The 67,149-nt window shown below is 43.7% G+C and overlaps 10 protein-coding genes across 17 annotated transcripts; 6 read left to right on the top strand and 4 right to left on the bottom strand.

The window, feature by feature from the left end:
* Positions 1-15,753: 15,753 nt before the first annotated feature.
* On the top strand, positions 15,754-23,531 carry LOC132260448 (uncharacterized). 5 transcript variants are annotated; one of them, XM_059758557.1, is made up of 9 exons: positions 15,764-15,854; positions 15,972-16,034; positions 16,768-17,002; positions 17,627-17,734; positions 19,579-19,657; positions 22,054-22,370; positions 22,825-22,959; positions 23,076-23,278; positions 23,339-23,531. In XM_059758557.1, the coding sequence occupies exons 3-9, from the start codon at positions 16,852-16,854 to the stop codon at positions 23,363-23,365; spliced, it is 1,020 nt and encodes a 339-aa protein (XP_059614540.1). In that variant the 5' UTR covers positions 15,764-15,854; positions 15,972-16,034; positions 16,768-16,851; the 3' UTR covers positions 23,366-23,531. The 5 variants fall into 5 exon arrangements, with proteins under 5 accessions (XP_059614539.1, XP_059614543.1, XP_059614542.1 ...); XM_059758556.1 differs by having other exon boundaries at positions 15,754-16,034; XM_059758560.1 differs by having other exon boundaries at positions 15,762-16,034; positions 23,106-23,278.
* A 1,257-nt stretch (positions 23,532-24,788) lies between these two features.
* LOC132259850 (sodium-coupled monocarboxylate transporter 2-like) lies at positions 24,789-26,668 on the top strand. Its single transcript, XM_059757646.1, has 2 exons — positions 24,789-26,142; positions 26,199-26,668. Exons 1-2 carry the CDS (start codon positions 24,829-24,831, stop codon positions 26,565-26,567), a joined length of 1,683 nt encoding a protein of 560 aa, XP_059613629.1. The 5' UTR covers positions 24,789-24,828; the 3' UTR covers positions 26,568-26,668.
* Positions 26,669-34,873: 8,205 nt separating this feature from the next.
* LOC132259729 (charged multivesicular body protein 1b) lies at positions 34,874-35,860 on the bottom strand. Its single transcript, XM_059757479.1, has 2 exons — positions 35,701-35,860; positions 34,874-35,563 (listed from the first exon to the last, which is right to left on the bottom strand). Exons 1-2 carry the CDS (start codon positions 35,720-35,722, stop codon positions 34,974-34,976), a joined length of 612 nt encoding a protein of 203 aa, XP_059613462.1. The 5' UTR covers positions 35,723-35,860; the 3' UTR covers positions 34,874-34,973.
* An 80-nt stretch (positions 35,861-35,940) lies between these two features.
* Positions 35,941-39,154, top strand: LOC132259539 (nucleolar protein dao-5). 3 transcript variants are annotated; one of them, XM_059757212.1, is made up of 5 exons: positions 35,941-36,065; positions 36,208-36,474; positions 36,605-37,591; positions 37,662-37,769; positions 38,681-39,154. In XM_059757212.1, the coding sequence occupies exons 1-5, from the start codon at positions 35,967-35,969 to the stop codon at positions 38,834-38,836; spliced, it is 1,617 nt and encodes a 538-aa protein (XP_059613195.1). In that variant the 5' UTR covers positions 35,941-35,966; the 3' UTR covers positions 38,837-39,154. The 3 variants fall into 3 exon arrangements, with proteins under 3 accessions (XP_059613195.1, XP_059613194.1, XP_059613193.1); XM_059757211.1 differs by lacking the exon at positions 37,662-37,769 and having other exon boundaries at positions 38,054-38,890; XM_059757210.1 differs by lacking the exon at positions 37,662-37,769 and having other exon boundaries at positions 38,051-38,890.
* A 105-nt stretch (positions 39,155-39,259) lies between these two features.
* LOC132259541 (uncharacterized) lies at positions 39,260-45,263 on the top strand. The gene is made up of 5 exons (XM_059757213.1): positions 39,260-39,665; positions 41,100-41,278; positions 42,334-42,500; positions 44,540-44,726; positions 44,800-45,263. The coding sequence occupies exons 1-5, from the start codon at positions 39,633-39,635 to the stop codon at positions 44,981-44,983; spliced, it is 750 nt and encodes a 249-aa protein (XP_059613196.1). The 5' UTR covers positions 39,260-39,632; the 3' UTR covers positions 44,984-45,263.
* Positions 45,264-45,661: 398 nt separating this feature from the next.
* LOC132259615 (palmitoyltransferase ZDHHC3) lies at positions 45,662-47,602 on the bottom strand. Its single transcript, XM_059757323.1, has 6 exons — positions 47,123-47,602; positions 46,916-47,057; positions 46,798-46,842; positions 46,689-46,723; positions 46,326-46,538; positions 45,662-46,255 (listed from the first exon to the last, which is right to left on the bottom strand). Exons 1-6 carry the CDS (start codon positions 47,396-47,398, stop codon positions 46,097-46,099), a joined length of 870 nt encoding a protein of 289 aa, XP_059613306.1. The 5' UTR covers positions 47,399-47,602; the 3' UTR covers positions 45,662-46,096.
* A 78-nt stretch (positions 47,603-47,680) lies between these two features.
* On the bottom strand, positions 47,681-49,587 carry LOC132260042 (interaptin-like). The gene is made up of 5 exons (XM_059757947.1): positions 49,533-49,587; positions 49,107-49,414; positions 48,589-49,044; positions 47,909-48,527; positions 47,681-47,839 (listed from the first exon to the last, which is right to left on the bottom strand). The coding sequence occupies exons 1-5, from the start codon at positions 49,539-49,541 to the stop codon at positions 47,687-47,689; spliced, it is 1,545 nt and encodes a 514-aa protein (XP_059613930.1). The 5' UTR covers positions 49,542-49,587; the 3' UTR covers positions 47,681-47,686.
* Positions 49,588-49,901: 314 nt separating this feature from the next.
* On the top strand, positions 49,902-54,794 carry LOC132260087 (glucose-6-phosphate exchanger SLC37A2). Of its 2 annotated transcripts, XM_059758011.1 has the most exons (5): positions 49,902-50,311; positions 51,399-52,167; positions 52,293-52,340; positions 53,350-53,694; positions 54,421-54,794. In XM_059758011.1, the coding sequence occupies exons 1-5, from the start codon at positions 50,193-50,195 to the stop codon at positions 54,781-54,783; spliced, it is 1,644 nt and encodes a 547-aa protein (XP_059613994.1). In that variant the 5' UTR covers positions 49,902-50,192; the 3' UTR covers positions 54,784-54,794. The 2 variants fall into 2 exon arrangements, with proteins under 2 accessions (XP_059613994.1, XP_059613995.1); XM_059758012.1 differs by lacking the exon at positions 52,293-52,340.
* Positions 54,795-55,734: 940 nt separating this feature from the next.
* LOC132260088 (BTB/POZ domain-containing protein 6-B-like) lies at positions 55,735-57,404 on the bottom strand. Its single transcript, XM_059758014.1, has 2 exons — positions 57,253-57,404; positions 55,735-57,189 (listed from the first exon to the last, which is right to left on the bottom strand). The coding sequence occupies exons 1-2, from the start codon at positions 57,310-57,312 to the stop codon at positions 55,741-55,743; spliced, it is 1,509 nt and encodes a 502-aa protein (XP_059613997.1). The 5' UTR covers positions 57,313-57,404; the 3' UTR covers positions 55,735-55,740.
* A 76-nt stretch (positions 57,405-57,480) lies between these two features.
* LOC132260109 (coiled-coil domain-containing protein 130 homolog) lies at positions 57,481-61,355 on the top strand. The gene is made up of 2 exons (XM_059758047.1): positions 57,481-58,683; positions 61,126-61,355. Exon 1 carries the CDS (start codon positions 57,574-57,576, stop codon positions 58,519-58,521), a length of 948 nt encoding a protein of 315 aa, XP_059614030.1. The 5' UTR covers positions 57,481-57,573; the 3' UTR covers positions 58,522-58,683; positions 61,126-61,355.
* Positions 61,356-67,149: the final 5,794 nt, after the last annotated feature.

The following is a 67,149-nucleotide window of genomic DNA, read 5'->3' as shown; positions in this document are numbered from 1 at the left end:
AACCACCTGCTCTGAGATATTTTCACGGCTTGTCTTCAGATGTTTGTCGATGGTGAGGGTGCTTCCCGATGAAATATGTGATGCACACACACTCGATGAAAGCCATTTCACTGACAAACTGTGCTGGAACTGCGCCAGACACTCAACATTTTAGCACAAACTATCCTGTGTGGAATTCGCTGTAAATACTATCGGACGTCTTATTTTCCTATGGGACGCACGTGAGCATTTAAGCACTCTGGCAGTAATTTGTTTGATAAACATTAGCAAGAGAGTTTAGGCATTGCCCGCGATTTGGCGCAAAAAATGTACATTGAAGTAATTTTCATTCCAGTATTCTCTGTGCTTTTTTCGGTAAACAATCAACTGTGCCTGTCTTAGCGCCTATTTCGCAATTCCCGACTCGCCTGCAGATTTCGCTTGTGGCATGTGTATAAATGACTACACATAAATTCACTTCAATGCAGCTGGAGTTAGAAAATAAGGATCGAGAGAAAGAGTGAAAATTCACCCTGAGCCGTTGAATTTTTTAACAATTCAACCCTATTAGTGAGTCGTTTTTTCTCACGCTCATACAGTCATTCACCGTTCTCACTTTGCGCTCCCCAGAGCCCCGCGCGCCCCCTCGCAGTGCCGCCCCCCTTGCGTGCCGTACAAAGTATGTACAAATGTAACCAGTAGTGAATGCGGTGGAAAGGAAGTTGGAAACTCTCACTGAGAGACCATGAAAAATTACAGTCGCGCTAATGCTAATTTTTCACCATCGTGAGCAGAGTGCGAAAAAGAGACGCGAGACAGTGTGCGAAAGGGCGCAAACATTCAGAATCCCTCACAGAGGCGTTTTGACTGAAGTGGAGAGACGAGGAAAGGACAGGATAAGGCGTCGCTTTCGTGATTTTGCAGGAGTTGAGATCTCCAATGCGCAATGTTGGAATGCGTCTTGATCCCGTGAATCAGAAGGTTCAATATTCAAGCCTTGAATCTGTACACCACTTCCTGACACTTCCACAGTTTCTCCACAGAACACTTCAGACACTCCTGAATGCATCAAAAGGCATTTTCCATCGCTTTTTCCACTCCTTCAACTGCTTCTCTTATTGATTTCTGACTTATTTCAATTTAATCTCAGTATTTCCGTCTCAAGAAGTTCGTAAAAATATGATTTTAATGTCCCAGGATTTGTTCATGAACAATTTTCGTCTTGATTTAATTATTTAGTCTTCAGTAAATGTAAAAAAAAATCAGATTCAATTTTGAGGCTATGAATTTGACTTAAAAAAATACTTTAAGCCTAGAAATGAGTAAATTTAGCGAATATCACAATGTTTCCACTAAATAATGAGGTTGAATTTGCCACTTTAAAGCACAAATCGTGAAAATAATTACGCAAAGAGAATTTTAATAGACATTTTTGAGGTTATGGTTGACTTTGTACCTATTTCCGAACTAATTTAAAGTTTTTTGGAACGAAAATGCTCAATTCTGCCAAGAAAAGAGAAAAATTCCCAACTTTAACAGAAACTAGATGATTTTGAGGGTTATTTTTTCACAAGAATCTGTTTTAAATCAATCAAATAACCTCAAAAATTAATCGAATTGATTTTTCTAAGTAAAACAATTTAGATAATGTGTCAATTTGTTCAAATGGAACCTTTTGCAATGTAGATATTCTATATATTTTACCACTTCCAATTCCAAACACTTCCTTTCAAGCTGTACACCACTTCCGAGCATAATATCTGCCCCTTGACTGCAATTAATGCTTCACTCAGTTCTCCAGCACTGTTTATTGATAGAAATCTCTTCGCACGATTACAAAACGGCTGGAACGCAGGGATTCGGCGCGACAAAAGACGTCTCAAGGTAGGATGAGTGGAAAGGGTGAATTACAAACGACTTCTGCTTTGCATAAATATGAAACTTATTTCCGCTTTTTGTTCTCGCGCTCTACAACTTTCTCCCTTTCGCCCCTTAAATCCACCCCCACCGAAATATATCCCGATCCTTGTGCCAAACTTCAAAGGACTCCCCGCTTTGGCCGAGCAAAAATCGAGAGTGAAAAATGCGTATTTTTTTGGCGGATCTCAGACAATCTCCAATGGATTTTGCTACTGTCTCGTGCGGAAATTTGGTGCAATTCGTTTTGCTGAATGAAAATTGAGTTAATTTTCGAAACACTGAGAGGAAAATCCACTGTTACTCGTCATGTTGCTGTTTCACCCCATTTTCCCCTCAATTTTGAGCGACATTCATCATCGATATGACAGACGTTTTAATAAATTCATTTAATTTGCATGCAATGGAGAATCACGATAGTGAGTAAAGAATTAATTTTTTTTGTACATCAGCAGAAGCAAACGTTGCTTCGGAGAACAACAGCGAGAGAAATGTGCATGAGGAAAACAGAGGAAAATATCGTATTGAGGCCATATCAACTGTTAAACTGCCATAATTTACCCCATATAAATGGCGAAGTTTGCAATTCTTTCGCGCTGAATTTATCTAATAGACCAGAGAAGACACAGAATGACCCCTGACCACACATTTATTTATGCAATTGTGTCAGGAAATATTTTTCCTGATGCTCATAAATTTCCCTCCTTTTAATGCTATATTTCTCTTTTTTTTCACTCCACAACCTTTTTTTTTATTCTATAAACAATGTTCACACCCGTGGCAAAAGCGTGTCCGTTCTCAGGCTCAATGGATGCTGTGGAGGAGTGCGAAGGACGAGAGAAGGGACTGTATTTGTGGTTTCCGTGGGTGGTTTTGGGTGAATCACTTTTTCTTCACCGCAACGCCACTTCCAGTGCCATCCGAGGCGCATTTGTGCCACCCCCACCTGGGGGTGGCAAGAGCTTTGTGTTAGATTAATTTCACACAGTGAGAGAAAATAATTACATTTTGTGGATTTAATAGAGTAAAATAACAGTTTAAATTCCAGCAACAGCGATTCTTCGAATACTTGGTGTTTTTCCCACTAATTCTCGTAGCCATAAGAATAACACGGCAGAGAGTTTCTGGTTGTACTCTTGCGGTTAGGATATCATTGTCCTGTGCAAAATTTCGCCAAGGGGCGCACAATTATGGAAATTTCAATCACTCACGGGCAATATTAAAAATTCATGAAGGAAAAAGAAGTCAGAAAATTAACAAACTATTTGATTGATCCATCGTGTTTCCATCCAATGGGGAGATAATACTGCAAATACGATGTACACCACTTCCTGATACTTCCACAATTTCTATTGACAATCACAGATACTCCCAGAACTTTGGCAGTGCTTAAAATATGCATTTTTTGTTTCATTCTCCTTTTCTGAACTTTATAGATTTTTAATTTTAATGTTATGCTGTCTGTAAATGCAAATCTTAACAACTTAGACGCAAAAATGAAATGATTCTGAAGGTTCTTTAGTGACAAAGTTTGTCTGAAATGCATAACATAACCTAGAAAAATGTAAAGAACAATTGTTTTTCTCCAAGTATTGCGTTAATTTCTTTTGAAGGTGATTTCCAAATACTTCCATTGATATGTACACCACTTCTGACCACAATATCTCCCCCTTGCTTATATCATAAAGTTTGTTAACTTGCAACCCCCGAACTTTACCATTTCGGTTGCGACTGTAAAATGTAAATAGAAATAATCTCACATTTCAACTGAGAATGTCTCAATTTGTACCATTTGGAGAATTTCTGCTAAATATTCCTCGACTCCCGAAATTGTAATGGAGTCACGAAGGCTCAGAATGCAATTATTCTACTTATTTATTGCCAAGAAATTCGTCATCCACTTTTATTTCATTCCACCTCACGTGAAGTATGAAAATGCCCGAGATAGGGTGAGAAAGTAAATTGATCTCATTGTGAAAATTGTGGGGTGAAATTGCAATTTTCTCCAATTACTTTCACCCAATTGGGGATTCTCGCATTGTTTCTGTGTTTTTGGATGCCGCACTGAAAATTTAATCTCATGGGGAATCTTTTGCGTCAAAAGAGCATCGTCAGTGATTCTCTCCCCATTTCCTCCCCCTCACACACTCTCTCTCTCTCACTCACTTGGTCTGCCTGTTCTGTGGAGAATTAGTAAATCAAACACAAATCGAATGTCTCAGGGTTTTTCTTCACGTAGGACAATTATTGAAATGGGTGGAATTGTTCTTTTCTCGCTTCTTTTGGGTTGGATTTCAATTAAAACAAATGGCATGTGTTCAGCAAAAGTGGACGAGGGAAAAGTGCAACAATTTCTTCTCCAATTTACTTTTCTTCTCCCAAAGCTTCCATTTTCTCTCGCAATTAACTCCATGTCTTCTTCTGCCTCGACAATGTACAAGGATTTTTCCTTTCTCTCTCTCCCGCCTGCGTCGCTCACTCCTCGGGAGGAAAACATCGCAGAATTAACGTGAAAAATCGAATAAATTACACCACAATACATCCAATACATTCTGGTTTAGCGTAACTCAAGAAGCGATGCATATTATATCATGTCAGGGGGACTGTGGCATAGGAGAGAAAGCATACCGTGCACCCCACTTAATTTATACTTGCTTCCTGTCTTTGGGGGTGGCTAAAGGAGTGCGGTGCATTTTGTACACCAGCGGCGACGTCGCACAGGAAATGAATAAAGTTTCCTAGTTTTCACGAAACATCACCGTGAAGACATTTGTGGAGATTATTCCGCGGCAAAAGGGGGCGCAATTGCGGCTGAGCGCTCGAGTTGGAATATGCGTAATTTGGTGGTATTTATGAAAATTATGCCATTGAATACACAATTTTCACATTCATTTGTACCACATTTCGCTCGCACAGCGCACGGAAAAATATCCATGGCGATATTTACAATTCTGCACTTCAGCCATGAGGGTGAGATGAGTTCATCCCTTTCGTCACACATTCGCTCGTTGGCGGCTTTCGGTTGAGAAAAGCGCGAGTCGTCAAGCTATCGTATTTCAAACGCCTTCTCGTGCAACCGAAAATATCAACACAGGTCGCAAGAATATACACTTCCGCAGTTCACATCGCGGGGTTTCATATTTCACAATCCAGCAAATCAGATTTGGGGTTAATCTGTTCACCAAGTAAAAGGATATTTCCTTTCTTCTCAGTCCCGCCCTGTCTGCAAGTCAATGGCGAGAAGGTGGAAATGAAAATTTAAAAGGGCACAGTGTTTTTTCCACCTTGTTTTCGCTTTTCTTCTCCTCTCGGCAGCCGTATTTTGTGGTGTGAGAGCAGAAGAGTGCGAGATGTACGGAAAATGTGATAAATATTCTATTTGAATTGAGAAGAAAAGGTGAAAAGAATATTTTACAGATCAAATAAAATTCTGGGAAATATTTACATTTTTAAAAATACATCTTTTTAATTGTCATATCAAGTCATTTCGTTCGTAGATTTGAAGCAATTTGTTCGAAGACTTTTCTGCTTATTAGGGACATCAGGTGGAGAATGAAAAGGTGAGTGCAATAAAGTGACTGTAAACATTGAGACCAGCGATTGCTGCCAAGTGCACATTCTCCCCTTGGGAATTGGTGATTCAGGCCTCATCCGCCATTACGCGATATAAAATGGCATTTAGATGAAATTTCGAAGAAATCCCATTTGGTAATTCCATTCACTGGGAACAATGCGCGAAGATTGGATGAAGGATCTTTTGTATGCAAACTTTTCCCATTCGCGATGTGAGATGCTAAAGCGCGCGACTTCACTACTTTCAAGACACTCTCTCTCTCTTCGTCTTCCACCTTGTTTTTCAGCGCATCACCAACCGCTCTTTATCCATGGAAATTTTATGCGGTTAAATTTTTGACATACACTCCCCATTCAAAAGAAGTTTAGAATTCAATCGATTTATTATTCATGGCTTTTTAACAAGATTCTTTGCCTCTTTTGCGCGCCCTCTGCAATATTGGGATATGAGATGTGTGTGCGAAGAAAAGCCACGGGAACATTTTCGCCGTCATCGGAAATCGTGCATGGAATTGTTTAACGATAGAGTCTTTTGCAATAGTCAGACCCTCAGATTCCATACAATACGCGACAGCATTGTCACCAGGTGGAAATGCAGAACAAATAGTAATTGAGGTGGGAAATTATGTGAAAATCCCAATTATGGTTTCCCCTAAAGTGAAGAACTCGAAGAACTCCCCTTCGAATTCACCACCGAAACCCAAAATGTGTTCTCAATACGCGCTTGAGAATGTCATATTGAGTGCCGTAATAATGCCGAAATAAACAGTATAAAGACATGGTTTTATGTCAATCAAATTGACAGTCAATTATTTTCGAGACAACTCGGTGTATGTTCCATCTGGATTTGTTTACTTTCAATTATTTGCCATAACATTAAATTACATTGGAACGCGCAATGATTTATGGTTGATTTCCATCCTCTTTCTTCCCATTTACAAATTGACTGTGTCACAAAAAGCATGACTCTTGGCATGAGCTGAAAATCTATAATGACATCGCGTTGTCTAATGAGACCCTCCGCGGTTTCCTTACAGCATGTCCCAATTTTCAGAGATGTTCCTCCGTCGATGTGATCTCTCTTCAGAGGTCAAAAATTAATAAATTGTACGTAAATACTTGGAAATTTGTCAAATTATGCGAAGAAACCTCAAAGATACAGTTTCATGTCTTTGCATGGTCCAATTATGAGTGATATTTTTCCCACATTTTTGTGTAAATATTCAATCAGCGGAGAGAATGTCCTGAAGCACAGGAGTGAACACTTGCAATGATAGTGGGCATATATAGAGAAATGCCTCAATGCATGCTGTCTTAATTGACAATTTCTTTGTTGCGCAGGAAGAGAGAGGATGTGTTCTCATGGGAGAATGCTGTGCCAAAGTGATTTTAAATTGAAAATAATAAGTGGAAAATAGACACATTTAATATTCCATGTGCGAGATCTTGAGTTTGCGATAATGTGGTTTCCTGATTGTCACACTCTTGTCACATACACCCACACCCGCGGGCGGCACGTGAATGCGCCTCCAGCGGAAGGATATGGAGGAAGTTTGAGCATAAACCATTGCAACATGGATGGTTTGCCATGACACTGGCTTCATGCGATAGGGCGCCTGGTGGAATTGAATATATAGTGCAAACTAAAAGTGTTATTGTTGCAGTAAAACTGCTGTTCTATGCAATTGAATTCGCCTCTTTCAAGACTTGTCACGACACTTCTGACTCGAGATGCCTTTTCACATGTGCTATTTCTAAGAGACTTCTCCATTGATAGCGCAACTGAAATGAGCTATTCTTGTGGCAGTCTCTTCCAGAGCACATGAGATTAAATCTCAACATTTTAATCAGTCGGTAAGTGAGTTCGAGTGTGAGAAAAACCATTGAATTAACTCTATCCTTAACTGTTAATGCTTCGAGACTCCTTCGGTTAATTTCTCAACTCGATAACACCAAGATTTCGTATTATAAAAGCTCAATTGTTGATCTCAATGTGTGAGAAATTCTTAACAGTAATTTTTCATGACAAATGGAGCGATTCCCACTCAAACATAGGAATGTTAAACGTAAAACATGTAAAAGTTTAACTTACCAAATGAATAAGGAAGAAAAGCCCTTGGAATTCTCACTGAAACAGTGTTAAAGGCTTTAAAGCAAAGAAATTGGTAAAATTTGGCAGAATTATTAAAATTGTTTTAAAGATTATTTACAATAACACATCAGACAGTCTTATCACGTGTGGTGAATTTTTACCACAATCACCATTTTAAGCCCTAAATGTGTGACTCCGAATAACAAATGACTGTGTTAACCTAGTATAACACATATCTAGTTACACTTTTAACATTTCTAGCTTGACTGAGAATCGCTCTTAAAGTTTGAATATTTTCACATGTGATACACTGGAATAAAACATCTCTCTTCCTAACGCTCTGCCCTTTGAATATTTCATTTCACATCTCGTGATCTCGTGATGATTTGCAGCCGAGTATTTTTTCCACTGTCAGTAATCCAATTGTGGTGAGAAGAAGACAAATATCCGAACTACGATAAAATTGGCGCACGCATTGGCCAGGATAATTGACCTTATGCCTTAGAGACTCGCACGCTTGCAGTTGAAGAGCTCCGGACACGCAGGAGTCAAGGCTATGCATCAATATATCTTATTTAAGAATCCTCACAAGGGGACTCGGCGCTCCGCCCAGCCATTGGATATTCCGTGCTCGTCGCTGATTCCCAGCCAGAAGACACACACATTACTTGGCTGATGGTGTATGTGATTTTGAGTAAACAGGCTTTATGGCTCAACTGTGACAAGAGATGCTTTTTGCCCGGCACTCTTTCGCCTCACCCAAACCCCACCGGGACGTGGCCGCCCACCCATCAATAGGTTACAATGATGAGGATGATGATGGGCATCTTCTCGTTGACCCGCATGCAGCGAAATCACAATATTTCTACGGACGTGATGGGAGTTTAAATTGCCAAATTAGATAGAAAATGGATCTGAAAGGAATTATATAGACTCTGCCATTGTCTGCTTCCTCTATCGGATGTTAAATTACGTGGACATTTCCGATATATCAGGCGTAGAACTTGTGTCACCGACCAATTTTTATACATGTACATTAAGAGATTTGGGGAAAATGGAATCAGTCTTCCAGCATGTGAGAAAAATATTCCATATCAATCTGGTTTTGGGCAGAAAAGGCTCTCTCTCTCTCTCTCTGGCACTCATTTCCGTGCGGAATTGAGCTTAAGAGCATCTCAAGTGTGACACGAAATTGCGAGTGACAAAGGCCCGAGGACGAGGGTAACTTCTTTGACTGTTGCGCGCTGATGCCTCGGCAATGCGGTGCTCAGGGTCTGTATAATCACGATAAGTGGTTGAGCAAAAGTTTTGCCCATTAACCCCGTCACATCACAGACAATTTACGAATTTTGCGCACAAAGAAACTCCGTGGCATTTGTACATATTTTATTGCTGGTGATAATTGATTTATGATATTAATATATTAATTATCTATGGTGGCGAAAAAAGCCACTGATGGTGGAAAAGTTTCACTGGGTGCAAAAGGCAAAAGTTTCTCTCTCCCTGAGAGAGCTTTTTCGGGGTGCGGGAGCTAAAAGAGGCAAAACGAAGTGTGAAAAGTTAACTTTTACATTCGCTTAGTTGGGTGTTTATTCCTCTCTCTCCCTCTCTCTGTCTCTCTCTCGTGCTTCAGCGGCCTGAAGATGATATAATTGAGAGGAATCTTTGACCGAATAAATCACGACCCTCCAAGGCATATCCATTACGGCGCTGAGTCCTGGCTGACGGACTCTATCATCAGCATTCATGGCCGCCTATTTAGCCCGGGTCTCAGTGGTTCGGTGTGCAGTAGACAAAGTCTCCGAGCAATTATTATCATCAACTCCCACCCATATTTGATATCTATTGGTGTCTCGAGGCTCCTTTCCTCACCATGAGCTCTGCTATGGAGAACAATAGAATTTTCCACTTTATTATTTCGCAATATTATTTATGTTGAGAAATTCATTTTCTCGTTGAAACTTATGGGAAAGCTCTTGTGTGCATTATTCTGTCGTGTCCTTTTGTGGGGGATGCTATGAAGATGGGGACAGCACTTTTGTCTGTGTGACTCCCTGTGTGGTGCACACTACAATTGAAAGTATCTCGCCCACCTCCTCGCCCAGCCATTCAGTCTCAAGCGGATGCGGATGACAACAGAAGCAAGAGTATTCCCGTCTCTTGTTGATATGGCATAAGGTTAAAATTGTCTACAAAAGACTGTTGCTTCTCCACCATCTTACGGAATTCATCCATTCAGGCCACGGTGAAAGTTCCCCCCACTCGCATTGTTGTACATTCACAGCATTATCCCAGGCATATGCATTATTATTCCTCGAGCACCGCACTGTCTTCATGCTGATTTTCAATATTGTCTGTTGACAAGAACAGATATCAACAATTGAGAGGGAGAGATCCGACACAATGATCCTATCCATTCTCCCGGTCTTATTAATTTTCCCTCTGGAACTCGCTCTCGAAGATGATGGCCTTTCCAATTGCACCTTCCCGCCGAATTTAAAGACTATTGACTGTCTGCTATTTTGATAGGCCATTCATACGGATCAACTCTATAGTGTCTGCTGAGTGATTTCACTTTGTTCTCTACAACTGTGGAAAGTTCCAAGATCACCATGTTAGCCTCTGAACTCCATTTAATAGGTTTCGTTGGAATTTCAATGACACTCTGGCCGTTTTAAATCCGATTTGAGACTCCTTGTGATTATTCAAGCATTTCTTCATTTTTTCTCAGTTTTATTATTACAATTTTTTAAAAAGTATTTAATTATTCTTTGAATTGTAATTTGCAATTTTACAACATTTTTTTATCTTAGATTATATTCAAATATATGTTGATTTATTTAAATATTTGGACCGATAATATTTGATTTTTGATTATTTTGCAATTTGACAGGAAAAATTTATTTTTTTGATAATTTTTCTTCAAAATTTAGTTTTTTTTTTAAATTTTTGCCCAAAAAAGTATTAATCAATAATTAAATATTTAGGACCATTAAAATCCCTCAAAAATTGCCGTTTGATTTGTAACTTGGTTTTACATCTCGAAAGCGCTTTCTGTGTTAATTTGCGATGTTTTCTCCCATTTTTAGGCTTTGTTTCTATGAAGTTGCAATTTATACACTTGCATCCCGAAGAGAAACGATCAATTTTTTTTACTCACTGGAAAAGAGTTGCAAGGATTGAAAGTTATGATGATTTATGAATGTTATATGATTCTCCTCGGGTTTGTCACAAACAAGCGTCAAGCTTTAGTGCAATTTAAATAAGCTCCACACACATTGCATGAATGAAAAATATTGATGGTGAGATGAAAAGTCTGAGTAAATCCCGCAGATAAATACACACCACGTCAAATCAGTGTGACGGAACAGAGATGGATATTCTTAATCGGTTAGCATTTTAACGAGATTATGTGATTTACACTGAGTTGTCCCCATAACAACACACTCGCCCAGTCACATTTAGCGGTGGGGCTTTGCCGAGGGAATACAGTATGAAATCCATCCATTTATCCCATAGTCCTCGGCTCTTTTTATCCATACCATTATATCGCCGCCCATGCAGCGTAAAATCACTGGCATATCGTCGAGTCAACTCATTCGTTTTCATTCGTATGTGATTTGGAATTCAAAAAGTACGTTTTCCAGGATAAATTGAGTTTTGTCCGGGCTGCTTTTTATATGCTGTCGCCTCTCCCAACCCACGGAATGTCTCTCGATTGTACTTTTGACTGTGCACCACGGACTGTATGGCGTTGTGCAAGAGATGAGCGCTCGTGCTGAGTGAATTGCGAGTGTGCTGTTAGGAATTCACAGATACTGCAAATGACATCCATTCCGAATTATACTCTTCTGCTCGGTCAATTTGTGCCCATGAGATCACAACTCTCGCGAAGGCGGTCAGGACTCTCTCTCGGGGGATGTTGAGAAGATTTGGGAAAGGAAAAAAGGCATCTGCTATTGAAAGTGACGATGTATGAAGAGAGTTACATTGTCGCAATCGCCGTTCAACCCGGGCCTTTTGTGACATGTCTAGTCTAAGCAAATTACACTCGATAAATTTCCCTACTGTTATTCTTTTCTAGTGTGTTTGGCATCGTTGAGTCGTATTTAGTCTCCATCTACTCAATCCTTTCTGGGGTGCATGGGCAAAAAAGCAAAGACTACAGGCGAAGAAGTTCTCATCTCTCAAGTATTTGTTGAAGGCAACTCACACTAAAGCCCTCTAGTTGGATTTTTCTTGCGCTACGGGTGAAGCGGAGTCTGTGAAATATGAGTTATTTCGAAAATTTCCCGAGGGGACACTCAGCACACATTTTTATTTCTCCTCTCTTTTTTCCTCGTTTCACCCTCCCGAAGAACTATTATTCTTTCCATTTTCCATCCATTTTCACCCGCCCAGCGGAGCGAATCACCAGCCAAAGTATATCTTTGTTCTCATCATGAGACTCATAGACTTCAACCCACTCTTGGTGCACAAGAGATAAAAGTATGAGGGGAAAATATCACTCAATGATGCATTAAATTTCTACCCTCCTTAAAGTTGCCCTCATTCTGTCGCATTGCACTCTCTTATTTATCAATATTTTTCTCCACCTTTTCCAGACATTTATTCTTCTTCACCTCACAAATATGTGACCTTAAGCTGGGAAATAATTATCCACAATAATTCACTATTCTGCACAACTTCAAATGAGGTCAAAGTCAAGACGTGTCAATTAATAAATCTGGATCGCATGGATAATTTCTGAATTCTCCGCAAGCGAAACGTCAGTTGATTGAGAGCGCTTTCTGCAGTGTCTGTGGAATGCTCATATAATTAATCTGCAGGCTTATTGTACAGCCAAGGTTTCCCAATTACCACTCAAAATCTGATACAGTTTGATGCAATTCATACTGTGACAAACAGGCCATATCTCCGATCGGTGACGAGAGAAAGGAGGGTGAATGACGCCGCAACAGCCACAAGAATATCCAACCCATGGAGAGCCAAAATAATCAATAAATTTTCAATAAATATCAATGTGGAGCGCAAACCATCAATTGATCTCAATTTCATACAGATGACGTGAGTGTTTTCCATAAAATCCCTCAACCTCCTTGTGCCCTCCGCACCCCGTCTGTGATGGTGATAAATGAAAATTTTTAGCTCTAAATTCATTTTCTGTGTCACCAAAGTGAACACTCAATCGATTGGACGGGAGATTGGAGCGATAATTTTCATTTTAGATGTAACCATAAAGAAGAAAATCATACTTTGTCAATTCTAGCAAACTCTGATGACTTTTGGCCGTTTTCTCTTGTGGCATTTCTTTGTCACGCCAGACACATTGCGAGTGAGAAATGCAGAGAAACAAATTAATTATACCGATGGTGGCGAGAAATGCGAGAGGAAAATTACTGTGTGCTTTCCCCGTGACTTTGTGTGTAAAAAGCCAAAGATGAAAGAATTGCGGTGTGAATACTGGAATCGCAATTGGACGCATGGGTCGCAATTGATAAGGGGAAAAAAGGAAAAATCAAGCAGAAAGACAAAAACGCCTGCTTTCCTCGAATGGAAATTTGTCTCGTGGTGAAAACACACAACATTCCTCGAACAACACAAACACGGCGCGGCATTGAAAAAGCTCTCTGACGAACCCCTTCAACTATGCATTGTAAAAATGTACACACGCCTGTGCTGCATCTCGGCACTTTCATCCCCACTGCATGGAATATGCATTAAATATCACTTAACACGGGCAATAAAATTCCCTACCCTCTTGCCCTCAATCCAGAGGGCTTTTTGCAAAATTGGCTTGAGTGAGGAGTTCCTGGCAGGGAAACATTGTTAATACAACTGACATTTGCATATATCGCGTTGCAATTTTACGCAATAATCATCAAATTTAAATTTATTAATTGAATATAGTTGGAAGATATATTAATTAAAATTGGAATGAAAAGGTAATTGAATATCAATTTTAATTATCACCAATATCGCCGCCCAACAGACGTTATATGTGAAAATATCCATCGAGCACCGCTTGTTAATATTTGTAGAAAATTGAAACACACTTTCCACCATGCAAATGAGGTTAGTTAATTGTTCAGAAATGAAGGGGTTTTTAGTGGGCGGAAATTCAGGCTGCAGGCGAAAAGTGGTGAACGCTTGTTATTATTATTATATCTGCAAATGCATCAAATTAATCAGTGAGAGTGGGAGAGAGAGGGGAAAAAATCGTTGCAGTCAATGTTGCGAATATAATTAACATTCATGTGGAAGCATTAATGAGGCTTCTGTAAAAATTTCCACACATGGACAAGCAAATCCTTGCCATTGCCAAGCAGAGCAACTCTCTGTTGTTCCAATTTAATCTGCAATTCATTAGAAAGACAATAATTATTCATCACCACATAAAACATGATGATGTTTTCCACTTGAGCTGAAACTTGTGCTTCCCGCTGAAGAGCCTCAGAACCTAGGAGAGAGAGGGGAAGAGACCCTTTTTGCCCGCAATTCTCATGAGATGACGCGTCTGGGGCGCACGAGGAGATGGAATTGTGATGTAATACTTCAAGACGCGTTATGAAATGAAAATTTAATTGAATGACCGAAGAGTCTTAAGCGGTTAATGCTGACGCAATTTTAATTAGGTTAATTTTGGCATCATCACTCACTTGAGCGCCTAAGCAAGAGAGGCTTTAATCGGCGCTGTCCAAAGTGGGGATTAAGCCAGAGATCGCGGAAGAGAGTCACGAAAAGTGACACTCAAGCTGTGAAATTATACGCTATGAGATATGCAAGAGAGTGACTTTGAAAAGAAAACCCGCAAATCAATTTCCATCTCTCTGTGAGTAAATTTTCAAAAAATAAAATTCCATTTCCGAAAAGAAGAAAACAGCACAGCAATTCCTAATCAATCTGTGCACGAGAGATTCTCTGAATATTGGATTAATTATTTATTCTAAATTCCCAAGTTAATTCACTTAGAGAGACTGTGAGTAATTAAGATGTGTTGATTGAGACTTACAATTTGCTCTTTTTCCGTGTCTCTTTATCTCAGTGCCGCAAAGTGAGTGTTTTCACACGTTGTAAAATTATTCACTCTATCGCATTCCGCACTCAATCTCGTTCGTTTTCCCCCAAACTCAAGATCACACCAATTTGAGGCGGAGAAACTTTCCTGCGAGGAAGTCCTTTTTGCCAAACATTCTTAAGGAGAGTCTCTCTGGGAAATTAAATGATTAACTTACGGGACAAATTGAGAAAGTTGTGTGTAGCAGTGAAATTTCCCGAGATTTTTCCCATTGTCTTCGCCATGCAAAATTTTTCCCTCACCACTGGTGCTGAAGGAAACATTTGAGGATGGGGTGTGAGTCCACCCACTCTGGCGTTGAGCATTAAATTCAAATAGCTTTTATTCCCTGAGCCATTTATTCATTCAGCGAACGTCAGTCTCCATTACCTATGGCGTTCCCAAGCAAGGGGAAAAAATTTCAATTCGCTCATCTCATTCTCATTGTAAGAAAGGGGTGACACTATATAATCCACCGCTTTCAGATTGAAACATCCCAACTTTTGCTAGTATTTATGAGAGAGCTTTTTTCATGCCGTGCGATATAATAGCAGAAGACATGTTCGCTGACAGCATTGAAATTCGTGGGGATGTCAAAACATGTTGCTCAAGCATTAGATCAGATGAAATGGTAACCTTCACCTAGGAATCGGCGCTGTTTCTTAGAAAGAAAGTTAAGTCATTTTCAAGACGATTATCAAAGCCCTCAAGAAGGCGCGACAGTTATTTTGTGCCGAAGAATCTGAGCTTCAATTCACTTGTGGTCTGTTTATTCAATTTCACGTAATAATCTGTGAAGTGCACAGAAACTTCCCGTGAATCCGTGTGTGAATCCCTGTGATTCCCTCTTGTCTACTCGACGCCTCGCCATTCTTCATCCCCACGGAAAAGTGGTTGAAACTAGATGGTAAATATTTGTGGGGTGTTTTTTTTTCGGGCAATATTGACACTTTTTCTCAACAATCGCCACGGATGGATTTTCCCCTGACAGCCTGGAGAAGGGCTTTCCCCTCTCGCGTGTGTCGCCACTTCGAGCCGAGTTTTCCCACCGGAAAATTTCCCCTGCATCCGCCCCTCTTCGCCCATCCAGCTCAACAGCAGAAAATCACCGTGCTGTGCCGCCACGAATGTCAGTCTCGGCAATTTCGCGGTGCACAGAGGACGTCTTGCCGGCGAAGGCGCAGCGCGAGAGCACGCAAAAGTGATGAGGGTGGAAAGTTTCGCATTTCACATCTTGTACGTGTGAATTACATCCGCGAGGGGCTTGATTGGTGGTGGTCTGAGGCGCGGATTTTTCACCTGCGTGGAAATCATGCTATAAGTGAATAAAAGTGAATTCTAATTTTCTCCCAGAGTCGTGAAAGGAATTTCCCACCAGACAGAGTGAGAGAGAGAGACCAAAAAAAAATATTGAGGGTAATTTTTCATTCAAAGTGCTTTCGGGTGAGGTGAAACATGGCATTCTTTTTGGCTGGATGAGCTGAGCTCTGGCGTGGCTCTAAATTTGCTAATCTTCGCTCCCTCATCGCCAACCCCATTGGCGCAATATAAGAAGGCGAAATTGAGATCATTCCGTTGGAGATCAACGCTTGAAAAATTAATAATCTCCCACAAAAATTTCGCACGCATAGTTTATGAGGGAGAGAAGGAACATGTGCGATTCGTGCATTGTCGAAGAGATCTTTGCAAGGCAGAAAAGAAAACACAACGTGAGAAGTGATAGTTTGACGCCGGAGAGGCAAAATAAGTTCAGTAATTGAGTTTTCGAAGCAATTTAGATGCGCATTTGCAACCGATTAGAATTTCATTCCACTAGATTTAAACTTAATTACACCATGTAAGACTCTCTCAGCTCTCTCGGCAAAACTTTATATCCTGGGCTCACTACAAGTTTGCGTGTTCTTTATCCCACCTTTAATTTGTCTCATGAGACACAAAATGAGAGTCCTGAGAGCGCTTCGAATCGAGTGCGTGAAATGTAATTAAATCCATTGTCAAAATCCTTTTTGAGCCAATAATTCAGCAGCACTGCATGAAGTGTGGACTTTGTCGTGCGATAGAAAAATCGAAGCAAGGAGCGAAAGATGCCTTTTGACGCCTTTGATCGCGCCGAAGACAGGAAAGAGAGTCACTTTGCCTTCACTTGCAGACACCGAAGCCGGGCGAACAGCGCAGCCAAGGGTGAAGAGCTCATGGTGAACAAGTTGGGGCCATCAACTTTCTTTACAGTGAAATGAAAATGAAAATGTCACTGGTGTCGAACAACACAAACTCTCTGGATCCAATCTCTGTCCACTCCAGGGTGTTTGTTGGGAATCTCAACACGTTCCAGTGTTCAAAAACCGACGTGGAGAAGATATTTCAGCGCTATGGACGTCTCCTTGGTAAGTACAAACCATCTCACACTCAGAGAAAATACCGCGCTGATGCCAAAGATTGTTTTGCGACAGTCAATCTCACGTCTTTCATTGTGCTGAATGTTTTGAGTTCAAATAATTTAGCGACCATAAAAGTTAACTCAACATCACATGGTAAAATTACTGGTCTCAGAAACATATATAGAGAGAAATATGCTAAGTTTCTCTCAGTGTAGACATAGTAATTTTCACTCATTCCATGACGACACCAACTTTATCCCGTTGTCAACACAAATTCAATAATTGCACACATTTCACTTGTAATTTGCGGCAAGTGATTGAATTTCTCTGACAAGAGCTCGAGTCTCAAGTAAAATCCACTCTTGGTCCAATTGAAAAGGATTCAGCCAATAAGCTGACAACGAGCAAAGTTAACTTTACTTGAATTTATCCCAACATTGTGAATTTTGCTAGAGAGTAGGAAACTGAGAGGAATTTCTGATAGTTAAATGTATGTAATGCAATCAAGCACTAAAGCTAAAGACTATGAGGATAGAAAATTGCAATTTGAGCTCTATAAACTATGTTGAGTGTCTTGAACTTGAGGTATTACATAATGAAAAACCATTCATTCGCTCTCATCTTTCCCAGGTATTTCCATGCACAAAGGCTACGCATTTGTGCAATATGCAAATCCCATCGACGCCAGGAAAGCCTGTCATGGTGAGGATGGACGAACGGTCTTGAGTCAAGTGCTCGGTAAGACTTTTTAATCCCCTTCTCAATATTTCACATTTTCCATCGCACTTCAAAACAATTAGTTTCACACACTCTCTATGGACATCCCGAAAACCCAACAACGGAGGAATGCTCGCAAGAGATCCGCTTGCGAAGGAGAGGAAATTATTTCTCAGCCCTCAATTTCGATTGTTCGTTTCAAGTCATTTCCTCTGGAGGGTGAAAAAGGGAAGAAATTAACTCTCATAAATTCAAGTGGAATCGAAGCTCTGAACACGTTTCCAGATAAAAATGCTTTACTGCGTCTGCCAATTGATTCTCTCTCTCTCGCTCTCTTCTTGTAATCTTTAATTGCTGACTAATTGAATTCCCACCAATGCAGCCAAATGCCTCTAAGAGACACCCCGACTTCGCAGCTCCTGCGAACACACGTGACCGGGCCATGAATATCCGAAGGTGTGCGGAGGACAAAAAAGGCACAGAGTCATGGAGACAGGAAGAAGAATCACATCCTCTATCAGTTAAACAAAGTGAATAAACCAATTCGGAGAAAATCACCTCAATTCCAATTGTACGTGACTCTGTGGCATCACAGATCTCTCTCTCCTCCCCTCAATGCCATCACCCTCGGCAGCCCCACCGAAAATTCACCCACCCATTGAGTCCTATCATGATACCCTGAGAAACTTTTCTGGTCCACTCTCGCCCGGGCCGTCGTTTCATGGGAAATGGGAGGAATTCAATGGATAAGTCATGTGTGTTGAAAGTCTTTCCGGGAATGAATAAAAAAGCACAGAGGAGAGACAGAGTTGAGACGATTGCAGATTGGAAACTGCACTGATAAATACAGCTTTTCCTACGTTTCCCTTGGCCGCCAGTCAATTCTGTCACATTCTAACCACGCAGAATCTGATCTTCTATCTAGAGTGATCCCAAGAAGTTGTCTGTCTGTGATGATCAAAGTTTCTCCATTCCCAAGCTTTGTCCAAGGGGGAGATATTATGGTCGAAAGTGGTGTACAGTTAAGCAAAAAGGATTAGAAGTGTTACACTACTTTTTACATCATTTTCTTCATTAAAAATCTCACTGCTTGTATAGGTTATGTAACTAACTTTAAGCAAAATTTAGTACTAAATATCATCGGGAAACGCCCTTTTTTGCATTCAAATTTGAAAAATTCATATTCCTTAGTAAAATTTAGCATTTGCGATTGCTAAGATTGATCATAACCCCTAAAATATAGTTTTATGATACAAAATTGTCTACTTTAAGGGCTGTTTGAATGATTTTCTACTCTAAAATGGCAAATTTCAGTTAATTTCAAGAATTATTTCAGATATCTCAGGGTAATTTTTAGGTTATGATTAACAGTGCATTCGTAAGATTGATAAAAAATTTAAACACATCAAAATATTCGCTAGAAACTTAATTTATTTCCTAAAAACTGTTTCTTTGTAAGTTTTTTCAAGATCATACAAATAAAAATTAAGTCTTTTTACAGAAATTACTGTCTAAATTTGAGGTTATAATACTTTAGACGGTTGGAAAAGTCTATGATGTTCCGAAAAAGGCGAAGGCAGTAAGAAAAACTCATGTTTCAAGTACTGCCAAAGTTCTCGAAGTGTCTGTGATTCTGCACAGAAATTGTGGAAGTAATAGGAAGTGGTGTACACTGTTTAGCGCCATTATCTCCCCCTTGCCATTGTCAACATTTTGTGTCTCATCTTCTCCATCACCTCACGACGCACTTCACCCTTCCGCCCTGAGAAGTCCCGACGTCACAGACAGGAATCTGCAGCATCGCCCCGAAGCATAGTGTGAAATGGCAATAAATTTAATAAGTTTTTCTTTCGCCTCTCGCACAGATGTAAATCTCGTGTCGGAGCCCAAGGCGCATCAAATTGGACGCAAGAAGCTGCAAATGGCGAAAATTGGACAAGACTTGTACGTATAAATTCTTACTTCATCATCTCATACCCATCAAACTTTCCTCTCCTCTCCGGTCATCGTGCAATGATTTACAATTTCGACCACTTAGCACAATGTTTTGAACGTGCGTCTGGAAGTCTTCACGATGTGGAGCACAAATTTTATGACTCTCCTTTTCTCAGAGTGAGGAATATTTGCGTGTCTCCACCTTCAATTGAAACGCGCTCTCAAATGGTGGCAAATATTTACACTTGGGACGATTTAAATATCCGTGAGAATTCGGGTAAATATTTACGGAAATTTACTCTTTTGTACTCCTCATTTGGAGCCCTTTTGGCCAGAGTGAATTTTTACGCGAGATGATTTCGCAACAATGCTTCTTTCACGTTTCTGCCATTTTAATTTTTATTGCCACCGCACGAGAAAGTAGCAATTCTTCCCGCCTAATGTCGTTGACTGGGTGCAAAATGGGCCTCAAATTTTATTCCGGGGCTGCCGAAAAGAAAACCTCCTTCGGCTGTGTATTTAATTTAGCACCACTGCGCAAATGGCGCGAAAAGGGTGGGTGTGAAAAGTGGACAAGAGGGTTTTGTGTATATATTTGTGCTGGTGGAAACACTTGAGCGCCACGCGTATTTATTCCCTATTAATGTTTATATCTCATTATGCTGTTGATTTTTCATTATTTTCATCCGCTTCTCCTTGAGACAATAACAACAAGTTGTGTTTACATTCGGACAAAATTATGCCGAACCTCTCAGCCTTCTCATTATTTATAAATGATTGTGAAAGCAAAGGAATGTGGCGTATATGGAAATGGAGAAAATTGAGTGTAGGGCTTAATTGCTATTTACACGTGTTGAATTTTGATTTGTCATCGAAACACAATTAATTCATCGCCAACATAAATTTTCCGCGACGGCGAATGAAGACATCCAACTCTCACATGGCGCTCGGGAAAAGCCGAGGCGAATGAATAATTATATCTGGGCTAAAATCACAATGCACAAAAATTAATTTGATTGCTATCACTCTTAATAGCCATAATTATCGTGTCAGCTTTCGTAAAATATGTCTCTCCACGCCCTTTGATCTTGAGAGGCAAGAGAAAAGCACTGGGAAAACTGGAAAGGACGTGCCTCTCGTGCCTCTGGGCCATGAATTGACCCAGCTTAATAATGAATTGCGGATTTATGTTATTTCCAGTGAACTAACCGAAAGTTTATAAATTTGTAATTTGAACAATCCGCATTTAGAAATTCTCAGTTTGACTAATTAGTTTCAATAACAATTATAAAATAAATATACTAATTAGCGTGGAACAAAAATAGTTGTCAGTCGATTGTAGACTCAGAAATCCTCTCAATTTAATCCAAGTTAATTTAATACTGAAATTATGCACATAAAAAGCATTGTTAAAGAATGATTTCCGAAATATATCATTGGATATTTCGATGGAAAATGAGCTTGATAGCGAATTAAAGTGATGTAGAATTTCATTGAAAGGTCGCAAAGGACCTTGGAAAGGACTTTGTCATATGTGAAGATTTGACAACCCTAAATCCGCACTCAGTAACTTTTAATCCCGAAAATGTCCCGACAAAGTGACTCATGATACAGTATAAATCCCATGAAGTAGGATGCATTCTACCACCTTAGCTTCCTCCTGTCCTGTGCGGAAACTTTTAGCATCCCTTCACTCGTCACTGATGCACATTCCATTGTCCTCTCTCCAGCACAGTGTTGCGAAATTCTTTGTGGCACTGTAACATAATGTTCTCTTAACAAGAGGATTGTCGACAAGTTAAATCTACAAATGACATGATATCTGTTGCTGACAGTTTTATGTGACACACGGTCGTGTTCCTTCGCATGGCATCATCAGTGTCGTGAGGATGCGAGCGTGTGTTTGTGAATCTTGACGCACAACATGACTTCAAACACCGATTATTACACACAGAAGCTCGTCTTGGGCCCCACAATTGCGTGGAGAATTTTTACTTGGCGCCTGTGGCCGGGGATTGAACAATGGAGACCCTCGAGAGCAACAATGGGCAGACAGATTGGTCTGAACACCCCCGGATATTTTTGTGGCAGTCCCCACAATGGCGATGATGCACGTCTAATTGGCACTTTTGGGTCATTATGGGACCAGCAATGTCGGTCTTCACAGCTCTCCCCATTCTTGTCAGCTGGTGAAGAAGAAAATTATCGCCTTGGGGTGATGAATTTTGAGTCACCGAACACGCTCTCGAGGGATGTCATGGCTTCTGACACTCCTCGCAAAAGTGAGGAAGTCTAGCAGACACTTCTTCACGCTACTTATTTATCATATACGCCCATCAAATGTCTTGGCATTTGTAGTGTTGAATAGAAGAAAACTGATAGCACACGAAATCGTGCCGTTGCAGTTTGTACACGTCAACGCTGCTTCAGGGGAAGTTGCAGAAGCCGATGAAGAGGCAGCGCCTCATGCAACAGCAACAGCACAATCGCTTGGCGGGCATTTCATCAAAAACTAAATTGAATTTGTTCCAACTAACACAGGGCTATCAGCACCATCAGATCTTTTTCCAGCAACACCACAAGTCCAGGCCGAAGCCACTGTTCCGGTGGAAGCTGGAGAACGAAGATAGTGGCACACGAGTGAATGCATCGGTGCAACAAGTAAATCACAACCTCGACCGGCACAAGCCACTCAATTTTCCAGACAACTTCAAAGTCTACAGTGAGTTTTTCCGTGGCCACATTCAATTACATACTCAACACACTCTTTTGCTTAATCATTTTCGCACAGTCCAGAGAGCTTTGTATGTATATATGGGGAGGAAGATGGTCTAGGGAAAAAGCGGGCAACTCTTTCACCGCAGCATTTTCTGCATGAGCAAACGCCAAGGGGCGCGCCTTTCCGCAAGAATTCCGGGCTGAACCAAGTGCAAATTTGCCATGCTTTTGATGCGGAAAATTCCTGTGGGTGGATTTAAAGGGGAAAATCAACATTTTCTTGCACGACACTCTCTCATTTTTTGTCCTCTCGGTACATAAATGCACATTTGTCATAATGTTTGGATTGCTAATTGGCCTCTGAATGAAATTAAGACCGAGATTTGCACTATCAACAGTAGAATAACAATTTAACTGAATATATTTATATCGAATAAGACAATCACACCCATTTTCAGGCAATGCCGACACTCTGATTTGCGGCAATTGCAGAGAACACTTCTCGGAATTGAAGGACATTCTCAACCACAAGAAGACGTACTGTCAACTTCGGATGACATGCAAATGCCAGGAGTTCTCCATTTCGACGAACGGTGAGTGCCATTGTGTGCAGCGTGGAAGTCCTTTTTGTCACCTAATCGCAATTTTTTGGTGATGACCACCACTTTTTGGCATTTGTTTGTTTTTTTGGAAACTATGGCGCACCCAGCAGCTCATTTGACAAAATTGATTTGTATAGTGTGCAAGGAGACATTTACAAATCCATGGGATCTCATGGTGCACGCCCAATCGAGTCACTCAATCAACATATACGAGTTGGACGAGGAGAATCCTCAGAAGAGTGACTTCGAGAGGGAGCGCAGTTCAACAGGTGATCCCTCGCAATCTTCAGATGCAGGAGATTCGAGTTCGGTGAGTGGCCCGAGAGCCTCTGGGGAGGCCTGAGATTTTATCAATTGCCTTGTCTTGCAGGATGAATCTTCTGGGAAAGTGAATTAGTGTGAGCAGAGAGCAGAAGGAATATTTTATCACTTGGCAAATGGGCGTAATTGTGAGATGTATTATGTGACAAAATCTCTTAGAGGCACAGGAAAAATTATATCAATTCACCTATCAAAACAAGAAGAAAAAGTAAAGAATTAAGAAATAAATATTTGAGGCTTAACGGAGGGAAATGATATTATTTCCGCTGTGCTTTGGCTGTGTGTATTGTTTTGTTGGGCGAGGAGATGCGAGAAAATGCCTAAAACTAATTTGAAAGGTGAAGTGACGGAAAGAGAAACGCCAAAAAGAGAAGGGAAGGACACAAAGTAAGGGTGAGTTGAAGAGAATAATCGCCGGGGAGAGAACCTTTCATTTTCTTATGCTATTTTACGGGTTTTCACATTCATTCTCGCGTGACTTGTCCACTTTAATTATTCGAAATTTATTACAGCATTTCAGGAATAGTTTCCTCTCCCTTCTCTCGGACATGCTGTGCCCCTTTTTTGCACCGCAACCCAACCCTTCGCACTGTCCGTGCTTCTCTATACACACAAGACATTAAGAAAGTGTATCATCACAGTGTGACCCCGAAATATTTCCGTCACAGAGACACAAAAGCATCCACGAGACACGCCATTGGATCACATAAATTCACCTCCGTGGTCGGCATTCAAGGTACAAGGAGCTGCGGTGACGAGATGTGGCCAGAAGGGAGGACGAGCACACGGAACTCGCTTCTCCCTGCTGAATGAATAATTAATATTTTGTTGAGATCCTTGAGCTGGGGGAGGCAGGAATAAAAGATATCTCCTCGGGATTTTCCACTTGTCACACAAACCCTCCTTTTGTGCCCATGTTTTGTGGATACACTCTTCACGACTTGTCCCCCATGAAGTGTCCTTGCTGCAGCTTCCAGTGTCTCAGTGCAGTCGCTCTCCTGGATCAGGTGACAGTGGCACAGGAGCATCAACAGGAGCAAACGGCCCAAATAAAATATGCACGAGACAACAGAATCTGACACTAAAGTTCAAATAAGGGAATTTTCATCCATCACTTCAGTAATTATGCACTCATATTTTCTATTTAAACTGTTGCCTAATGGAAATTAAAGATGAAAACCCGTCCGAAAAAGTGAGCCGAAGCCAAATTTGACCAAAATAAGTGCAGAGAATGAAGAAAAAAATCGATTTTATTAGCATTTTCAGGTTTTTCTTACCTTCCCATGCAAATTAGAATAAATTTGTTTATGCACTTGTATTTCTTTTCGGACGAAATGTTTTAAAAACCACCGTAAAAAATACATTTTATGGATTGTCATTTAAGTATACGAATATTAAATCCACCTAAAGCGCTTATCGCCTGCATGAAAACGACATAAAAGCATTTTCATATGTTGGTTAAATAGTTCTAAGGCAGTCAAGTGTCACTTTTCAGTTGCTTCTCGACGACGTCTTGGAAAAGTTAAGAAAATCAGGATCATGGATATTGTGGACAAAGGTCAATTCACTCATTTGGACTATTCTTTCTTCGTGGTTGTGTTCTTCGTGAGCGGCGCGATTGGTCTGTATTATGCCTTCAAGGCCCGCAAAACCGCGTCGACGATCGAGGATTTTCTCCTCGGAGGCAGAAATATGAGCATTTTCCCTGTTATCGCCTCGTTGATCGCCACGTCAGTGTCGGGAAGTTCGATTGTCGGACTGGCAGCTGAAGTCTACACTTATGGAACTCACACTTGGATGTTCGCACCGGCTCTATTTGTCATCCCTTTAGTGGTTCCGACAATTTTTCTGCCCATCTTCGCGGAACTCAAGTTGACTTCGAGCTTCAAGTACTTTGAATTGCGATTCAATCGACGAGTCAGACTCCTTGCCAGCTTCATCTTCCTCTTCACGGGACTCATTTTCCTGCCGGTCACAGTTTACGTTCCAGCCTTGAGCTTCCAGAGAGTCACTGGCGTCAATACTTACGTCACCATCGCGATCTTGTCTCTCCTGTGCGCTTCTTACACGGCAATCGGCGGATTCAAAGCTGTACTGTGGACAGACGTCGTACAATTGGCGCTCATGATCGTGGCTTGCATTATCGTGAGCGTGATCGGAACTCGAGCCGTTGGAGGACTCGGAAATGTCTTCCGAGTCGCCGATCGTGGAGGAAGAATTGTCATTGCAAACATGGACATGAACAAGAGAAGCTCATTGCTTGCATACTTGATATCATCAACAGCCATAAATACCTTTCAATTTGGCCTCAATCAAACCATTTTGCAGAGATTTCTCTCGTTGCCCAGCCAGAAGAAGATGACAATATCAGCTTGGATGCTAGTTTCCGTGTTTGGCATGATTCTGTGCTTCTCTCCGTTTTTGGGCATTATCGTGTATGCCAACTATGAAACTTGCGATCCCATGAAGGCAGGAAAAATACAGAGCATCGATCAGATTCTACCGCACTTCATCCAGGAGAAAGCCTCTTTGTTCCTCGGATTCAACGGAATCTTCATTGCTGGCGTGTTTTCAGCCGCTTTGTCAACAACTTCGTCGTACTTGAACGCCATGAGTGGCGTTATCTTCGAAGACTTTGTCAGCAATTGGTTCCCAAACATCAACCAAAACATCGCCAACAGAACGATGAAGATTATTGTGATTATTCTAGGAATTCTACAGATTTTCTTGGTGTTCTTCATCGAAAAGATGGGAATGATTATGCAAATGACAAATCAGTGCATGGCTCTCAATACTGCAGCTCTTCTAACTCTCTTCGTGCTCGGTGCAGTGTTGCCAAAGGCGAATAGCGCGGTATGATGAGAGACGTTGATATAGAAGACTTGACTGTATTCAGTAAACTTTTCCAGGGCGCTCAAGCTGGAGCTTTGACTGCCATTGTCAGTGTTCTCACTCTGATCATTGGAAGCATCAACAACGAACCCGAACCGACTCTTCCTTTCCGAACGGACGGTTGCAGTGATTCTTTGACGGGTGCTTCGAACTCAACAATTGACCATTTTCCTCACTCTTCAAGTGACCAAGAAGACATTTTCTGGCTGTTCAGAATCTCCTTCATGTACTTCGGCTTCATAGGAACGTTCTTGGGTATCAGCATTGGATATTTGACCAGTCTTTTGACCGGAGGAAACACTATCGAAGACCAGAGACTTTTGGCACCTTTTCTTCGGACTAAAGCTCTCACTGAGGAAGAAGTCAATCTGAGAATAAAAGAGTGAAATCCTGAGCAGTGCTTTCAATCGAACTATCCAATGAAATATGATCAAAAAGGATGGAAAATAACTAATGAAAAATGAATCATAAATTGTGGATAATACTGTAAAAATAGCGTAATTTTTTTATTTGAATAATACTTTTCAATATTTTAACACCTTAAAGCTCACCCCGTCGCAATTCCGCCCCAAATGGTTCACATGAAAATTGTATTGAGCAATTGTGTGACATTCTCTCGCTATACCTTTTCACTGTGTGACAGTTATTATTATTATTTTCTATGTATGTGCAGCACAATAAATAATTCGACGGTGGCTTTTCACGCTGCGACCGGGTGAGAGGACACAACAATTCCGCGTGCGAATTTTATAGCTACATTGGAAAACAATTTGATTGTTCATTTTTCATGCGATCATGGCAGTTGTACAGCAATAATTTCTATACCTCTCTTCGTGCACACTTTTGGGGCTGCAACATGGAAAATGAGGCAATAGTGGACAAAAACTTTCTATGGCATCGCTTCTTTTCCCCGAATGCTGATTTCATTGTGCCAAATGTACAAAAGTAAATATTGAAGCGTTTGATTCTTCTGTTGAAATGTGTTTTCCCTAATAAAAGTTGGTAGTAAAAGTTTTTCTCTTGAATTTCATACAATATTTGATTCCATCTTTAGTTTATCATAATATAAATAATGTTGCAAACATCCACGGAAAGTTACTGCAGTTTGAGAATTGGAATTTATGCATAGAATGTTACATTTTCAACAATCACATAACGTTGAAGAATTGCCTTAGTCCGAAAAAATACAAAGTTCGCCCTTATTCTTCCTGGAAAAGAAATGAAAATGCGCTCTTAATATCGTTGATAAAGCCTCTTTTGAGGGACGAGTGCACGTTTGCGAAGAGTGCAATAGTCTCTTTTCAAATTTCTCCAGCTTCTCCACATGCGGATAGACAAAGGCTCCTCGCCAGGCAACAGTTGCAGCGCTTTTCAGGTGGATTTTCAATTAGGCGCACATTTGCAGAGCTCTCCACATGACCTTTCATGTGCCTCGGCGAAGAATGACAGGCGGAGTGCATCTTCATTTGTATGGCCCTCGTGAGGACAAAAGAGCATCCGGACGAGGACCTCTTGTGCGTAAAGAGTTGAAACGGTTGTGCTTATGTCGTTTCTTTCGTCTCGTATTTGCACACACATTAATTGAAATACAATTGAGACGTTGTGTCCGGAGGAGACCTAGGAATCCTCCGTTGTGCACTCCATCGTGGCAGATTGTGTGGAGTGGCGACGGAGGAAAGCGACATACAGCGTTTCAGGGATAATTCTTTAGTCTTTGTCAATATTTGCCAAAGTGATTAAAGGATTTGCAGAGAGATGCGCTCAACTGGTTGCCTCTGTGTCTCCTTTCGGAGGCACGATGGCGAAAAGGAGTCAAAGGGGAGTGATTTTATTTGCTCAACACGAGGAGTGGAAATGTGCTCTTTTCCCAAGAAATTCTACAGCACCTGGAAAATCATCAACCCATCAATTTGCACACCAGCATCACAAGACAGATTCGACACATATTAAAATACATGACAATCACGGGAAATTAATTTGGGAATTTCCCTGAAGAATGCGAAAAAATCCTCATCACTTTCACGTCAACTCTCTCGTGTATGTTTGCTGAGCATGAAGAGCGTGTGAGTGTACAATACTAATATAATGTGAACTTATTAATTAAATCACAATGGACAAATTACATGGTGAGCTTTTCCACCACGCCTTCAACTTGTTGAATTTAAACGCGAGTGACACGTGTGGAATTTTTTATCCGACCCACCCAAAAATAGTGCCTAATGGAAAGCCACCCACTGAGACACTCAGCCAAATCGGGGTGGGAATAATTCAGAAATGTGTTCTGCAATTCCTGGAAAATGCCCTTTTGTCTCTTATTCAAGAGAGAAAAAATGACGAATTTCACTGGGCGTGAAAACCAAATGAAAAATCATCATTTTCTCTGAGTGTAGCAACATATAATGTGAGAATCGTTTCACTTAATTCCCTTTTTGCTAAATCACTCTTAATTAAATTTTATTCCCATTTTGATGTTAATATCATCATGAGCGATTTTCACGCCCATTTAATGCACTTCAATTACACCTATAAATAGCATATTTGTGCCTCCTTGTAATTGAGATTTCAGCCCAGTGTCAAACTTTCCCATGACTTTCATTTCGTGTCAATCTTCCTTTCTGTCGTGACTTTCCTATTTGAACTGCAACTGCACGAGTTGAGCGCCGAAAGAAACAGAGTGAGATTGCCGTGAAATGAACATAACGTGCGCTATGTCTATAGACAAAAAGCACATACTTTGTGTTTTAGCGCGAAATGGAACTTTGATTGCTTATTCCACACGTTCGGCGTCTGATTACAATATGATTAGCACTGTGGAAAAGTTTTAATTAAAGGTGCAGTTTGTGTGCACAAAAGAACAACAATTTAATATGAGCTCTGCAGCGAAATGCAAAAGCGCTGCATTTTCCAAAGTATCATCCAACTTTGACACTTAAAAAAGGTAAAAACTTTGTCAAAAATATATTAATTATTGAGCGGTCTTTACTCACAATTTCTATTCTGAATCCATCGAAATTTCTCTGAATTATTCAACACATTGCGCAGTTTCATATGACACATTAATGCTTATCAACTTTAAGTGTGGTCATTATTAATTGAAATTTCTCAGCAGGAAAATTTAATTCGTTTTTAATGGGAATTTCAGTGTGACAAAAACCTGCAATTTCATAAATCCTGCAACCCTTACACATATTTACACGTCAAAAAGGAACTCAAAAAGGCGCATGAAAGCTCTTCTCCACCAGAGAACTTCAGTAAAATTGTGTGAATGTCATTAAAAAAAATTACATCTCTCATAAGCAGCACAGTGAGGAAGATTGAGCTCAAATGGTGATGAAAATGCACCTCTTTTCGTGTTAGTTTTCCAATTTTACACAATTATACAATTGCCTGGAGCAACGCTGACACAGCGAAAAAGAATGTTAGTCCCTGCAGATGTTCTATTATTCATTTAATTTCCTGAATTCGGATATTTTTCCCCACTCATGCGCTAAATATTTTATTTATATCTCTCTCACAACCTCTCACTTGCTAATTGCATTTTCCCACACACACGGGTTCTCTGCATTTGTGAATTATGAAAGTGCACGGAGAGATTGGAGTTTTATTTCATGTGTGGCTTCTTTCATTCATAATGCGAATGCACATTACAATGTTGCCGCATAGTTTGTGATTTGAGATATATTGAAAAATTCCATTGGCCCAAGTTAATTCAGTGTAATATCAGAAGCCCTCTTGTCTCTCTGATGGAAGTTATAAGCCATGGCGAATGAAAACAAATTGACGATAATTTTAGTTATAGCGAAGAGACACAGCGTAATGGCAGTTTCCGTGCTCCTTTATTATTCCCATTCAAAATTATTTCACTTAATGGAGCTTTTTTCTTCTTCCCCTAAGACGAATCAATTTAAATTCACGCTGGGCACACAAGGGAGGGGGAGAAGAGATAGAGAATCTTTTGAAATTTATTGCAATTTTCACTTTTCTTAAGAGAGAGAATAAACTCTGGGTGAAATGATAAAAATCATTCGGCAACAAATGGAGGGAAAATTACTAATTTCCCAATAACTGAGACACACTCAGGACTTCCTCGCACACGAGTATCCCTCTCGCTTCCGACATCAAGAGTTGGGATTTGGAAGGGTCAGTCGGTGTGTGGCGAGAAGGGTGGAAATGACACACATTAACTGTGTAAATCACAGTGGAAATCTCTAATGTACGCGCGCCCCCTTAAGTATCATCATTAATAGGGAGCATTTGTATGCCAGCAGATGCTCCAGATTATTTCCACACATTCTCGGGCCACAGAATAGACTTCCACGGGCATCACAGGCGGGATCACATGGCGAAAGCAGGGGATTACACTTGAGATGGAAAGGTATGAATAGCGCCTCTCTGTCGTTGTCTCTTCGAGATTCTGTCCCATTCGAAGGATGCACTCTCTGCCGAGCGAAGGTACAATGTGTAATCCTCCTCAGACAGAAGAATGTTTGCGAAATATTCACCCAGTGGCGCCCGGAGGGTGGAAATTGTGCCAATTGAGTGCGCAACGAAGCCTGCAATTCACACTCTGCGCCACTGGCTTCCACTCTCTCTCTCACCTCGCGCATATATAATTCTGACAAATTGGCAATATCCACAATAAGGCGCGCACTTTCCGCGATTTTCCACCGCAAATTTTCACAATGCACGGAGAGATGTAATTTCCGCCCATGATAAAATATTTGTGCTCTGTGGGAAAAATGCAACATTTCATCCTATATACACACACACAGTCCAGGATAAAATTCCCAGAAGCAACACACAATATGTCATCGCGGCCAGAAATACTCCTGATCTGATCCTGCAAATTTCCGTGGTGTTTTGCAGTGCATCGGACGAAATGGTGTCACCCAATCTGGATGATTCTCTTTGCACCTCTTTTGGATTAATAAGAACACACAGACGCCCGATAGTTTGTGGATGTGTCGCTGGAAATCATCAGGTGAAAGGCGTGCTTTTTGCCAGAAAGCTCGAAAGCAAATGAATGGCACAAAGCAGGCATGAAAAAAAACTCGCTCAAGCACGAAAAGAGTGTGGATTAAACAGCAAAATGCAGCACACCATCCAGAGGAAGTGATATATGAGCTCTCGCCTTCCTATGTCACCACACTCCCTTGCCGGACGCCCTGCAGCCACCCTCGCGGCCACCCTTTCATCTCCCCCATCCTCGCGATGGAAACACGAGGCGAGAGGGATCTCATGGTGGAAATATCAGCCAAATGGCACCCCAGCGCTGGGTTTCGCCCTGACTCTCGGTGACATTATATGACTTTTCGCCCAATTCCACCCCACAGAAGCCCATCGATGGTGCTTGTCGATTTTATGGGCGCGCAAATAGCGAAAATGTCGTTTGATTTTATGACTTCTCCATTGACTTTTTGTCACACGTCGCCTCAGTCTCACGTGCAATTCTGTGTGGAGAATAATTATTTTTACCATTATTCAATTATACGCATAAAACACCCGCCATTGAGCACTAAACACATCGATCAGTTTCTCAATTATAACCCAACAATAAAGGGGCGAGTGTTGATCTCTCGATTCCGATCTGAGTTAGCCCATTAGCTCATAGAATCTAGGATGAAGAATCGTGTAGTTAGGTTGATTCATAGAAATTCACCTTGCAGTGGATTTTAAGTCTTAAAAGACTCAGGATATTTGCCTATTTTGGGTCAAACTGAAGGAGAATTTCTTGGGAATTCCTGACATGGCAATTAAGCAAATTTTAAGAGTTCCCTTTTGCTCAACACGCATCCAAGCTGAGTACTTAGTGAAATGTCTCTTTGGAGTGTCATAAACGTGATAATTGTTTTAAATTATGACAAAGATTTTCGTCCCTATTTTGCGAAGAATTCGTCACGCAATTGTGCGCGCAAGAGAAAGCGAAGAACACTTCGTCGAGTGCCTAATCGTCAATATGCTATGCAAAACACTTTCACAGGATTATCCAATCAATTGAGTAATAAAGCCCAGCGGATTTTTGCCCAAAAAACCATATTGAGAGCTGAAAATTTATTGAAGAGCCAAAAGCGGGTTGATTTTGCTTGTGGAGCAAATTTCGCAAAGCGATTCTGTATAATATGCGCATATATCACTCTTATCACTGAGTCCATTTCCCAGGAATTAATCCACCTCTATATATAGTCTCTCTCCACATGCAAAGGAAAGCGTCCCTGAAGAGGGAGAGACCATCAGTTCACCAGGGCGAGGGTTCAAGAACTTTGAATTACAATTTGACTCCGGCACAGCCAGTGATTTGCCACGGAGTCGTAATTATTGCATTAATTGAAATCCAATTGAAACAGCAAAACGACAGCTTGTTGCTTTTAACATCTACAAATTGTAAGGAATACACAAATGTCTGCCACACCAAAGTGCAGAATGCATATTTTGCTCATTAATTGCGAAAAAAGAATACTGAAATTTACACAGTTTTGAGCGACAATTTTACCAATAATGTATTTTTTCATTATATTGACGAGTGAGAGTCAAAAAGGGTCACATTGTCAATAACAATACTTCAAAGAGTGAAAATTACACGAAGATCATTGAATACTTGCACAATATTTGAAGCGCGGTTTTCAATTTTACCCAATAAAGCTGAAGAGCCGCGAGTTTTTAATTCTATACGCCAATTGGTTCGAAAAGCCATGCGATTTCATATTTGTACATATTCATAGGAAATGCCCAAACTCGCACATCTCTTGCATTTTATTTGCCCAGCATTCGCAGATATGATGTGCCACAGTGGCGCTTTTTGCCACGTGAAAGCTGCGAAAGCTCATAACTATTTGAGAGCGTCGTGCTGCTCAAATATTCCAAGAGTGGCGGAATAAAATTTTATTGCGATATTTATTAGAGTTGACAGTATTTCCCAATATGTATTTCCACGAAATTTTGCATAATAATGCGAGGGCCGCGGCGCAGAGTGGGTGGCTTTGGCTGGTCTCGACGCTGTTTTGTTGGGCTTGGATGTGTGCAATATCAATAACCACCACATCAGAGCTTCTGCGGAGCTTTTCTGCTTGTGCTCACATGTGAAGCACTGTGTGCAGTTCCTCTTGTGAATTGTGCAGAGCATCAAATGCTGAATTAATGGTAAATGAGCCGCGCCACCCTTTTCAATGTGCAACACTGTTTCACAATAACACGGAGCTGCCCAAAGTGGCCGAGTCAAAAGCTTTTCACTGTTCAACTGTATGAAAATTTCATATTTTGGACGAGAAAATTGGAGCAGAACTCTTCTTATTTTCGTCCATTCTGCCACTGAAACACGCTGTGACGCCACGCGGAAGAGCAATAGTGATAGTCATCGCTCCACAATCACAACAATTCCCTCTATTTCGCCCCCTTTCTTCCGCTCTGCGATGGAATCCTCGATGTCCACCGCGAATATATCACGATAGAGTGGAAAATATTGCCACCACTGAACTGAACATCACTTCCGATCGCACTATCTCCCCCTTGATGGGCACAAATTAGCTTGCAAATTGCTCTGATTCGACGATGTTTCGCTTGAAGTGGAATAAATCAAAAGGAAAAAAGCATCGGCGCTATTTCGAGGGAATTTGCGGGGACTTTGAGTGTGAATCTCGTGAGGAATATAACGTTGGCTCTCCACCACAATCATCATTGTCTCGCCATCACATTGCGAACATATGTTATAACCTCTTTCTAAACATAATAATATTCACTCCATATTTCCACCCCGGCGTCCCAATAGGGAGCCAATGGCGTCCCCTCGGCAAAGAGCGCCCCATAATCATGAAAGTCAACAATAACTCATTTCTACGTGACCGGGATTTTTATGATGGTGAGACAGAATCTCGTGGAAATGGCATCAGTAAACTGTGTGTATTGTGTATTTCCGGAGCATTCTAATATAGCCACCGAGACGAAAAGGGTGGCGGAATGTGCAAGAAATACAGTGGGAAAAGTAACTCGAGTTGTTCATTGCACAATTTGCCATTTAAAGCCTCGTTCTCGCCATCCGTGAGTGGCCATTCCGTTAAGGGGCGGCCAAAGGAGGGATCGTGGAGGATGAACTGCTTTCTGAGAAGCATTTACACGCCTTATTTTGAGTACTTTGCGGAATATATAAGTACATTTGCTATACAGGAACGGCTCATTGTCAAGTTTATGTACCTTTGGGGCATTTTGCAAATTGACTGCAATTCAGGGGATAAAGGATTTTTCAAAATGCCGTAGATTCACTGAAATGTATCAATATTACCCTGATTAGCCAGATCTGGACGTTGTTTAGGCCTTTCTTTCTCTCTGATTTTCTTAAAGAAACTATAATGCTACTGGTGGTGGCTTATGGCGAACATGCCCGTGTCACAATAAATCATTCATTCATTCATTCTTAAAGAAACTCATTGCTACGTTCCTCTGGTCTCTCTGCATGTCTTTAATTCCGTCATCATTGCTCATTCGCCACTCCTTCAGCTATGTGACTTGGGAAGAGGGAATGACCCAGGATTATTCAATAAATAAAAAATATTTTGAGCCCAGCATTCTCGATACAAAACTATTTTGGCTTTGCTTTTCGCGCCGGCACGCGCCACCTGGTGAACGATAGAGACAGCACAATCGATGTAATTTTCAATCCTCTTCCCACGAATCAGCAAACCAAGTGAGGAAGTAAATGGAATATTTACTATTAGCAATATAATATGATAGAAAATAAAATCCAACAATGTTCGTAATACAGTGAGAAGCAGTGAGTCGCATCCCTGGCCGCCCGCCGGCCTTTATTCGGCCTGTCGGAGCCTCGCGAGGCGCTGCGTGAGTTCGTCCTGCTCCTGGGACACCTGCGTGCTCGTGCCGATGGTGGAGGCCTGCGGACCCGTGGGCAGCTCCATGTTGAGCTCCAGGCCCGCCTCGTCCGCCACCTGCTGCATCAGCGAGTCCACGTCGCCCTGCGGCACAGACGTCGTGGTCGTTTGCGACATTGTGTTCTCCATGTAGGAGCTCTGGACGTCCAAATCCTCGAACTGCTGCTCGAACTTGTCCATCAGCGAGGAGATCTTCTCGAGATTCATGCCCTTCATGGCCGCGTCCATGGCCTTCACCACTCCCGCCATGGAATTGGTGACTTTCCGGGTGGTGAGCGCGGACTGGACGCGACTGGCCACAGCATCCACCCGGGCGCTCATCCGCAAGTAGTTCAGCGACTGATTCTTCTGTCGAATCGCATTCTCTGCGTGAATCCGAGCAACTTCCATGTTTCCCTTCTGGATGGCCTTCTTTGTCTTTGCCTTCTCCAGCTTCTCCTCCTTCTCGCACTTCTTGGCATTGCGCTCCAGATCCTTGACAGCAAACTTCAAATTGAAGAGATGCTCTGTGTGCACGAAAAGTGTGAGTTAAGGGAAATCACAGGGCAATAAATACAAAAATTGCTAATAAAGGTGATTCATGGTCAAGACGGAAGGAAAACAAATGTGTTTTTGCGAGCTTTCTCGCTTGATAAAAGGATACTCTCCATGGCCGAGACAGACATTTCGTTCCCCGTTTTGATGACTTTTGTATTTTCACAGCACAACAATCAAAGAGTTTGCTAAAAACTCACTTTTACGCGTTTTATCTCGAGATTTCTCGCTCTGTGACTCACTCTCTGCGACAGCGGATTTGACATTCGTGGATCGGCATGCGCAAATGTCACGTCACACGTTGAAGGGTTTCATCGATTTTCCATCGACTTGTCAGCGACCGCATGGCGTTTTTCTTTCACAACATCATCGACCATGGCTGACTCCAGAAGTTTGTGTTCCGCTCTTGTTTTTGAGTATCTATTCCGTGTGGACAAGAGTATTGCCAATATATTCAAGAAGAAAACAAATGCGGTAAGTCCCTGCACAATTTCCAATAGAAATCCCCGCGAGAATCGGCCTAATGTTCGAGATATTGTGAAATTCCCGTGTGGCCCACGCGGCGACGCACGTGTGAGACGCATTTGTGATTTTGCTGTTATTTCCGCCTTTGCAGAAGGATTTGGGCAAAACCTGCGCGAAATTTGAAGAGGTGGTCGAGCACTTTGCCAAGACCTTCCCGAAGAAGGCCGTGTTGAGCAAGGACAAGGGCGGAGGCTCGAGTTCTGAGGAAGACAGTTCTGACGAAGAAGAAGACACTTCCGCGAAGAAGCCACAAGTGAACGGGAAACCCACGCCCGCCGCTAAGACTCCCGCCAAGAAGGCCCAGGAATCCAGCGATTCTGATGACTCCGACGAGGCGGAAGCGCCACAGCCTGCCAAGGTGAGTGTCTGCCAAAATGCGTCTTAGATGAACGCAGTGGCGTAGTGAAATCGCCCGGGAAATTCTTATGAGTGAAATTATCGCTTGCCCACCTCGTGAAGCGTCAAAAAACACGTGTTTCCTTTTGCAGCTCAACGGCAAGGCAACACAGAAGAAGGCGGAGTCCAGCAGCGAGGAAGAGGACAGCGATGATGAGGATGTGAAGGTGCCAGCGAAAGCTGTGCCAGCCGCCAAGCCGGCACCCACAGCCGCGGCCAAGAAGGCCGCAGAGTCTTCATCCGAGGAAGACTCGAGTGACGATGAACCCGCAAAAGCTACTCCAGCAAAGGCACCTGCAAAGACAGTCGCGGCGGCCAAGAAAGAAGAGTCCTCGGACGAGGATTCGAGTGACGAAGAGCCCGCGAAAGCACCCGTGAAGACACCTGCCAAGGTGACGGCTGCTGCTAAGAAGAAGGAATCTTCCGAGGAGGATTCCAGCGATGAAGAGGAAGAGAAGAAGGCTCCGGTCAAGGCGAAGCCCACGCCCAAAGTGACACCGGCCAAGAAGGCGAAGGAGTCTTCTAGCGAGGAAGAATCGTCTGACGATGAGCCGCCGCCAGCGAAGAAGCCAGCTGTGGCGGCGCCTGTGCAGAAGAAAGTCGCCAAGAAGGAGTCTTCGTCTGAAGAAGAGGATTCAGATGACAGCGACGAGCCGCCCAAGAAGACGCCTCTCGTGAAGGCGCCGCAGAAGAAGCAAGAATCGTCGAGCGAGGAGGATTCAGATGATGACACACCGGCAGCAGTGCCCGTGGTGAAGAAGCCGGCGGCGAAGGTGGCGGCCAAGAAGGATGAGTCCAGCGACAGCGATTCCGACGATGACGATGCGCCGCCGGCCAAGAAAGTGGCTGTGCAGACGCCCAAAGCTGCCGCCAAGAAGAAGCAGGAAGAATCGAGCGAAGAGGAGGATTCTGATGAAGATGAGAAGCCTCAGGCGCTGCCTGTGAAGCAAAAGAAGACACCGGCCAAGGCACAAGAGGAGGAAGAGGAGGAGGAGCACTTCACACCTGGCCAGAAGAGAAAGGGTGGCTTCAACACACCGAATGACAAGTACTCGAACTTCGTGAAGTCCGGCGACAAGGTTAGTGTCATATTTTTTTCATGGATTTACTGCGATTCACACATTGAGAAACACATTCGCAAACTTCCAGAGGGAAGATCAGAGTCCGCATTGGGGCCAAAATACGCCTTTCCGGCGGGTGCGCGAGGAGGAAGTGGCAGTTGATGCTCGCGTTAGTGATAATTCCTTTGAAGCCAAGGTCAGTGCCCTAAAGTATGAGGCAAAAAGAGATCAATTAACACAAAAGAACTCTGGCACCGTGTGTAAGCAATCAGCAAAAATGTCCTTGTTCGAGATCTCGTCTCCAATTTGTTTATGGCACTGTCTTTCACGCTATATATCGCAGGAAAACGCATTTTTACCATCTCATAGTTCAACATGGTGCTAATTTTTTTTGTGTTAATTCTCTCTTTTCTGTCTCTTTTCATGGTGATGCAAAAACTCGTCAAACAAACGAACACACACAAAATGCATGAAAAGAAGAAGTTTGGCGGCGATTCCGGTGGCGGCTTCCAGAAGAGGCAGTCCTTCGGCAGGGATGGCGGCCAAGGAGGAGCGCAGCAGCGGCCGGGCGATTGGACGTGCAACAGCTGCCAGGCGAATAACTTTGCGCGCAACACGCAGTGCTTCAAGTGCGGCGAGGCCGGCGGCAATGGCGGCGCTGGCGGCGAGAGGAAGGTCTTCACGCCGCGAGAGGGTGACTGGACGTGCACGGGCTGCAGGAAGACCAATTACAAGAACCGAACGGAGTGCTTCAGCTGCCACGAGGCGAAGACCGACGACGCGCAGGTGCACAGCGGCGACGGCAGCGGCGGCGGCGGAGGGTTCAGAGGAGGGCGCGGCGGCGGCTTCCGGGGCGGGCGCGGGGGTCGCGGAGGACGCGGTGGCGGCGGTGGTGGATTCCGCGGGGGCAATAGGAATTCCTTCGGAGGCTTCGGCGGCGGCGGACAGCAGAACAAGAAGATTTCATTTGACTAATTAATTTTTGCAGAATTTCAGATTCTTATCCATAGTTTAAGTTGACGAGTTTTTGCATCGCGCGCAACTCTTTTTTATTGTTGAGCTCAAACTGATGCGAATTGTGTATGTGATGTGGTTTACATTGTGCAGAAAGGCGCTCGCGGATCGTGGGGCGAGAAGGCGAACAGAGATCTCAAGTTCACCAGAGGGAAGTCATTCAAGCACGAGAAGACGAAGAAGAAGCGAGGATCATATCGCGGTGGAATGATAGATACATCCGTCAATTCGATTCGGTTTGAGGATTGAGAGAAGTCAGCAAACAAATATTCCCCTTCAGGCATTAAGGAAAAAGCATTATTCTGTAAGACAGGAAGGATTTCTTGGAGTTTTCCCGTCTGCAAAGAGCTATTTTGTAATGAACTCTTCCATAGTTTTCATGAGTTTCTCATTAAAGTTTATCGGTGCATTTTTTGTTGATTTGAGCAGAGAGTATTTTTATATGAATTTTTCTTTTATTGTAATGCAAGGAGGAAAACGCCAAGAAATGTAATACACATAAAAAGCATAAACTTTAATGAATTTTACATAATGATAGTATGTAATAAACAATGTAAGCTAGAGGAATTCAATGTGTCTGCTATTCTTGGGATGTCCAGAGCTAAAGTAGGTTGGAAAAGAGGCGGAAATCGCGCTCCTGGAAGTGCTCCAGAGCGACCGGGAGGAGTGCAGAGTAGCGACGTGAGTAGATAATCATAAGTGGAGCTGGTGGGCACGAAGAGGCCGCGAGAGACGCGCGAGCGCTGGTGTGGAAGAGAGAGACTCGAGCGACTGTGGAAGAGGCGCGAGTCAGTACTTCGCAGTGCCCTGACTCGCTGAGACGTTTTGGTCGGTCGCAAGCTCGCCACGCAGCCAAGAGTTCACTCCTCCACAGCCTCTCTCTGGGTGATTATGAACAAGTGCTAGGCAGTTGCAAGAGTCCAGTTGAGCGAGCAAGATACGTTGTGAAGTGTTGTGTGTGCGCAAGTGAGGGAATTTGGCGGTGAGGATCAAGCGAGAGACAGCGAGGAAGTTGAGAGCGTCACAGAGCAGCGAAAACTGCAGAATGGATTACTTTAGCAATAGGAATTTAGCAAAAGTAAGGCAATAATCCCGATATATATTCCTGTTCCTCCGCGCACACCTGCTTCTGTGGCAATTTATGAATGTGTGCGGCGCGGGCAAGAACGATCGGGCGAGAAAGAGAGGTACTTAGAGAGACTTCACCACAAATTACCTGGTACACTGACCGTCGTGTCCAGTTAAGCGAATCTCTTGAGAGATGCCTTGAGAGGCGGCGAGATGGCGAAGCGCGCGAGAAGAGAGATAGGGAATGGAGATTCGAATGAGGAAGTACCGTTCTCGCTTGCGGAATTATTTATGCTAATCATTTCCCATCTCCTTGCAACCCAAGAGATTCTCACTGGCCATCCTTGGGGGCGCGCTGCGGCCGATGGTGTGTGTGTGCGCGCGCGCCTTTAACTGTGCGTGATCCAATTCGGGATCGCGGTGGCTCTTCTTCCACTCCGCCTTCTATGGTCAATTTGGTGAATGAAGTGTGATTTCATTCTTGGCCGTGATCGCGCCGTTCTCGAGAGCTCGCTGGCTGCGCGATGCCCATTTAATGTTTGTGCAATCGTGTGAGTGTTTGCCGAAGAGGAGGGAATACGATCGAGGTGAGCAAAAGAGAGGTTCAAGAGCGCGCGGCAAGACGTCTGGAATGCAGCACTTTACCAAAAGTGTTTCTCACTCGCCATCTATTCTCTCCCTGTTCTCTCCCATCTCTGCTCTCTCGCCCAAAACACACACTGAATGCGTGTGACTCTTTACCTTTTCCCCAGACCCCCAAAGTGCGCCCTCAGGATTAACAGTGAGCCGCGAATTCCTGGCGAAGACGACGTCTTCGCAAGAAAGGGAAAGTAATTCTCGCGTCGCATCCAATCCGTCCTTTATCGCCGCGCCAAAATGGTGTTGAATTGATCCCGATTCGTAGCAAGAAGTCAGTGAAAGAGGAGAAGAATAACTATTCATTCTCTGTAATCCCGCAATCTGACAATGAATAGAATCTCATCGCTCCCAATGAAATTCTCATGTGCCAAATAGTCGATGGCAATTTTCCCTTCGTGCCAATGGCAAAAAGGAGGTCAATCAGTGCTCGCAGCTGTTCACGGATTTGCTCTTCCTCGACGGTGAGCGGTCACAGGGTCAGCAGCGAATTGAGCAAGGATGGCGCAGAGCGAGTGCAAGTGCACAAGACATTCCTGCGCTCACTGCCTCTCTCAATAAGTACGCGCTGAAGTGCTAAAGACTCCACCAAATTGAAGGGCAATGACTCGGCGCAGTCATTCATTGGCGAAGAGAGTCTTCTTAGGCCAAGAAGGCCACAACACCGGATCACGAGCACGGGGAAAAAATTGGCGAGCCACACAAATATCGCGCGTGAGAAGATGAAGAACCGCTATTTGGGAGAAGATGACTCACAGACACGCGAAAGTGTCGTCACATCCAGTAACCATATTCTTCTTGGCCGCAGATCTTCGCCGTCCTCTTTGTCGTCACACACTACAAGTATACAGAGGCCGTTCAGCAGCTGTGGCCGGGCTCTCTCGGGCAGGAAAAGTGCTCCAGCGGAGGCGGACTCAAGTACATCTCGGGCGATGCCTTGACAGACAGCCCCGACTGCCTAGGCCCCAACAGTGCGCCCTATCCCAGGTGAGGCGAACCTCAAATTCACTTCGCAAGTGCCTCGGTTTGGCTTTCAGCGAAGTCTTGAAAAATAAGCTCAACTATTATCATTACAGTGCACTTTAAGAGCGATAAAAAGTAGAAGTTTTCTTTGAGTTTATGAGAGTTGTCTTGATAAATGTGTCAATTCCCACTAAAACTGAGATGTGTTAAATACTCAAAATTTTAAAGTTTAACATTCCAAATTAATAGGAAGAAAAAATAGTCCGCGCTATTCTTACTAAAACAGTATTAGAGTGTTTAAAGCGATTTGCTATTGTGTAAGAGAAGGGAAATTTGTCAAAATTATAAAAGAAAACAAGTAAATAATTAGTAAATCTATGATAAAACAAAATTACTGCAAATATCTTTCGTGTTCGTGCTTAAAATTTAGAGCCAGATTGATCAAAGAAAGCAAATTGGAATAATTTCTTTACATTTGTGACTCAGAATACCAAAGACTGTTTGATTTTACTAAAACACACTTTTCACATTCCTCAGTTTTACTGCGAATTTATCCAAAAATCAGCAAAAACGAGGATGATTTAAGATTTTTTTCAATTAATACACTTTGGACAGAAAACAATAAACGCTTTGATTGCCGCGCATTTTTGACTCAAAAGATCGTGTTTTTGAGAAATATCTGCGCCTATTTAGGCACAGCAGCAAGTCCGTAGAGAGTGAAGTTTTAGTGGAAGAGAAAATTGCAGCCTCGATCGAAAATTTAACACAGTTGCGTAGAAACGGTAATTCTTAGATTTGGCGGCTCGCATTTCCTGAAACAAGAACACGTGGAGCAAATTCAGCTTCTGTGACTTATGATTGGCGCGAGAAAGTGTTCGAAATCTCATTTATTTGTGTCTATTTATTGAAATGGGATTGATATCTGATCGGCAACGGCTACGAGTCGTTTTGCACATCGGCGCTAATGCCGGAATGTGAGAAGATCGTAAATTTGTCGCGACCGTTGCGGATCGCGCGGGCATTTATCATGATTGTGACTGTTGGCTATATGTCTTTCTCGGTGGTCACCCACTGTGCAGCGCAGCCGTAGCACGGACGTTCGCCAGCTGGAGTGCCGGCGGATCGTCGAGGCGCGGTAGACACAGCCAGCTGCCCACGCTGGACCCGCTCGCCACGCGCTCCGCCCTCCTCAGGGCCTACAGCACGGCCAACGCGGACGGCGCAGATGCACCAGGAAGCAGATTCGGTAAGACTTCACCTTGCGTTCTGTGCGCCCGTTCTCTAGCTCGCAATGCCCCAATAGCACACTTTCCGCCGCTAAACGCGAGATGCGCTTCCCAGTGTGCGCGCGCGCGCCTCTTTAGCTGGAAAAGAAAACATTCTTGCGACTTTTCACACGCGCACGCTGAGACTGGATTCCTCAAACTGGACCCTCGCGCGACCCATTGTGAGAGCGCAATTGAGGAAAGAGAGTAAACCCCATTTTCCAGTTTCCTTCCACCTTTGGAGTGAATCATAAAGATGTTTGTGTTGTTTTTTTTTCATCTCACATTCAAGTACTTTGCGCAGAAATAGGCACACTCTCACTCAATGGCTCGCATTTCTTTTATATTCCCTACTTTCGACATTTAGAATCAACTCTGCTGCGTTTCGCAAAACAACTCTTCACTTGATCTTTTTGGGCCACTTTGGACTCTCATTGGAACATATCGTGAAAGAGAAAAGGTCTGTTCTAAGTGGCTTTTTCTTAAAGAATAAATAACTGAAACGATTAGGATTGACTGAGTGTCGATCAGCCAATGTTTAAATCAGGTTTTTCTCAATATTTGCATGGTTTTATCCCAATTTTTCTTATGATTTCACAATTATTTATGCAATTCAAGACTCTGAATTGAACAATAATAAATTTACATTAATCTATTTTCAAACTTAAAGAAAACTGATGTTTCTGGCTTAATTTAATTTTATTGTCGATCAAATTCGTTAATTTGTGACTCGGAATTCACTATTCATCATCATTTTCAATACTAGAATATAATATCATCTAAGAAATCATCTCTTTCACTCTGATGGTCTTAAAGTCAAGAGAGTTTTGCTTCTGCTGCAGCATTTTCCAATGATTTTCCCCCCAATTGAACGGAATGAGAGAGGAATTCAGAAGAGCGGCGGGTGAAGATCGTCAAAATATTTGAGAAAGTAGGTTTGACGTGACATGCGTGAGAATTGAGGTGGGTTTCCTTTAATGTTTCAATTATCAATTGAATGTGATTTTATTGGGAATTCAATCACGAAATGTGAGGCATTGTGGCTCTTCGGGCAGACAAATTAATTGACTCCTCTCTTTGTTTCCACCCACACGCACCGCGTGTGTGCAATCCAATTGAGAGTCTTCGCGAGAGTGGAAGAATGAAATTTGTAAATAATATATTCTCCGTTTCACTGTCGCGCTTCGAGGGGGGAAAAATGAAGAAGATGTGAGAGAAGAAGCGGTGAGAGGAAAGATTTTCAAGAACGCCAATGCGAACAATACCAAATTGTCTTCAATTCTCGCACCAAATTCGCTGCAATTTTGGCTCTATTAGTGTCTACTTTTGGGAAAGAGATGTATTAAGAGAACCGTTAAGGGATAATTTGATCTAAGGCGAAAATTGGGAACATTGAGATCTTCATTGATGCCTTTGGTTGGCCGCTGAACGCACTTTTCCAGCACACACTTTTCTGCAATTAAGATCCGCGCGAAGGTAAATCGAACAGCGGTTTTTTCGCAATGGAACGGTTAGATCAATTAATCCTCCTCATCATGTCGATTGTCTTCGATGAAGTTGTGCGCACCACGAAGAGGAGAACATCGAGAGACAATAGATAAGATTTTCCAGCCGATGGCGAGGTGGGAAGTGGAGAAGACCGCGCGCAGCTCAAGAAACTTGTTCTCGGATTTTACCGTTCCGTGCACATATTTGTGTTATAGGCACGTACATATAACATAAGAAGATCTCCTATATATGTATTAGCATAACAAATGTGCCATTGATTCTTCACTGTTCTCTTTCGTCTTCTTCTACTTCCAAACGGCGCACAAAATATGCGCTCCTCTTTTTATGTCATCTGCATCAAGAGTACCATCGGCATTGCTGGCCGCGCACATAAAACACTCGCGCCGTGGAAGTGCGTCGCTTGCCGGCGGGCAGTCGCTCAGCCGCGCAGTGGCGAATTGATGGGCATTTCCCATTTGGCGAGTGAGAGTGGAAAGAAGCAATCTAATCGTCTCTCTTGTCCGCAATCCAGGTCGATCTGTAAATCATCCCGCGGCGAGCGTCGATGGCCAGTGCAGCGGAACGCCAGCGAGATTGTGCAAGACGAGGTACAACACCACAGCGCCCATGTACGGCGTCAGCCTGACGTCTGGCCAGCCGGTGACGATCGTCCAGAAATTCCCTGACCTGCTGCAACAGGTCGTCTTCGAGGTGTGCGAGTGAGTATCGCGGAGAGAGAGAGAGATGTGCGGGAAGTGCAAAAATGCCGCCTAATTGCACGTCCATTTGCAGGTCATCGGAATGCGACGTGGTACGCGGTGAATGCACACAAACCTATGTGCCCTACCTGTTCCTCGTCATTCCGCTGGGCCCTGTCACACTCACGGGGCAGGACTACGTGCTGGTGGAGAGTGGCTGCGTGTGCAAGCCCAAGTACGCGACGGGCGCACCGCAGGAGCCCAACATCATACCCTAGAGCAGCGCAGATTTGCATTTTCTCTCACTTCAATGTGCGCGCGTCAGTAGCAGTTTGTGGCCACGAGTGCCAAATGCTGCAATTGGATCTACAAGAAGTTTGCAGCAGAGAAGAAACTGATGGAAAATGTATATTAATTAATAATAGTAGAATATAAGAGTGATTTTGAAGGAATTTCTTTCGTATTTCTTATCACTTCCGTTAGAACTATGCTTTTGAAAGAAATTACACAGTAGATGGCGCTGTTAGTGTTGACGCGCGCGAGCAATTCTTAAAACATTCACGCAGATTGATGAGCTCTTCTGTGAACAAGCAGTCTCTCTAAACTTCATATTATGATTCCGTCGTTTTGTACAGAGTAAAGAGAATAAAAATAATTTTGCTGAATCAATTGTTATAAATTTGTTATATTCAAATCTCCTGCCATTTCTCTTTAGCTATTGATACACCTTCTTGCGGAAAGTAGTAGAAATTGTGCTCGAAACTGAGGACACATTTGTTATCATCGCTGCTAGAAAAGAGTGAATTCCTGCAGAGGGAGCCATCTTCGGAGCCTGAATATATAAAGCGAAAGGAAAATCATGAGCAAAGAAATACAAAATCCAAGTAAAATGCTAAATATTGAAGCGTGTGCTTTTTCCTGTAACATGAGAAAAAGCAATTTATCAAACGAATAAATCCTCTAAATCACTATTTTATTCTGATAGTCAAAATTATTATAATTATACTTTTCACTCTATTTTCATACAATTCTCTGTTCTTCAGCTCTTCTTAACACCTTATGAAATAACATGCAATCATTTCTCACTGCGCTTTGTATGCTTCTTTCCACTGTATAAAAACTACTTAAAAACTGCCTTCTGAAGGATACTCTTAAGTACGTCACTGTCATTCCTGCTCGAGGATTTCCTCACGAGCAACTGTTCAAATACTCTTATGCGAAATCATAATAAATTAATAAATATACGTGTGATTCTCAACGCATCGCGGGCCGCGATTCGCGGCTGTCCATTGTCTTGCACACCGTAGAAATCCAACTTCGCCAAGGTCTTTGCTCCACTTTCTGCTGCTGGAATTGTCCAGGAACGCTTGGTGTTCGCTCTTGTGATCCTCCTACACGGAATAGTAGTAGTTCTCGTGCTTCTTCGAGAGCAGAGGACGCGTGAATGGCGAAAACCAGGCGATGGAGAAACGCCCAAAGACCGTCTGGATGTTTTTCCACCGCGACTTCTTCACCCAGCGCGCCTCCTCTTTCTTCAGCTGCTCGATGCCCTGCAGAAGAGTGGAGAGAGAAGTGTTAGAAGAGCAAGAGCAAGGAGAAGCAAGACGCAATCGCACAGACCGTCTCGTCATTCCAGATCGCATTCAGTTGGGTTCCGAGCATGATCATCGTGAAGACGGCAAAGAGGAGCGCCTCGAAGGTGAGAAAGAGCAGGAAGATCACAGTGGCAGGTGGGGAGTAATTGGAGCAGTTCCTCCACTCCGTCCGGATGCAGTAAGCGAACTGATTCACGGTCAGGAAGATCGCGTGGGCAGAGATGACAGCAATGTAGAGCTGAAATTATGGAAATGAGGCCAATCACAGCTGCAAATGATCCCTTATCACTGCTTATCACATCACAACATTCCAGCCGCTCTCTTATCAACGTGGAAAAGAGGTTTTTTTTATGCGCAAATTGAGGTCTCCCTGTCGATAAACACTCACCGTGAAAAGCACGAAAAACTTCTGATTGTTTTCTCCTGCAAGAAAACAAGTAAATAAACCAGAGATGATTAGTTACAGGGATAGAGAGAAGCCCAAGAAGTGTTCTCACCTATGCAAGAATTCACCCACGGACAGTGATGATCCATTTTGCGAACTGTCGGGAAGGAAAGGGAGCGTTTTAGGGCTTCCGGCGTGAGAAAATCACCGAAAAGACGGAAGAAACTCACCACAAACGCGACACACTGAGCAATGATGCGCCCTGTCCGGCTTGATGCTGCAGCACTTGGCGCACTTGAAGAAGACTTCGCCCTCGCGCAGCCCCATCTGCTGGATCGCCTTCTCGGAGGCGTTGCCCTTCGGCACGGAGCCCTGAAAGCGACACTCAAGGCGTGAAAATCTGCCCTCCGCGGGAAGCGCAATGTCTTGGGACTCACGGGATCCGTGAACATCGTCCTGAGGTGGGAGGCGATGGCCAGGAAGGCCAGGGCGTTGAAGATGATCATGTTGACGATGCTGTAGATGGGATAGGGGCTCGGCAGCAGGATCACCGTCATCACCACAAATTCGGCATACAAGATGAGCAGCCACGTGAGGATGGCACAGATGATGCCGCACACGTCACGCACGAACCAGAATCTGCCGTTGCAGCAGCGGTTGTGGTGGTCGGGCTCCCACGCGCGCCCCCGGAATGTGTCGTAATGGTAGTCCATCTCGTCGGCACGCCTAAATCCGCGGCTGTCCGCCAACAGGCATATTGCACTCGCTCTCCTGCGCCGCCAAGTGTTCCGGGAGCTGCAGAAAATGGTCTTGCTAACGATCGAAAGAGAATCTCAGGCTGCTGAGCACGGATGTCGAGAGATTTCCTGGACAGAGCAGCAAAAAGCCCAATCACTCTTTGACAGTTCACCTGATTCGCCATCGTCAAACTCAACGAAGAAAACACCAGGTAAAAAACTCCCGCCAAAAACACACAAAACGTAACCTCACATCTGCTTTATTCACTGCTTATTCCGGATTCCAGGAAGACCCTTCATCTTAGACTTCTGAGAAGGCTCCTTGGAGGCACACTCGATCGCTTTGATGACATTCTTGGGCTGTGTGAGGAACCAAATCCACAAAGCGCGACGATAAGCCCAGAGTTTGTTGGATCCCTGAAAACGAAATAAAAATCCATGAAATTGAGTGACTCTCATCATCCAGAAGACGTTCTTCTGTCTCACCTTCGGCTCGAGATACTCCTTGATGAATCTCTCCTTCAACTGCTTGAGCTGTGCCTCATTCTGCTTCGCTAGATTGTCCAGGAAGTAGAGTTGATGGGAAGTTTGTGGTGACATCCGAACAAGAGTGTTTCCTGGGCCAAGGATCAGAGGCTTGAGTGACAACTCAATTTGGCGGAAGTTAGAGAGACTCTCCATCAGCTGAACATTCCTATTGGGATTCAGGATGAACTCGACAGTTGTCTTCTGAGGCTGGAAGCTGAAGTTGGACACCACAGATTCCAGCCTTTCTTCGTCGATGTTCCACACAAAGTCCTGCATCGAGGACTTCTCCTCCTTGCTAAGAATCGAAAGGAAGTGCTTCATCTTCTTGCTGTCCACCTGATTCAGGATCCACACGAATTCGGCAAGATTGATGAACTTTCCCGTGAACTGGTCAACTTCCTTCAATCTCTCCATACGATTCTGCGCTCTCTGGAGCTTTATCTCCTGGATGTTCGCGAAAATTTCGCGCTTCTCCCTCGTCAGCTCCAGCTTCTTCCCTTCCACACACTCTGTGGTCAATTCCTCAATCTGCATCTCGAGGATCTCAGTCTTTTGGCTCATTTCCGCCATTTGAGAGCTGCAAAACCAGCAGAATATCATTGCAAAATGCACTTATTTGGGATTTTTCAAGCACTCACTTGACTTCCTCGGTCGAGAGGGAAGATTCCGGGAAATTGTCAATCATCTCGATCACAGACTCGAGTCCAGCAACATTAATTCGCGCCTCCAGCAATTCATCATATCGCTTCAAGCTGTCCTCCGCGCAGAACTCAATCCTCCCGCACAATTGCTGCGTCAGCTCCAAGGATTCGTCAGTGTTGAAGGTCGTCATGCACGTTTCCAGGCGCTTCTCGGCCATTGACATGTTCCTGTTCAGCAAGTCCATTGGAATCTGAGCAGCAGCCAAAGTTTCATCGGGATTCTTATGCATTTTCCTGAGTTTCTCCACACAATCAATCTTCTGCTCGAGCAGCGAAGCCAATTCAGCCTCAGATTCCTCCACTTTCTCCCGCCAAATCTCTGACTGTGCATAAGAATCAGCTGATTCCTTCGACAACTCCCGGAGCTCCTCATTCACCATTTCTAGGATGTTCCTGTCGATTGAACAACGCCCAAAATGATGTCAGGCGATCGCCAAGAGACTTCAGCTACTCACCCCATCTCTGCACTCTGCTCTCGATACTCTTTTTCCGCTATTTGCAGAGCTTCCAGCTGTTTCTCAGCTTTTGCCACATCGTCTTCCGTAACCTCGAAAATTCCCGGAAAATCCTTTTCGATGTCCTCAATTTCCCCATCAAAGCGTCTGTTGTTTGCATTCTCCCACATCGAAGGACTCACGTAATTCTCCTGTGTTATATTCTCCCGCATCCAGGAGAATAAGTTCTTCCACTCTTCGTCGTATTCCAGGAATTTGCCCTCAAGAAGCTCCCGCTTCGCAGCCTCAAAATCCTTGTCCAGCTTTATCTGTGGAATTAGGAACATGCGAATGGCATATATATCGTAGATTATCACATCAGGCATTGAGGAATCACTGGATTAGGATAATTCTTGAGGAAAATCAGAAGAAAAGCGAATAAATTACCCTATTCATTGGTCCTGTTGTTTTCTGTTGCACAAAAGCCAAAACAAAGTACGAACATGACGTTTCGTTCAGTTTATTCTGGCGTACTTGCATGCAAGTCAAGTAAAATTGTCTCGACTCGCGAAAAAAATTCCAATATTTTGCCTCTACTGTTGTTTTAGAAATAAACCATCACAAGAGTTCATGCTAAAGGTGTTTTCTATACCTAAACCAGATTTCTAATGTCTCTTGTAGTGAGCAATTTAACAAATTTGATGCTCCACACAAGGCTCGACACAGAATAACAGTCTTCTGCATTCAAAAATTATGGCACGGCGAGTTTGACGCGCTGTCATTTCGTTGTGCGTGTTTTTTTCGGGTGTCGCACACTCGAGAGAAAACAGAGAGACTTGTGGCCCGTTTGCATACTTCCCTTTATTCCATCTTCACAGCTCAGCGCGGAGCGTGAGAAGTGATATCATCCAGCGCGCCTGTGGCCAAGAAGAGCGCTGCGAGTGCTGATTGTGTGCATTTCCTTTGTGTGCCAGAGATAAAACGCCAGCGAAGCGCCCAACAATGGCCAGGTAGCCTCGCGTTTATCGCCTCTGCACAGCGGATTTCTGCCAAGTCCGGAGATTTATTGGAGTGCGAGGAAGACACGCGTGGAGTCAGTGCTCGTTCATGAGATTTGCCTGGCGACGGTGCAGAATGAGCAATCCAGACGTGCCGATCGGCGTGCGGAGCCTGCAGTTCCTCAGCGCACACCTCTGCCCGCGCCTCCGGATCAACAGGCCCCTCTGGTGAGTTTCTCGCTTGCCTTGTCGACACTTTTTTGCCCGGAAAGCGCGCGCGGCTGACTCACCAGCTCTATTGGCTGTGATTGTCGCTCTGGCGGAGGGAACAATTGGATTCCCGGACGAAGTGAATGCCCGCGAAAGCTCATCTTTTCTTACGTAATCCCTCTGCATTAGTGAAAGAGATGTGTGTTATTTCCATCCTCATTTATTGAGCAAACAACATTTTTGCTTAAATGGGTTTTAACAAGTGTTTAACCACTGTTTGCCATAAACACAGTCCAATATCTTCGCATCTGCTTCACTGCTCACAATATTTTCGTCTGCTTCTGCGCCGCATTCTCCTGATCAGGAATTCACAGCTTCCTCCAAAGTTGCACGAGAAATCGGTGTGTTTTTGCTGGCAGAAGATGCCAAAGATGCGACCTCGGCAGAGGTTCAGAGTCAAAAAGAGGCCGAAATTTGGAGAAACTTCGTGTCTGAATTTCGCGTCCTTGAAAGCGCCAGCGGAGAAAATGAGAAACAACCGAAAGGTCCCAAAGTTGCGGGAAACAAGGATTTAAAGACCTTTTAACTGGCTTTTAAAAGTGACTAGAAATTGAGTCTGTTCTGAATACATAATAAGTGCAAATTAATAGATATTTTATTAAGCTTTCCAATCCGGGAAAATTTATAGAACAAATTTGAGCAAATTGTCGGTTGAGTCAAAGGCATTTTTCCTGCTATTTAAAGAGAGTTTTTGTCGCAATTCGGTATTAAATGTGTTCCAAAGATTCCAAATTATTTCAAGTGAGGCAAAATCTTCTCATCGCTTCAATTGATGGGCTTAAAACTATGATAAAAGGCCTCTAAAGTCATGAAAGTCACACCAAGAGGAACTTTCTGCTGACTATATAGAAAAAAAGCTGTGGAAAAACCGTGAAAATCAGCGAAAATATTATTTGTTATCAGTGTGAATTCTAATTATGTCACTTTATGCCTTTTTCACTTGCCTTTTCACGCTCTTTCGCACCCCGAACGAGCGCAAAGTGATTGGCAATTGAGGCTTAATGCGATAATGACGGTGCACTGAACTGCTTCTCTCCTCCTTCAGCTTCAGATTCAGCGTCCTGGCGCTGACCTACATCGCCTACTGCTGCTACCACTTGACCAGGAAGCCCATCTCGGTGGTGAAGTCCGTCCTGCACCGCAACTGCTCGACTGTGGCGCTGCCCAAGGGCGTCCTGCTCAGTGATGCCATCGACAACAGCACCTGGTGCGACTATCCGCCCTTCGACGGCCCCAATGCGTCCGCCCTGTTCGGCACGCTGGACTCGGCCTTCCTCTTCTGCTACGCCGCCGCGATGTTCGCCAGCGGCTTCATCGCGGAGCGCGTGTCGCTGCGCTACTTCCTCACGTTCGGCATGCTCTTCTCGGGCATCTTCTGCTATCTGTTCGGCGTGGCCAAGACGTACGGCGTGCACTCGATGGCGTACTTCGTGTTCGTGCAGGCCATGGCGGGCATCTTCCAGACCACGGGCTGGCCGGGCGTGGTGACGGTGGTGGGCAGATGGTTCGGCAAGTCCAAGCGCGGCTTGATCTTCGGCATCTGGAACAGCCACACGAGCATCGGCAACATCCTGGGCTCGCTCATTGCCGCCAATTACGTGGAGAGCGACTGGTCGCGCTCATTCATCGTGCCCGGCCTGATCATGGGCGTGTGCGGCTTCATCCTCTTCCTCTTCCTCGTGGACTCGCCGGACAGCGTTGGCTGCACAGAGCGCCACGCGGAGCGGCGCAGGGATCAGTACTCGCGGGTGGAGAGCAATGACAGCACGGACGACTCCGAGCCAGACGACACGGACATCATCGTTGGCGAGCAGGTAAGCGTAGAGATTTGCTCTTATCGCGCGTGTTGATTAACAATATTTGCACCAGCATGAACTTCTTCACCTTTCTCTGCATGATCACTAACAGTGTGTTATTTCTCTCTTTTGCCCGCCATCAGGAGGTCAGTGGAAACGTCGTGAGACCACTTAGAGGCAGTATTAACACTGTAAGTGCATGAACATCTCGATAGATTGACCTCTTTCCAGATCAATTGCCGCCAATTTGAGGCGTCAACTAATCGATTTATGGCCATTCTGAGGGTGTAATTCGTGTGATTTGATTGGTTTTGGACTGAATCAAGTTCATGATCAGTGTTTTCTTTCTTTGTGGAATAACTGTAGCAAATGGAAGTAATTTAGAGTGGAGATGTACTTAAAATACGGGTCAACTGAGGTTGACAGAGATTAGAGATTAACGACTCAATTCAACTTTGCATTCCATTCATATCTTATAAGACATGAGTACTAAATAAAACGTCAAATTCTGAATTTATTTCCGTGATATTTGAAAGATAATAAGATAAGCAATGTGAAAACTACTTAATTTCTTATACAAAATCATTATGTAGAAAAATTTTAACAGGTTTTTTTTTATTAAATCTCATTTTTGAGGGTTGAAATTCATATTTTATAAAATTCTGCTGAAAATTAAATCGCATAACAAATATCGAGATTCTTTATGGATTTGTTAGGGCCTTAATCAGCGCCTTACTATAATCCTGTGTAGGGAAACAGTGAAACATCCTTGTGATCACAGACAATTCTCTGGAGATTCGAGAGATTCTTGAGCAAAAAGGCAGTTTTTTTTGGCGTAAAATCAGATGATTAGGAAATTCCATTCGCTTTACCCCATTTGTTAAAATTAGCAAATGAGTCGCCTGCCTCCAAAATGTAATCTCTGCAGAGCGTTAGAGGAAAAAACCTTATCAATTGTCGGGCAAAAAAGGACCAGAAGACGTTATACTGTGCGATTTAAGGTCGCGCGATAGACAATCTGTGGGCAGACTTGCTGGTGCGTCTTGAGAAACGCAGTCCAGTCGTGACCAGCACATGAAGATAAGCATTCACGTGTGAAAATCATGTTAAAGATGGCCCAAGAGACAAATATTTGTCACTAAAACACCCATCGTGTGTGATGTTGACGCTAATTGCCGCACTTTTTCTCTGCTTCGCCAGGAAGTTACCATGAGAGCGAATGAGCGCAGTCCGATGCTGGGCGGCGCTCCTGCGCTGGCCGCCAATCATGAGGCCATCGGCTTCGGTGGCGCGCTGCGAATTCCCGGCGTCGTCGAATTCTCGCTCTGCCTCTTCTTCTCCAAGCTCGTGAGCTACACATTCCTGTACTGGCTGCCGCTCTACATCCAGTCCTCGACGACGCTGGGCGCCGAGTTGAGCGCCGACCTGTCCACGCTGTTCGACGTGGGCGGCATCATTGGCGCCATCGCGGCGGGCATTCTCTCGGACTACACCAACATGCCCGCCAGCACTTGCTCGGGGATGCTGGCCGTGGCTGTGCCGATGGTGAGTTATCTCTGTTGACACGGGCAGTCGCCTTATCGGCTGAACTCGCGCGCAGCAGACAAAAATGCGGCCAGATTCACGTTCTCTGGCCAATGAGTTGCGCTGGAAGTTCGTGCCAATTTCTCTGCTTCTCTGATAAGGAAGATGTTTTCATGTTGATCCACTGCACGTTTATTGTGTGCGATAATGATGGAGAAAGTGCAGTTTTCTGTTTCAATTTAATCGACAATGTGAAACACTTCTGTCTTATCATTTGCAATGGTGTTGATCACATTTGAGGAAGAAATGCTTGAACAAATATGCTTAGTAAGATCTTTGCAAATACTCAAGATATCTGTCTCTTATTCCGTGAGTCACAAATGATACAAAATTAGACTTGTAGGACCATAAAGGAAAATAAAAAGATTGTATAAAGTTTACGAAACGCCTAAAGTATTTTTTTATTTAATTGTTTTTGCTCATATGCAAATTTACATTCACGAATCTTAAAATTTGTTTAATTGTCTTGCTCTTCAGTTAGTGCAAAAGTAATGGGCGTGGCAATTAAGTGGGCGGGGCATCTTTTGCTCAATTAACTATAGAGAACTCGTAGTGAAACGTCAAATGAAAGTCGTACGAACTTTCACGCTGACCCAGAAGTTTTTTGTGATGACCAAGTTTGTGTGTTTCATCATGCGAAAAACCGTTGAGATTCCTTTGCTAATCTGCCTCTTTTTGCCTCCACAGCTGCTCGTGTATCAGCACTGGGGCACGCTGTCGCTGCCCGTGAACATCTTGCTGCTCTTCGTGGTGGGCATCCTGGTGAATGGACCCTATGCGCTCATCACGACGTCCGTGAGCGCAGAGCTGGGGCAGCACAGCTGCCTGGAGGGCAACTCGAAGGCGCTGGCCACTGTCACGGCCATCATCGATGGCACGGGTTCCATAGGCGCCGCCGTGGGGCCGCTTCTGGCCGGCTTGGTGTCGACGTCCGGCTGGGAGAATGTCTTTTACATGCTCATGATCTCCGACGTTGTGGCGCTGCTGCTGCTCGTGCGCCTCGTGATGAAGGAGTTTAAGCGGCGGAAGAGGAATGTGCGCATCGAGTAGAATTGATGCCAAAAAAGCGCGCGCGCAGTTAAAGTATTCATGAGAGAGAGAAATAGCCCAAAGGTTCTAAAGAGGTCTAATTAATGCCATGTAAATATGCAGATCTGTTTTATATCTCTCAACTTGTTGGTGTAATGATAATTTTCCTTATAACTTTAACTTCTGTTAAATATTCCTTTCGAATGATTTTATACATTTTATCATTGAGAACTTGAGATACACTTTTCGCATCGAGAGACGCACATAAAGCACTGTCGTCAACTTTGCAGACAATAAAATAAAAGTTTTGTAGCTATTTTACGAATATTCCGCCTTATCAGAGATAAGATAATAATATGAGGCGAGGAACAGAGAAATCTTGCATTTTCCGCCCCTTTTGTAAATTTGAGAGCACTTGAAGTAGTCTAAGAAAATGGACGAAGCGTGCAAATTCTTCACCTTCCCGACCGTTATTCTCTGCATTGTGGTTCTGGTAAGGCAAAAGAGAGCTAGAAGGAAAGGGGCGCCAGAGTTATAGCTCTGCACTTTGCAGATCGCCTGCCTCATGTGTCTGGCACTCGTGTGCGAGTGCAAGCAAGAGCACGAAGAGTGGCGGCGGAAGAAGGCTGTTGAGGAGAGGCCAGAGAATGGCAAGATCAAATATTGCACCATTGAGAAGACTAAAATGATGCAAACTCTCGATAATCTCTACGATGATAAGGAGAACAAGGAGAAAGTATCTCGCAACTCATCAATCACCACTGTTTAGCACGGACTTTTATCTTGTATAAAACAATCTTGTGTAATAAAATATATTTAAATTTACGAGAAACAATTTTTTAAAAATCTTGTAGTGCAAAAGGTTCATTTCAAAAGGACATTTTCTCGAAAAATATGATTACAATGTTAATCAATCTTCAGTTTATTTCCACTCAAAAGCTCCGAAATCAACGATAAATACGTGCATATAATACATGGTTAGGTGAAGGACACGCCTTCGCGCGTGAAGGCAAACACGATGGCTCTGATCAGGCCGTCGCGCACGGACTCGTTGGGCATCCCCACGCCGAACGTGAACGTCACGTCCTGGCAGACCTTCGTGGGCTGGCACTCGGCCATGGGATACCAGCCCACCTTGTTGAACACGATGCCGATCTTGTAGCGCTTGTAGCGCTGGATGAACACCGGCCGGTCGAAGGAGATCTCCAGCATGCAGTCGAAGCGCACCTTGGACGTGCAGTGCGTGTACGTGAGCCGCGAGCCGCGGCTGTCCAGCAGGTGCGCGTACAGCAGCTCTGAGTAGCGCTCCGGCAGGCTCCCGTCGTGGTAGCGCTGCATGTTGGACTCGCCCAGCACCTGCGTGGGCACCTGGACGCCTGTGATGCAGATGCAGCGGTTGACGGAGAAAGTGACGGAGCAGTCCAGGACGCTGGTGTTGAGGTAGTCCGTCTGGTGGCGGAAGTTGCGGATGCAGTAGTGACGTTGCGTGTCCATCATGTTGCGCACGTCGTGCATCTCGTCCACCAGCGGCGACGAGCCGGGCAGGAGCCTAGCCGGCGACTCCTCAATCGTCTGCGGTGACGGAGATTCCACCACGACATTCTGGATGCGCGTGGAGCGGCTCGTGGAGAAGCCCTCGGGCATCGTGCACACGGAGTTGGGACTGGAGATGTTCATCAGGATGGCGAAGGCCTCGGTCTGCGTCAGCAGGCAACTCCTGCCCGGTCCCTCGGCGAATTGCTGCGGCGTGAGCGTGAGGAAGCGGATCCGCTTCAGCGCTTCGCGGATGTCGCGGCTGCGCGACTCCTCGCCGGCGTGCTTCTCGGCGTAGCGACTGATCGCGTAGTAGAGAGACAGCTCGCTGTCCACGCTGAGGTACTCCTGGTCCAGGATCGTGAAGATCGTGCTCATTTCCACCTCCTCGAAACTGGGATCCTGGAGCACGTCCATCGTCTTCGTGCAGATCATCTCGACGCACGTCATCATGAGCTGGTGCTCGTCGAAGAGGCGCGCGAACTCGTACGCCCGGCACACGTTGCTGGGCTGCAGATCTGCCCAGAGGAACTTCGTGCACTGCTTCACCACGAAGGGCAGCATGTACTTCTTGGCGGCGTAGCACAGCTCGCACGCCTTGTCCACGGTCTGGATCTGGATCCTGTCCATGTAAATATACTCCAGCAGGGCCTTGAACGCCTCCGGCTGCACGTCGCAGATGGGAATCGGGTCACTCTTCTCAGCCAGGCCGCCAAAGAACATCGCCTCGAACACTGGCGACGCCATCGCCAGGATTAGTTTGTGTCCGGAGATGATCTCCTGGTTGGACGGCGCGCCCAGCAGGAAGTGACAGTCCGCCCACTGGCCAGTCTCCAGCAGATGCTGCCCGCGAGCCTTCATCTCGTGCTTTGTCACTTGCCAGTCCAGGAAATCCTGTGCACAGACAAGAAAAACAGTCAGCCTTCACCTGATTTCCTGCTCCCTCGCATTCCTCACCTTGCTGCTGCCCTCGCCAGCGTCCTCCTCAGCCTTTGCACCACTCATTGTGGCGGACATTTGGAGAATTTCTCCCTAAATTCCAGTGAAAATACACAAGTGAAAATATACGTAATTTGTTTTTCTCAGTCTTCTTCTTCTTCGCTGCGAAAGTGTCTGAAATTCTGCTATAAAATCTGTTATATTTTGAAGATTTTGAATCTTTGCCAGTGGCGTGCAGTTTGACAATCGCCAGTGAGAAGTGTGGTTAGGAAGTGTGTTTTCCGGGGAATTTTCCTGGTTCAGGAAAACGTTGTAAGGCAGAGGAAGAACAGCTGGAAAATGGGTGAGCGCAAGGGTCAGAACAAGTACTATCCGCCGGATTACGATCCGCGCGCTGGCGGACTCAACAAGTTCCTGGGCACACATGCTCTCCGGGAGCGCGCCCGGAAGCTCGACCAGGGCATCCTGATCATTCGCTTCGAGATGCCGTACAACATCTGGTGCGAAGGGTGCAAGAATCACATTGGCATGGGCGTGAGGTACAATGCGGAGAAGAAGAAGGTCGGCATGTATTACACGACGCCCGTCTATCAGTTCCGGATGAAGTGCCATCTCTGCGACAATCACTTCGAGATTAAGACGGACCCCGGAAACCTAGACTATGTGATCATGTCGGGCGCGCGGCGACAGGAGAACCGCTGGGATCCAACGCAGAATGGGCAGATCGTGCCGGATGACAAGGAGATGCAGAAGAGGCTGTTCGACGACGCGATGTTCAAGCTGGAGCACACGGCGAAGGATCAGGAGGCGGGGGCGGCGGCCAAGCCGGTGCTGGGGCGTCTCTTTGAGCGGAATGAGGACGTCTGGAGGGATCCTTATGAGGCCAATTCTCGTCTACGAACTGAATTCCGCTCGAAGAAGAAGGAATTGAAGGCCAGCGAGGAGATAGATAAGACTCTTCTGGACAAATCCAGTCTGGACATTGCTCTGGTGCCTGAGAACGAGGAGGATCGGCACATGGCGTCCCTCATGAGTCTCCAGTCTGTGAAATCTTCCGAAGAAGAGGCAGCAGAGCGGCGCCAGAGCGCCATAAATCAACCATCTCTGCCAGGAAGCAACATTCTCTCCTTCGGCGGCATCCGGGCAGAGAGGCTCCTCAGCAAGAGACTCCTGCCCACGGATCTGGGCATCAGGAAGCGTCCTGCCGCCACGGAAGTCTCGCCGGAGTGCGAGAAGAAGCCCAAGAGTCTCGTTGGCGACTACTCGAGCAGCGAGAGCGACACATAAAAGCGCGTATCACTTTCCATTTGTGCGTGGCAATGGCGTTATCAGGGAATTGGGAGCAGGAACACTCCATGCGGGCTGCAGTTGGCCCACTTTCGCCCCGCCGGCTGCACTTCCGCGCGCAGCACACTTTCCAGGAGAGGCGCTGATGGACTTCAACGAGTGGTGAGTGGGGAACCTGTTTCTCAATTGCCTACTTGATATCGCGATGATTTTCTTGTATTTTTGGGCCTTTTCGCATTCAACAATTTGCGGTCTGAAAAGAATTTGCAATATCGAGGCGCCTTCCGTGCTAAAGTGCGATACAAGCATTGGACATCAAGTGAAAGCCAATTAAATTTACTACTCATTTCTCAAACCAAAGCCAGTTAATGCAATACTGTTTTCATTATAAAGTTAACAAACTTCATTAAAACACCATTCAGGTAGATTTTCTGCATTTTGAGTCCCTGGAGTTGAGAATTTCTCGTATTTCGTACCTGATGAAGTAGTCAAAATATTGCCCATGATTTATGGTTCTTGGGCCATTCTTAACACCGCACTTGCGCTGCTGCGCTCTTGGATGGCAGGTGCGCAGCACGAACACATGTGCAGAAGTCCACAAGGCAGAAAGTCGAGAGAGCTTCTTGGAGTGTTGGATGAAAATTGGAAACTTGGAGCTCTCGCGGCATTGGAATTTAGACACCGTTTTCAGTTCTGTTGCTGATGTCTTTCGCTGCGGACGTGCGCTCGTCTTCCGTGTCCACAGTTGAGGAGTGAGTGTGCAGAGAGAGAGAGAGAGAGAGGAGAGAGAAAGAAGTGAAGAGAAGGCGGATGGAAGATTTTGATGTGAAATTTTATTATTTCGCGAATGTATGCTGGATGTTGCAGTGAAATCAGTTGTGTGTGAATACGTGTCAAGAGAATCTGCAAGTGGATCTGTGCCATTTCTCCGCGTGGATATTGAGAAGAAGAAAAAAGCGCTGTGTGAATATATTTTCGGATGGTGAAAGAAGAGAGGAAGCGTTAATGCGCAGCGGAGAGTCTTGTGTTGAGCATTCACCTGTGATCGGAAGAGGGCGAAAAGCAGGGCCAAGGAAGGGCCGAAGAGTGGATCAGGCATTATTTGGGTGGCAATGAGAGAGTGCGCGCAGACGAAAAAGTGGAATAAGAAGTGACCAAGAACTGGTGTGCGCGCATCTTGGCCGTTTTCGTTGGCGAGGAGTGCTGCTGAACAGTTGCCGGACGAGACGCAGAGTGTGTGTGTGGCGAAGAAAGGCGGCTGGCGAGGCGGAGGAACGGGCGCGAAGGAAAGAATGCCACAGCAGTTGACGATGTCTTTCGGATATTAGGTGTATTATATGCCGAGAGGTATCAATTTGGGTCAACGTCTTGTCGTCTCCGTTTCTCATCTCTCTCTCATCTAGGTTAGTCAGCGCGAGAGACGCAGAGATGCTCGTCTCTGCGGCGATCTATCAAAAATAATAATCTTGGGGCCGGACAATTGATGAATTCTTCAAATTATTCTTTGCGCAAGACTTTCACAGTGGCAGCAATGGGAATAGCAACACACTTGCGCGACTGTATTTGCAAATCGGCTTGAATTGCATAATGAAAGCATACCGTTTACATGTGATGATTAACAGTTCTTCGCTGGAGAAATGGTGTGGAAGATCGACTTTCTTGGAATATTAACACTTAACTCGGGCCCATTTTATGCGAAATTTTGATTTTTTTCAATTCAATTAGTTATTCTGAAAGTGCAAAAAGCACAATTAAGTTAAGAGTTGCGTTGGAATTGTGAAATATGAAGAAACATTCATCGTAAGTGCAAGAAGATTCTATCTTAATTGCATCTGAAGACTCTCTCAGCTTAATAATCCGGGTAAAAAAACCACAGATTTATTTGCTCAAGTGTTTTGCCATCTTCACTGTTACTATTACTATTGAAGACGATGCGGTGAAAGTTTTCTGTGTGCTTAGAATGCTCTTGTTGTGAGGGAATGCGACTCTGGAACTTCCGTTTGGTCACTTTGCTCAGAGATTATTTGGTGTAAATGTCTTCCAGGTATTTTCTGTAAATTGCAAAAGGCAGATTTCACAAGAAGCTAACGGAAGAGCCGCCGAGTAATATTTCCACCATCTGCGACTTATTGCCATTCCGTGCCAATTTGCAGAATTGTGCCAATTAATAATGACTATTTAGTGGCAATTTGGGAACTCTTCTATATCGCAAGTGTTTCACTATCTGGCTGTTGTAAATTTTAGTGGCGCGTCCGTTAGTCTTGTTAGCGAGATACTTTGATTATTTAAATCCACCAGTGAAACACACACTTTTTCGCGTCACACATTCAGTTGATTGTGTATTGAGAAATGTTAACAAGTGATTTGAAAGGCGAGTCAATTGACTGCTCTTTGCCGCTTTTTAATCTTGGTGAATTGCAAAAAGAAGGAGAGTAATTAATACGACAGAGACAATAAAGTCATTTTTATGGTGTGCTGTACTGTGATTTTCACTGGTGTGGTTTTAATATTTTTCAAACAATTGGAGCGGAAATGATCAAGATTCCTTTTGGTGTACTTTTGTTGCTCGACAGCTTGAAGGTCTTCATTTGCATCTCTTTTCAGTTTCTCCACGCTGCAATTCATCAATTCTTCACCTCTTCTTGGCGCTCTCTTCACACCCTCAAATGACGCCCGCTGAAGATGGGCTAGAAGCCGCGCTCCGTGAAATGTGTGCGATGTGAAGTGCAGAAGAAGAGATTGCAAATTGCGGCGCAAGAAATCGAGAGAGAAGTGAGAAGAATAAATTTACTACAGGAATCATCAGTAATAACAAGGAAAAGTGTGAATAGTGAGAAGAAAGATGAAGTTGAGAGACTATTTTGGATACTTTTCCCTCCTGATTCTGGCATCATTCAATGGTGAGTGGATAAATATTGATCATAAACATCCGTAAATTCGCCTATTTCACAATTTTTCGCTGACGATTTGCGAGAGAAAGAGAAAAGAAAAAAGTGAGTCACAAGAGCATGAATTCCCTGGTTGCTAATCTCCTGAAAGAGTCTTGTGTGTGATCGATTAAAAAGTCCGCCCGCGAGATCACGGATGTGGGAAGGTCTCACTTTCACTTCGTGTCTTTGCCCCGTTTCGCTTCTCTCTCCCCTGATGGCTCAAGCAAACTGTACGAGTCATTCGGCTTAAGAGACGCTTAGTGGTGTTGTGCAAAAATGCAAATTGAGTCACAAATTGTACAATTGTTTTCCCAATGTGTCATTTGCGACGCGATTTCACCGCCAGAGTGCAATTTTCTCACGTGCAATTCGTGACTTTGGGACATTATTACGCGAGAGATGTGACGCTAAAGATGCATTAGATTCATTAGATTTCTCTAGATTGCCATTAAAACAGCTGATTTGTGTGCGGATTTCTTGGAGGAAAGTATTATAAGTTTGTGGGTTAATTGAGAAATTACAAATAGTTGAAATTACAAATTAATAATGCTGCTAGAATGCAGGATATTGCTCAACTTTCCACACACACGCTCAAATAATATTCATATCGATAACAAATGCTAAGAATTGCATTTTCAACGGACATTCATTGCGAAATTGTGGATGAATTTGTGAACCTTTCTTGTTTCTCAATCACCTTTCAATGTCCAATTGCGTGGAAAATTATGAATTTATTGCAATTGCGGTATGCAATCCAATAAATATTCGTTCTCGTCAGTAATCACCTTATAGACCATCAATATTGGTTGGAATTCAACACTGGATGACTATCGAATATCACTTGTTTCCTTCTCATGCGATCGTTTTAGTCTTCGTCTCTGCCTTTGGAGATGGGCTGAATTCAGGCTCTCCAGACGGTGTTTAATCATAATGAAAATTGAAGGGTGAGAAGAGAGATTTCATAATGAAATCGCCCTCGAATCTCAACTAATGGGTTGAATGATGAAGAAATGATTGATGATGAATATCTCGTGAGAGTATTTTTTAGCTGTCTGACTCTTTTTTTCCCACCCAAATCATCATTGCACGCCACGATTAATTTTCTTCCCTTTCCATCAGAGATTTGTGCAATGATGGTGATGATGATGAACTTATCCACCTGATGCCTTTGTGCCCTCTCACGCTGCGCGTCCCTTTCGGATGGCCTGTGGAAGTGCATTCGAGGCACGCACATAAATTTTCTTTCTTCAGACAATCTTTTGTAGGCCACAAGAGGTGCGCCTCAAATGGAACAGCGGCGCAGAGATTGGATAGCATTCTTGATTATATGACGCTTTACTTTCTGCGCTCTTTCAACTCAATGCATACAATTTAACTTGCAGATTGCAACCCAGTTCAGTGACTTGATTTCAGTTCAATTCAGTGTCAAATTTTGGAGATTTTTCATATTATGTTTCACACTGAGTTGGAAGCAGTTCTGAGCAAGATCTCGATTGTGGAACATTCAAAACACAGTTTGAAGTTGTTCTTTCACTTCTTGGATCTCTTTTAGGTGCGTTTCTTGAAATCACAAACCATTTTCCTGCTTCAAACGAAAGATAAAGGCCAGAATGTCTTGATTTAATTACTCATGAGAAGGTTTTAAGCTAACTCTTTGGAATTGAATGCAAGATTTGAACTTAATAATTTATTATCATCATTGATTCAGTGTCAAAATCATAATATTGCCATTGAGAATATGTTCAAAGTCAAAGTTTAACAATTTCTATACTTCTCCAAAGCACAATTGGTGAGGAATGAATATTTCATTCCGCCATGAAACGCAGTTAAGCATCGTGTGGCGGAGAAAAAACAATGCAGTGTTAAGATTTGTGAGAAAAAGCAGATTCTACAAGATGTGGACAAATGGAAATTACATTTGTGTCTCTTCTTCTCAAGAACATGCGGAATGTGTTCTATTCTTCTTGCGCTGCACCTGAAAAAAGTATATCGAGGAGACGAAGTTGGAAGCGTGCAGAATGAAATATTTCTTCCTCTCTCTTGGGCAAAAGGGAAGAATTTCCGCTTATCATTGTTCTCAATCATTTGCCACATTTGCATTTCAATTCTTGAATTTATTCACTCTCAGCGACACGGAATTCCCATAATTCCTCGGCCTTTACCTTGCGCGAGATCATGAATTTTTATTTTTCACCTCTTCTGTGTGTCGCCAATTGATTCACTTGACTTTTTATCGCGCAACTCTTTGGCTCTCTGGCGTCTTTCTCACAACAATTTAATCAACTCATCGGCATTAAAACTACTTTGCTTGGGATGGCTAAAAGCCTAAGTGTTCGGGTCACTTTTCGTTTGCTGGAGGAGCGAGATGAAGACAGAAGAGAAGTGAACAAGCAATAGACAATTGTTGGTAAAACAAATGCCAAAGGAAAAAACTCCGCCACTAAACAATGATGAATTCATTTCATTCTGCGAAGTCTTGAATGTGAATTCTTCCAGTTGTTGCCAGTGACGCTTTCTACTCTGCCTTTTTTTCCTCAGCCAGCTTCTTGCTGTGCTGCAAAAATGTTGATTTATTGCGGTTTTATGCCTATATTTGCTGAATTAATTGGAGATCATTGAGAGTTTATGGCTTCCCTTGGGGAATTGCCAAAAGAGTTAATGCTGTTCAGGAAAGTGTTTGAAATGGCGCTGCATAGATCTGGACAAAGATGAGTAATTTCAACACAATTATCATATCAAATTAAATATAATTAATGTACAGAGACTGGCAGTGTGAATGTTCTTATCGCTTGAACAGAACTTATTCAGATTTTGCGCGCTCGCGTGATGAAATTCACCGGAAAATGCTATTAAGTAGAGGTAAACTGAGAAGATTGGAGGTTAGGAACTCGAGTAATTGCGTGCTTAGAATGAATTAGTTGCATAATTTGTGATCAAAATATAACTTTCCTCTTCGAAATGTTAATTGTCCTACGAGTTGAGTGTCCTTCCGCACAATTCCTTCACTTTTGATTGCGCACTTGTCAGTTTGATGATCCTTCCTGCAAATATTTCATATATTCAAACTGCTATCAATTAGTACAGCGCAGTTGATCTAGAATGATCAACTCTATCGCACGAGATCTTTCTTCTGCACAGAGTAGCAATTTCGCTTGATGGCTTGGGTGAGTTGCTCTATAAGGGATTTATGGAATTATAGGTATTACCATCTATTAAATTTGTAATTCAACGGAGCGAAAAGAACGGATTCTCTTGCAGAGCACACACAGGAAGAGTTCTTGGGTGGAGAGAGAGAGAGAGAGAGAGAGAGAGGAAAAAAAACTAAAGATTGCTGTTAGAATGCCAATGATTGTTGTTTTGTCCACCCAAAAACCTATTTTACATTCTCGCCGTCGCTCTCTCTCGCGCGCAATCTTCTCATTTCTCCTCCTTTGGCGTGATGCTAAAGTCAAATAAAAATCTATTAGCACTTTTCACATTGGATTCCTGCGTACGAAGTGCGCGCGATGTTGAAATAAAAACAGTTAGTTGATGGCATTCGTCGTCACACCTCTTCATTTGTAGATTGAATTCACTCTGTGTGTGGACCTTTTTGGTCTTTAGCGCGCCTCTCTGTGAAATTTCTTCGAGAGAAAGGTGTCTTTGAGCATATTTTTGGCGCATTCTTGCTAGCAATTGGGCTCAATGTGAGGAGAAATGATTGATGACGCTGGCGAGAGTGTCCAGAGGCTGCATTGGCCGTTATATAATTGGGCATTCCATCGCTTTGGCACCACCCTCGAATATCTGCCACAGTTGAGACAACAGCGAGAGAGACTCAACTTTCCACAGCACATAAAATGTGTTTAAAATGTATAGTAATTCCAGAGAGACATTATAAGTTGGTATAATTGCGAAAGTGCAGCGAAAATAGACAATAGGAGAAAAACGTGGATGGCATATTTGAGGAGGTTTGCTGGGCACAAAAACAGTCGTATAAGGCAAGTGATGTTAAGAGCCTGGAAATCACTTCCACAGATTTATTGTTGCACGGCTTGGTGATTTTAGAAACTCTCCGAATGCTATTACACTTCTGTCTTTCTTGTACATTATCCGCAATTCACATGGTTTGTGTACTTGTGGATGGAAGAATGCAAATTGACGGGGTAAAAAATGGCAGGTTTTCCCCTCAATAATCTCTTCATTCGCTCGGCTTAGGAGGTTATAAATTGGAAATGGATACATTGGGAGGAGTCGACCATGTGTTGAATGGGCGGCAAAAGGAGCAGAAAAGAAAGTTCTCTCGTGTTCTTTGCCAAGCAAGATACCTTTCTTGATTTACAACCTCCACTCAGACTTGGAGAATTTACAATTGCACACTGAACAAATAATGTACAAATTTCGGGTGCAACTAGAGAATTCACTTAAGATGTGCGAAACATGATAAATGCTGTTTAAAGCAGAGAATTTTTAATTGATAAATCGCTTGAATGTCAATCTCAATCGCTGTTTGAAGGTACTTCTTCTGTAGTTTTTTTTTAATTTAGCAACAATATAAATTGGCAAAAAAGTATGGCATTAATTGTACAATTAATTTGGAATACTAATTCAACACACATGCCCAGAAAAGTCAGTGTAATTAATAGAATTCCGCTGGAATAAACCTATAATGTTGTGCAAAATGCCACAACTCTCCTCTAATCCCATAAATTTCATCTCTTATCTGCAATCATTCCCATCTGTGCTCCATTTAGACAATCAAACTCGGTGTGACTCTGCGAATGCGAGGTGCGGGAAGAGTGTGTTGGAGAGGCTGTCTTGGGGGGAGAGAAGAAGTGGCTGGAGTGCTGCAAAAGGTATCATCATGGATGGATAGAGCACCCAGTCGTAATTTTTACAACGGTACAAGGGAGTGTGTTATACATTGTACACACTAACTGTCCATTAAGACCAACAATCTGCAGCTCGCGCGATTCACTCTCAGCCATACATTTTCTGCCCGTGGACTCTTATTGATGCGTCTACCGCTGTGACTGTGCGTGGGAGATTCTCTGGAAATTTCATTGCAACTTTTCTTAAGTGCCTGGAAATCTTTCCCCGACAAGAGATTCTGCTCAGCAGGTTGAGAAACCTTCGAGCCAAGCTTGTGGAACGGAAAGAGATTTCAATAGAATTGATGTTGAGTGGAGAGTTTTATATATTTCAATTGAGAGGAGAGGAAGAAAAGTGTAAAGAAGAGGAGATGAAAAAAAAACCGTTGCCATTTGATTGTCTTAAAGAATTTATATACATTATCTAATTACCAAGCTACAAATTAGACTTTTCTTTCAATGTTTATCATTCTGTGGGAGCGGCAGAATAGCTGCGCACAAGAGTTTTCTGCACCATTCTTATTGCTAATCGCCTCCTCTTCTGCTCACCTTTGCAGTTGCTGGCGGAGAAAGGTACTCCATATCCAACATATCGCCGAAATCCCACCAGCCGGAAAACGTGGCGCGTCTGTCTGAGATTCTGGAGACGTCGCAGGCGTCCGTCCTGGAGGCGAGAGTCAAGCAGCACAGTCCGATTAGTCGCGATCACAATCACGAGCGAGTTGAGCGCTCCGCGTCGCCTATCATCAATGACATCTCGGCGAATCCGGAACTGCGGCACGTGGACGACAACGACGTAGATCCGCCTGCGCCGTCTGGCCGCTACTTCAGCCTCATCGAGCCGACGG

The sequence above is a fragment of the Phlebotomus argentipes genome, unplaced genomic scaffold (assembly GCF_947086385.1).
Source record: "Phlebotomus argentipes unplaced genomic scaffold, Phlebotomus argentipes genome assembly scaffold_18, whole genome shotgun sequence".
Taxonomy (NCBI): Eukaryota; Metazoa; Arthropoda; class Insecta; order Diptera; family Psychodidae; genus Phlebotomus; species Phlebotomus argentipes.
The sequence above is the reverse complement of the archived record's forward strand: the minus strand, read 5'-3'. Positions and strand labels throughout refer to the sequence as shown.

Excerpts from the sequence above, each read along its gene's own strand:
- LOC132260448 (XM_059758556.1), top strand. The coding sequence starts at position 16,852 with ATGAAAATGAAAATGTCACTGGTGTCGAACAACACAAACTCTCTGGAT. Across the intron at positions 19,658-22,053 it reads GCGAAAATTGGACAAGACTT|TTTGTACACGTCAACGCTGC; the intron begins GTACGTATAAAT and ends GTGCCGTTGCAG. Across the intron at positions 23,279-23,338 it reads ATGCAGGAGATTCGAGTTCG|GATGAATCTTCTGGGAAAGT; the intron begins GTGAGTGGCCCG and ends CTTGTCTTGCAG.
- LOC132259850 (XM_059757646.1), top strand. The coding sequence starts at position 24,829 with ATGGATATTGTGGACAAAGGTCAATTCACTCATTTGGACTATTCTTTC. Across the intron at positions 26,143-26,198 it reads TGCCAAAGGCGAATAGCGCG|GGCGCTCAAGCTGGAGCTTT; the intron begins GTATGATGAGAG and ends AAACTTTTCCAG.
- LOC132259729 (XM_059757479.1), bottom strand. The coding sequence starts at position 35,722 with ATGTCTGTCTCGGCCATGGAGA. Across the intron at positions 35,564-35,700 it reads GTCTGTCTCGGCCATGGAGA|AGCATCTCTTCAATTTGAAG; the intron begins GTATCCTTTTAT and ends TCGTGCACACAG.
- LOC132259539 (XM_059757210.1), top strand. The coding sequence starts at position 35,967 with ATGGCTGACTCCAGAAGTTTGTGTTCCGCTCTTGTTTTTGAGTATCTA. Across the intron at positions 36,066-36,207 it reads TCAAGAAGAAAACAAATGCG|AAGGATTTGGGCAAAACCTG; the intron begins GTAAGTCCCTGC and ends CCGCCTTTGCAG. Across the intron at positions 37,592-38,050 it reads TCGTGAAGTCCGGCGACAAG|AAGAAGTTTGGCGGCGATTC; the intron begins GTTAGTGTCATA and ends ATGCATGAAAAG.
- LOC132259541 (XM_059757213.1), top strand. The coding sequence starts at position 39,633 with ATGGATTACTTTAGCAATAGGAATTTAGCAAAA. Across the intron at positions 41,279-42,333 it reads AACAGTGCGCCCTATCCCAG|CGCAGCCGTAGCACGGACGT; the intron begins GTGAGGCGAACC and ends CCCACTGTGCAG. Across the intron at positions 42,501-44,539 it reads TGCACCAGGAAGCAGATTCG|GTCGATCTGTAAATCATCCC; the intron begins GTAAGACTTCAC and ends TCCGCAATCCAG.
- LOC132259615 (XM_059757323.1), bottom strand. The coding sequence starts at position 47,398 with ATGGACTACCATTACGACACATTCCGGGGGCGCGCGTGGGAGCCCGAC. Across the intron at positions 46,539-46,688 it reads AGTTTTTCGTGCTTTTCACG|CTCTACATTGCTGTCATCTC; the intron begins GTGAGTGTTTAT and ends CCATAATTTCAG. Across the intron at positions 46,256-46,325 it reads CGATCTGGAATGACGAGACG|GGCATCGAGCAGCTGAAGAA; the intron begins GTCTGTGCGATT and ends ACTCTTCTGCAG.
- LOC132260042 (XM_059757947.1), bottom strand. Across the intron at positions 49,045-49,106 it reads GAGCAGAGTGCAGAGATGGG|GAACATCCTAGAAATGGTGA; the intron begins GTGAGTAGCTGA and ends TTCAATCGACAG. Across the intron at positions 47,840-47,908 it reads AGGAGTATCTCGAGCCGAAG|GGATCCAACAAACTCTGGGC; the intron begins GTGAGACAGAAG and ends TTTCGTTTTCAG.
- LOC132260087 (XM_059758011.1), top strand. The coding sequence starts at position 50,193 with ATGAGATTTGCCTGGCGACGGTGCAGAATGAGCAATCCAGACGTGCCG. Across the intron at positions 52,168-52,292 it reads ACATCATCGTTGGCGAGCAG|GAGGTCAGTGGAAACGTCGT; the intron begins GTAAGCGTAGAG and ends GCCCGCCATCAG. Across the intron at positions 52,341-53,349 it reads TTAGAGGCAGTATTAACACT|GAAGTTACCATGAGAGCGAA; the intron begins GTAAGTGCATGA and ends CTGCTTCGCCAG.
- LOC132260088 (XM_059758014.1), bottom strand. The coding sequence starts at position 57,312 with ATGTCCGCCACAATGAGTGGTGCAAAGGCTGAGGAGGACGCTGGCGAG. Across the intron at positions 57,190-57,252 it reads CTGGCGAGGGCAGCAGCAAG|GATTTCCTGGACTGGCAAGT; the intron begins GTGAGGAATGCG and ends GTCTGTGCACAG.
- LOC132260109 (XM_059758047.1), top strand. The coding sequence starts at position 57,574 with ATGGGTGAGCGCAAGGGTCAGAACAAGTACTATCCGCCGGATTACGAT.